Genomic DNA, 72,089 nt, shown 5'->3' on the forward strand with positions numbered 1-72,089 from the left:
ATCGGATAACATACCTAGCAGCGTGTTTTTTTACAGATGTGCATGACACTAGAGCAAAAATAGTATTTAATGCTCGGTCGACCATACAAAGGATATCCGATGGGCACAACACTTTTCGTACACCTCAACCTAGGTGGTATTGAAATGTTCTCAAAGAGGCACACCCATCCAAAAATACTTGGTTAGATAACACACCTAAGGGCATGTTTTTTTGCGGATGTGCATATCACTAGGGAAAAATGGTGTATAATGCGTGATCGACGATGCAAAGCATATCCGATGGTGACAATACTTTGCACTCATCTCAACCTATTTGAAACGGACTTGCGTGCAAACTGGAGCCCCCATCCAATAAGTACTAGTTTGAATAACACACCTAGGACCGTGTCTTTTCATGGTTGTGCATGACACTAAGGCAAAAATGGTGTTTTATGCTTGATCGACAATGCAAAGCATATCTGATGGGCACAATACTTTGCACACACCTTCAACTAGGTGGAATTGACTTACATGCAAAGTGGCACACCCATCCCATAAGTGCTTGATCGGATAATATACCTAGTAGCGTGTTTTTTGACGGATGTGCATGACACTAGAGCAAAAATAGTATTTAATGCTCGATCGACCATGCAAAGGATATCCGATGGGCACAAAACTTTTTGTATGCCTCAAACTAGGTGGTATTGAGATGTTCTCAAAGAGGTACACCCATTCGATAAGTACTTGATCAGATAACACACCTAAGGGCGTGTTTTTTTGCGAATGTCCATATCACTAGGGAAAAAATGGTGTTTTATGCTTCATCGACCATGCAAAGCATATCCGATGGTGACAATACTTTGCGCGCACCTCAACCTAGTTAAAACAGACTTGTGTGCAAAGTGGAGCCCCCATCTGATAAGTACTTGTTTAATTAACACACTTAGGACCATGTTTTTTTACGGTTGTGCATGTAACTAAGGCAAAAATGGTATTTTATGCTTGATCAACAATGCAAAGCATATCTGATGGGCACGATACTTTGCACACGCCTTCAACTAGGTGGAATTTACTTACATGTAAAGTGGCATTCCCATCGCATAAGTGCTTGATCGGATAACACACCTAGTAGTGTGTTTTTTTACGGATGTGCATGACACTAAGGCAAAAATGGTATTTAATGCTCGATCGACCATGCAAAGCATATCCGATGGGCATAATACTTTTCCTATACCTCAACCTACGTGGTATTGAAATGTTCTCAAAGAGGCACACCCATCCGATAAGTACCTGGTCAGATAACATACCTAAGGGCGTGTTTTTTTGCGGATGTGCATACCACTAGGGAAAAAACGGTGTATAATGCATGATCGACCATGCAAATCATATCCGATGGTGACAATACTTTGTACACACCTCAACCTAGTTTAAACGGACTGGCGTGCAAACTGGATTCCCCATCCGATAAGTACTAGTTTGAATAACACACCTAGGACCGTGTTTTTTCATGGTTGTGCATGACACTAAGGCAGAAACAGAGTTTTATGCTTGATCGACAATGCAAAGCATATCCGATGGGCACAATACTTTGCACACACCTTCAACTAGGTGTAATAGACTTACATGCAAAATGGCATGCCCATCCCATAAGTGCTTGATCGGATAACATACCTAGCAGCGTGTTTTTTTACGGATGTGCATGACACTAGAGCAAAAATAGTATTTAATGCTCGATCGACCATGCAAAGGATATCCGATGGGCACAAAACTTTTTGAAAACCTCAACCTAGGTGGTATTGAAATATTCTCAATGAGGCACACCCATCCGATAAGTACTTGGTCAGATAACACACCTAATGGCGTGTTTTTTTGAGATGTGCATATCATTAGGGAAAAAATGGTGTATAATGCATGATCGACCATGCAAATCATATCCGATGGTGACAATACATTGCACGCCCTCAACGTAGTTCAAACGGACTTCTTTGCAAAGTGGAGCCCCCATCTGATAAGTACTTATTTGAATAACACACCTATGGCCGTGTTTTTATATGGTTGTGCATGACACTAAGGCAGAAACAGAGTTTTATGCTTGATCGACAATGCAAAGCATATCTGATGGGCAAAATACTTTTCACACACCTTCAAATAGCTAGAATTGACTTACATGCAAAGTGGCACGCCCATTGCATAAGTGCTTGATCAGATAACACACCTAGCAGTGTGTTTTTTTACGGATGTGCATGACACTAGAGCAAAAACAGTATTTAATGCTCGATCGACCATGCAAAGCATATCCGATGGGCACAATACTTCTCGTACACCTCAACCTAGGTGGTATTGAAATGTTCTCAAAGAGGCACACCCATCCGATAACCACTTGGTTAGATAACATACCTAAGGTCGTGTTTTTTTGTGGATGTGCATACCACTAGGGAAAAAACGGTGTATAATGCATGATTGACCATGCAAAGCATATCCGATGGGCACAACACTTTTCGTATGCATCAACCTAGGTGGTATTGAGATGTTCTCAATGAGGCACACCCATCCGATAAGTACTTGGTCATATAACACACCTAATGGCGTGTTTTTTACGGATGTCCATATCACTAGGGAAAAAATGGTGTATAATGCGTGATTGACCATGCAAAGCATATCCGATGGTGAAAATACCTTGCACGCACCTCAATGTAGTTGAAACGGACTTGCGTGCAAAGTGGATCCCCCATTCAATAAGTACTTATTTGAATAACACAGCTACGGCCGTGTTTTTATATGGTTGTGCATGACACAAAGGCAAAAACGGTGTTTTATGCTTGATCGACAATGCAAAGCATATCCGATGGGCACAATACTTTGCACACACATTCAACCAGGTGGAATTGACTTACATGAAAATTGCCATTCCCATCGTATAAGTACTTGATCGGATAACACACTTAGCAGCATGTTTTTTTACGGATGTGCATGACACTAAGGCAAAAATGGTATTTAATGCTCGATCAACCATGCAAAGCATATCTGATGGGCAAAATACTTTTCCTACACCTTAACCTAGGTGGTATTGAAATGTTCTCAAAGAGGCACACCCATCCGATAAGTACTTGGTCAGATAACACACCTAAGGGCGTGTTGTTTTGCGGATGTGCATACCACTAGGGAAAAAACGGTGTATAATGCGTGATCGACCCATGCAAATCATATCTGATGGTGACAATACTTTGTTCTCATCTCAACCTAGTTGAAACAGACTTGGGTGCAAACTGGAGCCCCCATCCGATAAGTACTTGTTTGATTAACACACTTAGGACCGTGTTTTTTCATGGTTGTGCATGACACTAAGGCAAAAACGTTGTTCTATGCTTGATCAACCATGCAAAGCATATCCGATGAGCACAATACTTTGCACACACCTTTAAATAGGTGAAATTGACCTACATTCAAAGTGTCATGCCCATCCCATAAGTGCTTGATCGGATAACATACCTAGCAGCGTGTTTTTTATAGATGTGCATGACACTAGAGCAAAAATAGTATTTAATGCTCGATCGACCATTCAAAGGATTTTCGATGGGCACAACACTTTTCGTACACCTCAACCTAAGTGGTATTGAAATGTTCTCAAAGAGGCACACCCATCCGATAAGTACTTGGTCAGATAACACACCTAAGGGCATGTTTCTTTGCAGATGTGCATATCACTAGGGAAAAAATGGTGTATAATGCGTGATCGACCATGATAAGCATATCCGATGGTGACAATACTTTGCACTTATCTCAAACTAGTTGAAACGGACTTGCGTGCAAACTGGAGCCCCCATCCGATAAGTACTAGTTTGAATAACACACCTAGGACCGTGTTTTTTCATGGTTGTGCATGACACTAAGGCAAAAACGGTGTTTTATGCTTGATCGACCATGCAAAGCATATCCGATGGTGACAACACTTTGTGCGCACCTCAACCTAGTTGAAACGGACTTGTGTGCAAAGTGGAGCCCCCATCCGATAAGTACTTGTTTAATTAACACACTTAGGACCGTGTTTTTTCATGGTTGTGCATGTAACTAAGGCAAAAACGGTATTTTATGCTTGATCGACAATGCAAAGCATATCCGATGGGCACGATACTTTGCACACACCTTCAACTGGGTGGAATTGAATTACATGCAAAGTGGCATTCCCATCGCATAAGTGCTTGATCGGATAACACACCTAGCAGTGTGTTTTTTTACGGATGTGCATGACACTAAGGCAAAAATGGTATTTATGACATCTCGAGCACTGTGCTTCTAGATGACACCTTCTACAAGTGTACTCGAAATCCAAAAGGGGCGTTTTGTGTACTCCCAAAGTTAGATTTAGTCCCTTTGCATTGGTAGCACAATTTGCTGGTTAAGCATGTAGATCCTTGGTTATGGTGATGGTTAAACTCATGGGATCACCAACAGTTTGCATCTCAAGACTACTTTGGTGCTTGGAAGATAGCCTGCTACTTGCAAAAAAGTATGCTGTGCAGCTTGGATGGGAGACAACCCCAATTGTGGAGCTGATTACTTCTGGGAATGTGACATGTTTATTAGACTGAGGCGAAGGACATAGTTTACAAGTTGTTATCTATGAAATTGTTCAAGGACTACAAATACTACATGTAACCTTGGTTATGTACCTTGTTGTTTCATAAGGTGAAATTTTTTGCTACTGGATCATGTACAATTGTTCAGTTGGATCATGAATATAATACCAGACCATGTAATTATTCTTTGTGACTTGCATCATGTCTTGCCTAGCTATAGTGCTTTCTGACTGCTTGCAAATATTATCGGTAACTTGGATCATGTGCCCTATGGTTGGATCATAAAGTATTACTTTTGCTAATGGATCATGACCATTACAGTATGTGCAGTGGTTTCTCACATATTTGGTACATCCAATCATACTTGGCTTCTTTTTTGGGGGGAGACAAATAAACACTCATAGAAAATGGCAAGCAAATAAGCAATCATAGAAAATGAAAGAAAACGTGGGAAATAAATTAATTAGAATGTGGTCTAGCGATCATAAGGCATGCTTTTGTAGACATCCTCGTACTCTTCAAGTGATAGCAAGTACAAGTTTCTCTCTCCCTCAATGGCTTCCAGTGGAGACTTGATTGACCTTACAAGATGGGAATATAATATGAAGCTTTGTGTGGCAGTTACCATTGATGACCATAAAAGAGACCCTTCACAACAAAGGAGTTTGCAATAATTATGTTGCCCGAAGCATCTTGCATAGCCTTTTGGCTCTTCTCCTTATCTTTGGTAAACAAGATGTAAAAGTCAGCACCCTCTTCATTGTCTACCTCTGCATTCACTGCGAAGTTGTCCCCCACACAAAGAGCATCGCTAAGCATTTCATGATGCCCTTCGAAGAGAGGCTCCTCAATGAGCTCCTCATTAGTATCCAATACACCTGCATCGTCACGAACAATGATGTGATATTCCCAACTGGGCACATGCTTCTTTCTGGTGTAGTGTCCCCAAGACTCTTGAATACAAGCATTGCAGTAGCATGACAACATAATCATAACTATTTGACTAACAACCCCTTGCGCAGCTCCTCGTATACAATGCATGGATTGTGTTTGTGGCAGAGACTATTTAGATCTATCAATATCTCCTTCCTTAACAACCCAAAACACTTGTGCTATGTTCCTCTCCTTAGATGTATAGCTGGCTTGGGCCCCCATGAGACAAGTTGGTCCTCAAAAAATCCAGAGCATCTCTTGCATTTTTTAAGATGGCTCCATTTGTCTTTAGTTGTTCATGTGTCAATGTTCTCTTCACAACGGCCCCAGCCCCATTGTGCTGGCCCTTTCCATGTCCATGTCCAAAGAAATTCCATGTCATCTTCAAACTCACCATCTATTCAAGAAACGAAATAGAAAGTTCTTCTAAATGAAAAAATGAAAAGTTTTCTTCACCTCAGATCCAATACGGACATATGTTATGTGGACGAAAATTGTAACCTGGCTAGAGTGCCAGTGCATGGACTGAATCTCATTTCGCTCCTTGAAAGAATAGTTCTCTGGAAATTTCACCACTAAGACCACTTCTTTGAGAAACCTCAGCGGACACTCTTTGAACTGTTCAGCCTGCCACCTGCAAGTGTAATTGTGCTTGATCAATATTTTGAGGTGAGTCTAAGTTCATTGCAATACATCTCCTTGCCAACAAGGTATTTCCTTTGCTTCTTTTTCCCCTGCACCATGGTTCGTGTCTCCACATTCTCGAAGACCTTCACCATCACCTTTCTGGAAACAAAATTCATCTCGCGTGGGCAACATGACATTTTGCGTGGGCCAAATTTTTTGCACACCCAAAAGACACCCTCGATGGTGGTAGCATGCTTCAAGAGGTTTGGGACACAACACAGAATTCCAAAGACTAGTGACACCCATGTTAGCATGTTGAACAACTTTGCAGCCACACTCCCCTTCACTATTTCCACATAACTTACAGTCACAGTTGCAGTATGCTCCATGAATCCCAAAACTCTAGGTCCTCAGTTGGTTGACTGCATCCTTCAAAAAACACATTTGCACATGATAAATGCAGCAGCATGTGTACCTGTCCTTCATTTTTCGAACAAAATAGGGCTTCAAGCACTTAAATGAGCATTGTTGAATCTTGATCCCTAGAAATTTTTCCTTGAATTGTTGGAAGAACTCAACCTATTCCAATGCACAAAACAAAGGGAGCACAGTTGGATAGAAATCATAGCACATATGTAAAGCACTCCATGGACATACTGAGAGCTTGTAAAGCAGCCTCACAAAGCACACACAGAGAGCTTGTAAATTTCATGCATGGCACATTACAAGTAGAAAGCAGTGGAAAAACACTCATAAAGCAGTCAAGAAAAGCCCAAGCAGTCATAAAGCAATGCCAAAGCAGTATAACAATTACATGCAAAGCACTGCCAAAGCACATGTAAAGGACTTGGGCAAAAAGCTTTTGATATGATGATTGTTTTCAAGGACTTTGAAAGCAAATCCCTAGCAATGAAAAAGAACCACTAAAGCATCACATGTAAAACACTCCTCAAATAGAAAGCCGTGGGCAAGCATCCACAAATCAATGTTAAAGCACTCATAAAGTAGTCAAGAAAAGGACAAGCAGTCATAAAGCATAGCCAAAGCAGTAACAAGCATATGCAAAGCACATGTAAAGCACATGCAAAGCACTGCCAAAGCACATGTCAAGCTATGATGCAAGGCACATGTAAGCACTCTTCAAATAAAAAGTAGTGGACAAGTTGCCACAAATCATGCAAAGCACATTACAAGTGGAAAGCAATGGAAAAGCAGTCAAGAAAAGGACAAGCAGTCATAAAGCACTACCAAAGTAATAATAAGCACATGCAAAGCACTGCCAAAGCACATGCAAAGCACTGCCAAAACACATGTAAAGCTCTGCCAAAGCACATGTAAAGCACTCTTCAAATAGAAAGTAGTGGAAAAGTTGCCACAAATCATGCAAAGCACATTACAAGTGGAAAGCAGTCAAGAAAATGACAAGCAGTCATAAAGCACTGCCAAAGCAGTAACAAGCACATGCAAAGCACTGCTAAAGCACATGTAAAGCTCATGCAAAGTACTGCCAAAGCACATGTAAATCTCTACCAAAGCACATGCAAAGCATATGTAAAGCACTCTTCAAATAGAAAGCAATGGATAAGTTGCCACAAATCATGCAAAGCACATTACAAGTGGAAAGCAGTGGAAAAGCACTCATAAAGTAGTCAAGAAAATGACAAGTAGTCATAAAGCACTACTAAAGTAGTAACATGCACATGTAAGCACTGCCAAAGCACATGTAAAGCTCTTTCAAAGCACATGCAAACCAATCACAAAAGCAAAGCAGTGACAAAATAGCACTAAAGCATTGTCATAGCACTGAAAAGCACATGTAAAGCACTCCCTCAAAGAGAAAGCTATGTAGAAGCAACCACAAATCAATGTTAAAGTACTTTCAAAGTAGTCACAAAGCATATACAAAGAACTCGTAATTTTCATGCAAAGCACATTACAAGTAGAAAGCAGTGGAAAGGCACTCATAAAGCAGTTAAGAAAAGGACAAGCAGTCATAAAGCACTGCCAAAGTAGTAACAAGCACATGCAAAGCACTCACAAAGCATTGCTCAAGCACTGACAACTAGTCAAAAAATCAAGTTGTGAAAAAATAGTTTTAAAAAGAAAGCAGTGGTGAAGTAGTCACTGAGCATGAATCTAATGCCATAGAAGCTTATAAAGTGAAAAGACAATCCTGAAGCACTTGTAAGAGCACTTCTAAAGTGGCAAACCCAACTGGGCACATGTGAAAACACTTCTAACATTGCTAAAGCACATGCAAAGCACACTGTAAAGCACAAGCAGAAACTAGTCTCACAAACCATTCTCAAAGCAATTGCAAGAGAAGCTATGAGTGACATGGCCACGCAAGAGGACCAAGCGGCATTGACAAAGCAGTCCAACAAAAGATCCACTTGAATGTGTACTTGGGGTCTACATGGCTCCAGGCAGTTACATAACAGTGAAAATGCAATCTTAAATCAATTCATCATGGCAAAAACTAGTCTAGAAGCAGTTCATTATGGCAGAAACCAGTCTAGAAGCAGTTCATCATGGCAAAAACTAGTCTAGAAGCAGTTCATCATGGCAAAAACCGATCTAAAAGCAGTCATTATGACTAATATGAGGAATCATGGGGAGGCAAATCCAGACCTAAGGTTCCTCAAGAATATGGATAGGATGCCTCACATAGGTTTTTCTACTTATCCTCTTTCTACAAACATCGTTCTTATTAGGAGACACCCATGTTTCCTTAGTCCAAAATGCAGACACAATATCTTGAACCTCTTGTGTAATGTTGCTACATCATTGTTGTTGTTTTCGGTAGGAGGATAGCGACAACATTCCTTGTTCTTCGATGGGCAAGCGAGATTTTACAGAGTAGAAGTTTCTCATGTGGACTCCCAAAAGTTTGGAAGCCTTTACAATGCTGAAATCTTGGCATTCTTGTCCATCAAAATTCATCAACATCATCATAGTAGACCTTTTGAAGAAAACTTCATCATGGCTCCGTGGTTATTTGACATGGGTAAAGGTTCTGCATATATTGGTTAGGATTGTTTTCTGCAACAACTGAACTTCTTCGTTGACACTATGCAAATGCTTGATATTGGGATGAAACAAGATTTGCATGAAGATATCCTTTCTAGTTTCTGAGTCCATTCCTCTTGTTTGTTCTTCAAAGAAGGAAGCAACCTTCTTTGCTATCTTTTGTCTCTTGTCCATATCAGATACAAGATTTTCCTAATTTGCCATAGCTCACTTCACCCTTGCTTTCTGTCGTTGCTTTCTTTTCTTTGCAGCCTTGTACTCTTTGATAGCATCTACCTCTTTTTCTTGATGGGTCAGTTGCGTCAATGTCTCTGCATTGACATCCTCAGGTCTCGAAGACAAATAAACTAGATGCACCTACAAAAAGTAGCTAGCATAAAGGATTGCCACTTGAACTCATTTGCAATGACATCATTTAAGAAACACAACAACACAAAGCAACTATAGACGCGCTTGGTAGATGCACAAAATAGCGGGTGCGTCTATAAGCGTTGCTTTAGTAGAGGAATTACGGGCGCGTCTAAAAGCACATCTAACAACTCGTCTATTTATGCTTGTATTAACATGTTTATTTGCACATCTAAACTGAGAAAATACAGGCCCGTCTAACATCGCGTTTATCAGTGCATCTATTTACGCATGTATTGGCGCATTTATTTACGCATTTACACTGAGAATTAGATGTGCATTTAAACGCGTAGATAGATGCAAACCAGAGAATACAAAAAGTGAGATTTTGGTGTACATCATTGCTTTCCAAACATTGTCCATAATTACTAAAGCACATAATTTTAACAAAAACATCAATGCTTTTTTGCAAGCCCACATATACAAGAATTAAGTGAGGTGAGGAGAATGAGACAATATGTAAAATAGTTTTGCCAATATCAATGATGGGGCTACGGTTCAATCTCATCCTCAATGAGATCAACCCTTGCCAAACTATCTACTTCAAAATCCAAACAAGTGTTTAGATCTACAAATACATTCAACCCACTACTACTTCTGCTACTCATGTGCTCATCGAAATCAGCATCACCAATGGTAGGCTCGTCCTCATGGGTAATGGCCTCAATATCTGTATCTCCTATCTCATGATAATCCTCCTCTCTCGTATCACGATCATCATCACGTCCATGACCATGATCATCCTCCATACGCTCCATATTAGTAAATGTACTATACATCACTTTGGAACGTGGCATAATAGGTATGACATGCCACCATCTATTATTATCCACCATTGGTTGATAGACAACCTAATTCAAACACAAATACAATCATGTTATTTTTCTTGCATCAAATATTTAAAAGCGAGTATTTTTATATGTGTGCACAGTACCTGTTCACATTGTTGCAGTAGTACTAGTGTGTCCTTCCTACTTTGCCAAAACTTTGTGGAGTCAATAGTTACAAAGCCACTTGCATGGCGTTTGATTGTTGCATTAGGGCCTCTTTCTACCATGTCCTTAAACCACTTTACATCCAAAACATACACAAAGAAGCGTCGAAAGTCAAGCATAATAATATCTTGAATTATGCCACAATAATCATCCATGGCTCCATTGGCTCCCTCAAAGCTAGCAATGACGCCGCAATCTTGTGTTTTTCTCTTATCATTAATCCGTTGTGTTCGAAAATGCTTGCCCTCACACCATATAGCATTGAACATAGTGCACTACACCAAGAAAAAATCAATTAAATAAGCAATCTAAATTATTGAAAGCTCCTAACTTATGCATAAGATTCTATATACCCACCTTGCTCATGCATCCCCTAGCATACTCCCATTCTTCCATTGTGATATGCATCCCCTCGTCTTTCTCTGCTTTCTCATTTCATCAAGTAGCCAATCCACATGAATATCCTTTGGAAGTGCCCTTAGATACTGAGGGTATGGCACACAAGATCCGTGGTGTGTACGAAAGAGGGCCCTTTCTTCTTGTCTTCTTGCCGTTGCATCCTCGTATCTTGTCACCCATCTTTTCATCACATCACTATTAAGCATGCAAAAGAGGTTGATACTATTATGCAACTCCCTGTCTATTACTTTGTTGCGTCCTTTCCCTTGAGGCACAATAGACTCAGTCATCCTTAGGTCTTCATCATCTCTCCATAGTCATGGGAGAGAGATACCCACATCAACAAGAAACTCAGAAATATATACAAGTGACTCTTGTACCAGCCAACCCTCGGCCATGCTACCTTCGGGTCTTGCATTTTGTCTCACGAAGCCCTTCAAGGTCTTCATGAAGCGCTCGAGGAAGAACAACCATCGTGCATGTAAAGTACTGCATATAGCAATCTCATCCACCAAATGCACTATAAGATGTAGTTGGCTTGTGAGAATAGAACGTGGAAATGTCTCGTCCACTAAACAAACCACCTCCACTGACATAACTCGAGCATTCTCAAACGTGGTGGGATCTATTTCCTTTGAGCTCACATACCTAGAAATGAAAAGTACAACATATTAGCAATATGCATTCAAACTTGCATGGAGCATTGATACGTATCATATTTTGTATCATGTAAAGTACCTCACAAGCTCGCCCATCTTGTAAATACAATCTTTCACGTCCTTCAATGCACTACGTGAAATGCTAGTAGGTAGTATGAACTAAACCCACGAGGAGGTGGTTGATTAGTTGCTTATAATTATTCACTCACAAATTTGAAAGGAAAAAGATATTATGCACATAAAATAGTTAATTGGAGCATCTTGTGCCAATCATGAGATTTCAAGCCATATAATTGCTCTATACCTCTTTTCTTGCTCTTTGTAAAGGCTCCCTTCAAACACCTCATGCATCCAGTGGGAGTACGAATTGTAGTAATAGCGCGCTTCACCGTCGCCATCTCTAGCTTTGATAACATCCACGGTGCACGAGGTAAAAAAACAAGCCCATTTGGTCTCTCTTGTGGCCAAGCTTCACGCATCCTCCCTGTGGTACGTAGATCCTTCCTTATGCCTGCAGAATCTCGTGTCCCATTCAAATGCTCCCAAATGGTAGATGCCACATTCTTGAAGATATGCATGGGATCAAGCAGGTGATTGATCTTGAGGTGGGACCAATATGGTAAACGATAAAAGATGGAGTATCTAAACAAAATAAAGTGTTAGCGGGCAATCTTTATTTCCAGCCAATATAGCACACAATAGTTACAAACCCTTACCAGCTCATGCCAAGTGGTGGAGGAGTCGTGGAACCATCCCAAATTCTCATCCAATCTCCCGCGGTGAGTGATTGTGGGAGGACTTCATTCCAAGGGGCAACATATCTAGGATGATCAGGTGGGAGAAATCGATGGTGATTCTCATAGATGACCTTATTCAATGCGTCTGCCCATGAGGCAACTAGTGAAGGACCACAAACAGGACATGCATGGTAACCCGATGTAGTGAGACCTGAACAATAGATGCAATTAAGAGTTGAAGGTGGGTTTAGGGTGCCACATCCTTTGCCTATTCATAATTAGAAGTGCAATGCTTACCTGAACACTCACCATAGCCTGGGAATTCATGCATCGTCCACATCAAGACTGCTTTGCAGTTGAAGTCTCGTGACGAGGGAGGCCTGCTCACATCATGCACCTCGATACCTCTCCAAAGTATCTCTAGCTCGTCAATCAAAGGCTCCAAATAAACATCGGGGTTTTTGACTTTATGTTTCCCTGGAATTAGAAGGGACAGCATAACATGTCCTTTCTTAATAGCCATAGAGGGTGGAAGATTATAATTCACCAATATCACTTGCCATACACTGTAAGACGTGCTTTTGAGACCAAATGGTGGGTTCACACCGTCCATACCCAAAGCTCCTAGGTTCTTCCTTGAAGCTTGGTCATGTGTCTTCAATATGCTTTCATGCAGGCCTCCTCCTCCACGGCTTCATGAGGTAATGGCGGAGGGCTACTATCACCATCACTCCATGCATCCGTAACGGTCCCTTTTGAAGATCCCACCTCATATCGCCGACGCTTCGCCTCCTCACGCGGCGAGCATAGGGCAACATATGTGGGTGTGGCACTGCATCCTGTATCAAATTAAAACGGTATCATAACTCAAACATATGAACACCCATAGGTATCTCAATCAACCTTAACTTACAAACCCTTACCCTGTTTACGGTCACATCCCATTCTCCATACTTTGAGATTGATTGAAGTGTAATCCTGCGTGCACGATACATGCTTCCTCGACATCGATCACACATACATTTGATTTTTTGCTCCAACCACATTTCGCGATGGTGGATATGGAGGGATTCATCCTCACTAGAGCTACTTGTTGAAGATGAAGACATCCCACAATTAAACAACCCACCAAATTTTGCTCTTCTTCAAATGTTTAATTTTAAACTCTGTGGCGCGTCTAAAGGCACGTCTAAAAGCGTGTCCATTTGTTCTATGGTGCGCGTCTAAAAGCACGTCTATAGGCACGTCTACTCTGTGTATTTAGACGCGCCTATAGATGTGCTTTTAGATGTGCCTATAGACGCGACTTTTAAACCTGCTTTTAGCGCGCTCGCTTCGCTTTTCTTCACATTACTTATACTTCGCGTGGCTTGCTTGCTTCCTTATTAGCACATCCACAGTTTCGACGCTTAAGAGGAAGGCTCCCACACTTACTTCCAAGCTTACACTTAAGAGGAAGGCACCCACACTTACTTCCAAGCTTAAAGGAGAGGAGGACGAACAAGGAGGAGAAGCAACTTTGAAAAAGAAGAAGAACCTTCCATACCTCTATCCAAGGTAAGTCTTTTTGCAGTTGATCTTTTTTGGAAGTTTACTCTCTTTGGATGTGTACTTTCTCGTATCCAAAAAACGCATGATCCTGGTATCAGTGTCACGTTTGTGTGCTGGGCGCAATGTCCTTTTCTACTTTTTAGAAAAGTCCGTCTGTCGGAGCACGTCTATAGGTGCATCTCAGAGCGCATCTAAAACTGCATCTACAGGTGCGTCTAAACGCGCGTCTAGACTATTTGCAGAACAGGCAGCCGCGTCTATAGACACACTGTTATACGTAAAAATAGACGTGCTAATCAGACGCGTCTATAGACGCGCTCCGACAGTAATCCTCTCTTCCCTTCCCCTTTCTTCTCAGCTCATCAGTAATAGATTTTTTTTCTTTTTTCTAGTTCAACATGTGGCCAGGAAGCGCTTCCAGCTCACCTGATCCCCGGGATTCTATTTGGAGGGACTTATATAACCTTTTAGGGCACCCTCCTAGTCCTGTGGAGTTATACGAGTATATGACGGGTACTCTAAACACCCCCCAGGAGTCGGCACTACAGACTCCAAACCACCCCACACCAGCTGAGATCACCCCAGCGGAGTCAGCACAGCCCAGCCGGCTACATAGCGCAGGCCCATCTCCCATGCCATCTTATGCCCCTTCCCCCATGCCGTCTTATGCCCCTTCTGCCATGCCGTCTTATGCCCCTTCCCCCATGCCGTCAGTAGGTCCTTCTGTCTCGCAGAGCCATCGATGTACTCCTGTGCAGTCGAGACTCGGTTCTCTAGCTACGATGGTCAGCATAGTCCCGTGCAGTCTCCAGCAATGAGTGGCCAACGTACGAGCTCGACACGACACGATAGTAGGCGTAGTAGCAGGGAGAGCGGTGGGGTATGCATGGCACAATGCTTTGGGAGGGGTGGCGGTGGGGACGATGATGATTCATATGATTTAGACATGCCTCCAGGTGATGGTATGATATTCTATGACGTCACTCAGACAGGAGGCATCTTGATGGATGCGCGGGGGAAGGACATCATGGCCTTCATGCGCTCTGTAATTGCTAACAATTACAGAGATTGCTTTATCCACTTCAAAGACCAGCCAAAGAGGTTAGCTGATGAGACCCTCGCTGTTGTTCGCTCTAGGTATCCTAACCCCCCCAATCGCCAGTTCACAGATAAATGGGCTAAGTCAAAGATTGTTACGATACTTGGCAATAAAAGATCTTCGCTTAAGAGGCAGGCACTAGCGGAGCTTGCTAGGCTCGAGGGAGGTCAACCACCAAGGGGCCCACCCCACACCGCTCACAAGTGTGAGTGGAAGAAAGCAATGAAGTCAGCAAGGGAGGACCCCAGTCTGCAGCATGTGGAGGCACGAACGATCCAGATGGAGGAATATGGAAGCGCGCATTTTGGAGCACGGGGTGTTGAATCATGGGAGGCCCAATTTGTAAGTATTACTTATGTAGTTTATTAGGAGGTTGTTTCTTTGTACTAATCCCTCCACAAATTGTGTCGTCTTGCAGCTTGAGATCGTGGGCAGATACCCTACTCCTGTGGAGATAGCCTACTACCACCACCATCGCAAAGGAGATACATGGAGGCACTTCTATGATGACGGGTTGATTACTGAGGAGCAGTATACCCGGGCAACTGGAGCGGCCCCCGAGGTATTTGAAAGTAATTAAATAATGCCAAAATTATAAGTAAAAATTTGATTTTTCATACGTTGATATATGTTGTCTCTTGTTTACAGGCCCGTGCACAAGACGATGAGGAAGACGAGGAAGGAGGCATAGAAGGGAGCGTAGAAGGGAGCGCAGAAGGGAGCATGGAAGGCAGTGAGGATTAGTCATAGAAGTAGTGCTAGCTACTCTTTTTTGTACTTAAAGCCACTGGCTTGGCTTCGTGCCTCTTGTATATACACTCCTCTTATTTTTTGTACTTGAAGCCACATGACATGGCTTAGCTTCCTTATTTTTTGTACTTGAAGCCACATGATGTGGCTTAGCTTCGTGCTATATGTACATACAAGCACTTTTTGAGCTTTCAATTTTATTGCGTTTTGGAGTTGTAATGTTTTATTTGGAATTGTAATTAAAATGCAGTTGGCTATAAGAATTGAATTACACAATGTGGAAATGGGATTCTTGTAACTATATAGCATACACAACATACACAGCATTCTGTAAATTAAAAAATATATATTATAAAGCGCGTCTATCAGTGCGTCTATATACGCGTCTGTCTGTTCGACAAGCATCTATTTTTGCGTCTATAAACGCGTTTATAAGAGCGTCTATTTAAGCATCTAAATGCGCGTCTATACGCATGTGTGTCTGCTATATAGACGCACTGGTAGACGCGGGTCTCCAGACGTGCAAATAGATGCGCCCGTAAGTTTTTTATTTAGTTCAGTAAACACGTCTGTGTGCGCGTCTATGGGTGCTTTGTCTTGTTGTGAAATAGAAAAGCAAAGATGTTTCCTATAGAGACACGTACCATTTTTTGACAAGAAATCTGAGTATGAACTTTGATGGTCATGGGGATATTGTTAATTCAATAGGAGTGTTTGCAAATATTTTATTGGTTTGAAGTGTTGCTACTCTGCTCTGGTCTCAAGTTGATTTATTCCTCTCGCTGGTAGTGGAATTAGTAGACTCTACTCCACTTAGGATCTCACCTCTTCCGGCATCTGTTTGAAGTGCTGCTACTCTGAGGCTATTTTCGAGACATAGAATGCAAAGAAAGAACTAGGAGCGCCAAGAGAGAGAGAGAGAGAGAGAGAAATCTTCTAGGTTACATATTTAAAGCGGGAGGTTTCAGAAAGAGAAACGGGATTGGCAATTACAGTGTCTTTGTTAATTATGCATCATGGACGTGGGACGTGGTTTTTATTTTGAAATTTACACTCCTAACCAGTCTCACAATCAATTTGAAAGATGCTTTTATAAGCACTGAAAAAGTAGTGTCCATGGACACTGCTTTTTAGTCTAGCCAAACGTGCTACCACCCCTATAGTACTCAGTAATCAACCCCTCGTCACATCATAGAAGTGCCTCCAAGTAGATCGCCTTCCATGTCCATGATGATAGGTTGTCTCCGCAGGAGTAGGGTATCTGCCCATGATTTCAAGATGCAAGATGACACGATTTGAAGAGGGGTTAGAACAAAGGAATAACCTCCTAATAAACCGCATAAACACAATATAATTTGAGATCGATACTTACAAATTGGGCCTCCCATGATGCAATACCCCCACTCCAAAATACAAGGATCTATATCACTCCATCTAGATCTGTCCTACGTCCACGTTGTGTAGACTAGGGTCCTCTTTCACTAGCTTCATGGCTTTCTTCCACTCGCTCTTATGATCTATGTGTGGATGGCTCCTTGGTGGTTGTCCTCCCTCTCTCTTGAGAGTCTCAGCCAATGCCTGTCTCTTTAGCAAAGACCTCTTATTGGCAAGGATACTGGTAATCTCTGTCTTTGCCCATGTGTCAGTTTTTTCTTGTTGTTCAGGATTGGGATACCTCATTCATAAACTCTTGATGGTATCCTCAGCAAAACTTTGTTTTTTGTCTTTGAATTTCGTAAAGCAATCTCTATAGTTCTTATGAACTATAGAGCACATGAAGGACACGACTTCCCCCATGCATCCTATAAGATGTCATCGGTCTCAATGATATCATAGTAGATCGTACCATCACCCTCTGGCACGTCTGCATCTAAATCATCCCCGCTCCCAAAGCACTATGCCATGCATCCTATGTGCCCACTCTCCCTACTACTATGCCTACTACTATGTCATAATGGGGTCATAACGAGCTTCTGCGGACGATGGGCACTCGCCTCTAGATAAGGAACTCTCGACTTAATGAGAGTAGGCTGGCGGCTCTGGGATCTGGAAGGGGCTCTTGCCTGCACTGAAGTAGGCTAGCGACTCTGTGAACCGAAAGGGGCTCTTGACTGCACGAGAGAAGGTTGGCAGTTGTTCCTTCTATTGGGTTGTCTCGACTCCACAGGGGTAATCTCAAACAGTGTGGGTGTGGGGTGGTTTGGATTCTGTACTCTCGACTTATGCGGGGTGTTTTGAGTGCTTGTCATGTAGGTATATAACTCCTGTGGAGTGGGAGGGTGCCTCAAAATGTTATATAATTGCTACAATAAGTCATCTTGAGGATCATGCGAACCTCCTGAAGAGCTTTCTCTGGCCACATGATGAACTGCAAATACACAAAGACACAAAGAATAAGGTAAGTAATGAGTAGAGCATTCAAACTAGGAGTAATAAGAAAAAGAAAAGAGAAAAGAAGAGAATAAGAGTAATAAGAGAAAGAAGAAGAGAAGAGGAGAAGAAGAGACGAAGAGAAGAGAAGAGAAGTAGATTAGAAGAGAAGATAAAAAGATAAGAAGAGCACTAGAGAAGAAAAGATAAGAAAGAAAGAAGAGAGGACTTGAAGAAAATAAAGGAAGGGAAGAGGAGAAGAAGAGAGAAAAGAAGAGAAGAGAAGAAGATAAGAAGAGCAGAGAAGAAAAGAGAAGAAAGAAATAAGAGACGAAAAAAAGGGAGGAAGAGAATAAGAGAAAAAAGATTATACATTCCCTTATTTCCATCATGCCCTCTGTCCCTATCCTGCCCTCATGCTTTATCCCAATTTCCCTCGTGCAATCTCTTATTTTCATCATGCATGCCCTCTTTCCACAAGCATAAAAAAGCATGCTCTACCCCTATACATATGCATATGCATAAAGCTTTAAAGAGTTATGCATATGCGTAAAAGAGTTATGCATATGAAACATGATATGCAGTAAATCTTTCTTCATATGGATTGAGCATAAAGATTCAATGAATAAAGCTTTATGCATGACCATCAACTAAAAGGAAAGAACAACCTACCCCATCTCATTTGTGAATGCTTAAGGCATTGAAAATTCAACTTAAACATGCATGCAAGAGAAAGGATCGAGAAGAAAAGGAGAAGGAAAGGGTCGAGAAAGAGGAGAAAGAGAAGGACAAGAAGAAGCAATGAGTATGGGAAAATTAAGAAATGAGAAGGGGGATGAGAGTGAGAAGGAGAAGGAAATTAAGGGAATGAGAAGGAGGAGAAGGGCACAGTAGATATAAAATACTACAATGCGCGGTATATCAATAGTAGAGGTATTTGCACTTTACCGTGTGGTATATCTATCATCGCTCGGTATATATAAATATCTAGCAATAATATCCAATTTCTTACCACAGAGTGTTTCCTTGTACCGTGCGATAACTAGCTGTAGCCGATGCCAGTAAAAAAACATGGCTAGGCCAATTTAAATCACTCTAAGGAGGCCGGAGAAACATTTTAATTTGCCGGTTTAAAACACCCGTTTTAAATCCCTCCCAAATCCCTGGTTATAAGTTACGGTGCAATGTTGTGGGTTTGACATATTGACCTTCTTTTGGTGTTTACCTTCTACATCTTGAGCGTAGGCCTAGGGCTCTAGCCCTCTATGGGCCAAATTTTGTATTGGTCCTATTGGGATTTGACGCTCTCTATTAATAAATGCTTGCATTTGTATTAAAACAAGTTCGATAAATTCAAAAGGCATGCCCGTGGAAATGCAAAACACAATTTGAATAGCGCACAAATGCAGTGAAAAACCTTGCAAAAAACCCTGTAGAAAAGAATCAAGAAGCCCCAAGATGAGAAGAGAGAGAGAGGTGTCCCAAATACCATTTATTGATGCCCCAAAGATAGTATTCCAAGGTAATACCATGAAAAATGATGTTTCCCAAACTATTAGTAATAAGCCTACCCTATATGGTGCTCAGGACAATATATATATATACACATATATATGTATGGTGCTACAGTCTGTGTCCCAGTGCATGCGATCGTATGATCGTGTTGATCCTAGAAAGCACCCTAAAATGAACATGTATAAAATCTGTGACAGTGAACAACGATGAAATCTGCAATTAGCTATAATTACAGTTTCCAAAAACAAATACTAGCAAGGATCAATCCAGTTGCTGGGAATAGTAATGTACTGCAGAATTAACAGAATGGACCGGCCAAAGCTAGCGCTCTGCAAAGAGCATGAGTGAATTCGGCGATCATGAAACCACAAAATCTTCATGGCAACTTCGTATTTTACGTTGTGAGATCGTGAGCTTGCAGGCATCTCTATCCTGCCAGATCTCCCAGCACTCTCTCTAACCTTGTCCCAAGATTCGTCAGATTCTCGTCGGGAGTCCTCGTGCCTGGAGATGTTTGTGGACCTTGCGGTGCAGCGTCGCCCATTGCTATGTCTGATTTTGTAGATTGATTCCGGGACAGCATTCCATCCTTGTCCGCAGTTATCACCTCCCCGATCCGGTTTTGTATCGTCGCTGCCAAATTTACCAACACTCGCGAGTAGCTCTCCAAGACGGCGTAGCCAACATCCTGAAAGGCGGCATGGCCGATTAGACGTAACGAAGCACCTTTGAAACGCCCAGCAACACCAACGATCATTGCATCTAGTGGATTTGGGATGCTTGAGCTTAGAATCAACTCTAGTTTCAAACAGAAAATCTACAAAACTTGTTTTGCGAAACAATGCTGTTGTTCTTCTGAACTGCACCTTGTTTTGCTGTATCTTGCTTAGTTCCAGCGACGTCTGCAACAAACCAGGATACCTCTGCCGCAATTCCGTTAGTAGGTTCTGCGCCCTTTCCAAATACGTCTGCTTCAATTCCACCTTTCGCAATGACATATCCTTTCCCCTACCCCAAGTAGAGGTTGCACGACAAGCGTTATCTTCATAATGTGAAGTCTGGCGAAGCCTGGTGTTTATCTTGAACCTCCATATGTGAGTGATAGCTTCTAATCCATTTGCCAATTCCACTAGGCTTTTATAAGAGGGACAATCCACGGTTGATAGAAGAGTTTCGAAACAACAGAATTCAGAGGTGATGATTCGCAATGGAGTATCCCCCATTACTTTCTTACCGCTCTGCAACATTCATGGACTTGCGTCAGTACAAGATTGCTTGAATACTCTCTCCGTCGCTGCTATAACATCTTCAACAAAAAATGCATGGCAAATAATAACTCGCGTTACGTCTCAGCAGCATGCACGCCCCTCGTTCTACTTCTGGCCCTATCTGGTATCATGGCTGTTCAATTCCACTTGTCGTTCCAAGCATGTCTGCCCGAGATTGTATTCCGGCCGTCATGCTGCGTATCGGATGCAAACAGAGTTATGGGCACATGGGTGCCGGAAGTTAATCAGAATTACGGGCACATGATCCACCCAAAGAAACCTCCAGCAAGCCTCAGTTTATGGAGGTGGAGGGAGCTTCGTACTAAGGGCTGGAGTCCATTTGATTGGTTGCCGGTTGAGTGCCAGGCCTTGCCTGCCTGTGCACTCGGATTGCAACCGTCAGGCACTCGACTTGCTTCAGATATGCATCCGATAGCCACCTCAGCAGTTTGCAGGCGGAAGTGTGCCCTATCCGAGAAATTTCCTAGTCTGTTCCCAGGGTGAGAAGGACTCACTAATAGAGCGGCCTCAAACAAGTGCTTTTAGAGAAATATGCACCACACCAACTATATCCGCCCATCCGTAATATCACTTAGGTCATTCTCACACTATAGATCGGGGCATATAAACTGCCGTGCTTTTCTAACTCAGCAAGGCAACTCAGGGCTTTAAAGAAAAAGAAGATACAAAAACCCTTCTGCAGATGGACAGATAAAATCGGGAATTGGATCAGGTTGAGTAATGTTTTTTGTTTTGTCATGTTCAGACCTCTACAGATATCTGCCGACCGCATGGTTCTGTCTGAGTGGAGGTGAGAATGAGAAAGTTGCAGTGAGAAACACCAGTGACCATGATGAGTGAGTGCTTTAAAGGTGAGAATGCGAAAGTTGCAGTGAGAAACACCACGATGATTGAGTGCTTAAAGCAGAGGTCCGAGGAGACACATCAACTTGGGTTGCTTTAAACTTGAAGTTAAAGCTGACTTACCCTTGGAAGTGATTTCCAGTAGCTTTCAGGAATCTCCATTTGTTGCAGAACATGCTCGTTTATCGATTTTGCTGCTTTTAGTATCTGACTGGCAGATTCTTTCTGGTGAGACAGCTGTTTCTTTGCTTTTTTTGAAAGACCACAACAAGGAACTTTAGCAACAGGCATCCACACTTTGCTGTTTGGAAAGCTACGTCCCATCTCGCAAGTTGAATTCTCTTGCACACTTTCAACATACCAAAATTCCGTATCACGGAAACTGTCTAGTGTTTCCTGGGACAGCAGAAGACAAGGTTTACAGTGGTCAGCAAAATTGATATCGGAAAATGGGGCTAAAGCCTCTAACATCTATATGGAAAGTTCAGCTTGTACCAGCAACATAGCATCAAGCTTTTGAAGTGCAGGAAGACCTATGTATAAATCGGAGCGGGGTTTGCTAACCATCACCTGTACACCCACAAGGCGAGATAGTCAGTACCACCCACAAGGTGAGCTTGGATCTCAATAAATTATTTGTTTCTCCCTGTTCTTATTAGAAGAATCATTACAATCGCAAAGTGGCCATCTTTAAAGGCCCTTATTTTGATGTAGTCGAACTATAAGAAGCAGCATTGTCCTTACTTCCACAGTAGTTCCATCTGGAAGGGATTGAGCTGATGGAACAAGTTCAACAATATAATCACACGGAGAAACGAGCCACTCCATCTCTCTGTGCCATTTCAGCTTACTCTCTCGACCCAGTGGTTCCAGCCGCCAGATGTCCCCGAACACTAAAGCTGCAGTGGTGACAGAAGACGTTGAAACGTGGCATCCTCATGCGTTTTTCCTTTGAAAAACAAAGACTTCCTCAAAAAACGCAAAAGTGGTGCTAACATTTTTTGGTATTGTCGTGCCAAAAGGCGCTTGCATACCTGAGAGTTTTGTTATTGCATTTGATATAGTGAGAGCTGTGCCAGCTCCTTTTGCCCCACCAGAAAAATCCTCGCCAAGAAGTAACTTTGCAAATCTCTCTTTCATCATCAGCATGAAACCTGAGCAGTAACATGTATCAGCTTCCACGCTAATCAAGAGCTTCAAATAAATTAGCGCTTCGTTTTCCTATTGCGTTGTCATACAGGCTTCCCAGTCGATTCACTATTTTAGTCAAGTTACAGATTCGTGATTTGAAAGTCGTCATCCCATTCATATGATTGTTTTATCCAAGATCCAATAATCCACAATAGGAGGAGCCTTCTCCCTCATTATTGTACCTCCTTTTCATTAGATTTCATTAGTTGGAGCCCACCAAAGGTGCCTCCCTTGAGCTGTCCACCATTTTGGACATCCTAAGCCTTTGATCCATCCCTTATCTACCGCCATTTAAGAGCGAAGTTTGGTTAATTTCCAAAAAAAGTACCCACACCAGTTGAGTAAATACTAGAAGACCCTTAGACCATGGAGTTATTACATAGGGTCTCTTGGTTGAGCTACAAGGCCCTTTTGAGACCCCAAACATCTCCTAGGAGTCCCCTAATGCATCCGTGATATCCTTAAAATAAAATGTTGTAACAAAATAATAATATTAAAATGTTGTGCACAGTATGCTTAGTTTAATGTTTCACAATTCCGAATAAAACATTTGTTGAGATATCCATAGGTCAGACCAATCACAACATCTCACTATGACTAGCTTGATTAAGAAATGTAGCAGATGTATGGCGATGTCTGCTAGATATTGGTTAAAAAGTAACGTGCTCACGGTTTTCTATGTTGAAGGCCCGTAATGCATGGCAACGAGCCCAAAAATGCAGCCTTCTGCCGATTGTTTCATTCTCTGGAAACACATTTCTCATGTAACATCTGATATTCCGTCATCTCTCCTAGTTCTGGCTATGCATAAAGTCATTGTAATTTTCAAACACACTAATAAACTGCGTCACTCTCCCTGCATACAACTTTACATTGAAAAGAGTGATGCTTACAAATTATTCGGAAATATCTTCGACGGTTTACATGAAAACAAAGCACACCCGCAAGGTTGGGAGCTGATGTCTGTAGGTCAGTAGGAACTTAAGCGACTTTGTGCCAAGCACACCAAAAACAGCCATTTACAGCAGAAATTTTAGCTTCGCCTCAACTTCTCTCTCAAATCTCTGTCGCTCTTGCACTTCCCGGCCTTCTCCATGCCCACCTCTCTCTCTCTCTCACTCTCACTCTCACATACACACATACACATACACATACACAGTGCACACACACACACTCGCACACTCACACAGGCATGCACCCGTGCGCGCATTCTTTCAATCAAACGGGGAACACTGCATCATCTTCTATGCATACACCTTGGCCACATGGAAGACCAAATATCAAGCTGTACAAACTTCCTAAAACAATAGGAGCATGGTAGGGAGCTGATAGCTATAGGACAGTAGGAAGCTTTAAAAATCCGTGGCAAGAACACGAAGGAAATAGCGTTATCCCAAAAATCTCACCGTTTAGAAGTTTATTAGAGAGGATGTAGACAACATCTTTTATTGAGAAGCCCATCCAGGTCCGTCTCCGAGTAAAGGCCTCAAATTTCCGTATCTCCTTATTGCCAGTCGAGGAAAGTTGGCTACCGTCGAATATTCTAACTGTAGAGCTCTAATATTTATGCATATTTATACAAAAGAAAACAATCACGAGAATATACGCAGTTATCATTGCATCACAGACAAACTTATATGTTCATCTTAAGAGTCACATGTAACACATTAACATCCTTTTCATCAACAATTAGACTTCGAATTGAGATACCAACATTTTTCTTGTTAAATCACTTCAAAATAAAGTATCCGAGGCCCTATACATGTCTTTTGTGAGACAAAATGCAATAGCGAACTTTTAATGGGTAATAAGTTTACCATTAACGGTCTGGGAATCCACAAAAGCAATGAACACATCCACCTGCTTTAAGGCAATGGTGCCCTTTCACTCTCAGTTGCACTCTGTTGATGTCTAGACAGTGTTCTCGTGCTGAAAAGAATATGGAAGCATGACCTTACGTTCATTTTTAACTTCTAGAAGGATTGCTGGATAGCCTGATAGATCTAGAAGAAAATTTATACACTCTCTCGATGGGGTATATACACAAAGAGAAGCATTTGGCCAACTAGACAATGCAGTTTCAAATGAGCACGGATTAGTAAGCAGACGAGGATGAAGACAAAAGCTTCTTTAGTAACTCTCCGTAGGAGCTTAAAATGTTATAGCACAGTCCGCTGTTTGCATGACCGTGCTTGCAGATGCGAGTGCGTGAGCACACAGCTTCACGTTTGCTTCACTATAACGGTTCATTTTGCATGATATGATTTAGCTTTGAAGCATAAAAAAGCAACTCAGACATTCATATAACTTTATCTCCTTGTCGCTCATGTAAAGTCACAACATATATTAGGGACAACATTATAAGAGGCACAACAACGCAAAAATGCTTTCGTGTAATGACTCTTTTCACAACTGTGCTGACTTCTGAGTATCCACGGAGGACCCTCAACGTAGCTTATACGCATCCAAAAAGCATGATCGAATTTTTCAACTTACTGGACCATTCTTTCTCGTGATGCAAATCTGGAAGGCTCCGCGTAAGCAACCTTTCAAATGAGTCACACGGAGATGGCAAAGCATAGCACTTTCCCTCGCATCGTTGCGGTTCTAGAGTAAAAGTGTCGGTGAAATTAAAATTATCATCGACTCGATCGTCTGCAAGATCCGAACCCCAGCTGCTGAGGCTGATACTTGAGCTACCACTTTCCTGCCTCTCCATCGAACCTGCTGTTTCTACTGGCACATAATCTTTATTTTATTTGATCTTGAAATTCTGCACAAAAAAGACCAGAAGGAAGGGCACATGAGCATCGTCTAGACGCGTTTCCTGAACAGGGCGGGCGGTCCTCAAGCTAAACAGAAGTAAGATTGACGCTTAAAGACTTTCGATGCTAAAGCCTCGCATCTAATACGAGTGCTATTGTTATTGCAATGTCCCTGTCACATGGGCCGATTGCAACGTTTCGACATCATGATATAAAGCCAGGAAACTTATGCTTGTAGTATGACTCACTTCGTTGCGGGCAGTCACGCACGTTCAGCTATACCTTAGTACTTACTACGCAAGAAGTGAGAAGCAAATGAACGTCAGTGGCGCAGCAGAACACGCACCGTCTCACAGTGCTGATGATGGTTGAGCTTGACTGGCGTTTTTCTGCGCCTGCTCCTATCGACTAGCACACTTATTATTTTCGAGGATTAAGCGTGCTTTTATCAATCTCTGTGACCGATGTTCCCGCCGTTTTGTATAAGGGCTGCAAAGCCTGAGCTGAGTAGGCGTATAAGCAGCGACTAACACGAGACTTGTGAACTGTTTCTGTCGGACTTGTGCAGGTTTTGTAGGATTGAAGGCTTGCACTAATTCAGTGGTACACATAGAGCTGGGTTGGACCTTGAAAGACGCTAAAGCGGCGATACTATAGGCACAGTGCACACGATTGGGTCGAAGAAGAAGGTCGGATTCTTAGGCAATTGGCCCGAGTCCGGGATCGGAACTCATCCGGCAATGTCAACTATGTACCGAGTACCGTGAGTACCGTTTTGATGCTACAGTCCACGCGGGAGACAGACAACCTGTCCGCAACAAAGTTTCAAACTTCAAAATCAAAGGTCGGCCACGTTTGCAGCCTGCAGCTGCGATGGATCATGGATATTGTGTGGCCAACACAGTCAAGAACCAACTGGAGCCCGACAGAAATAGTTCGATGTGAAGTCGGACTGTAGTCCGACAGTAGTAGTTGGACGTGAATCGTCTGGTTTTGTGAAGATAGGAGTAAACTTGTGAACGTATTTAGATTGATTGAGACAAGGAGCTGGAGCGTCCGACATGCCTACAGATTCGTATCAGACTATTGAGTTCAATCGTGTAGAATCTAGATGTATTGGCGCCTGGAGGGTGTCGGTAGGCTGAATTACAGACTTGATTGAGAGGTTTGATTGTGAATCTACTCCATGCACGTAGCGACGTACTACTGAAGTATAGCAAGCCTAGTCGTCACCTAGTCGTTATCCAGTCGAATCACAGTCCAGACTCTATCCCGGCAACTCTAGAGTCTACGTAGCATTGCTCAGGAGTCATGCTGCATTATTCGCCTAAATTCTAACCATCAGATCAGCAATCACAAGGCGAATTTATGTTTATCATCAATACAGCGATCACAAGTTTCGTGAGCAACTAGCATAACTTAATCATCCCGGTTTAAATTTGACAGCCTCTTTCCACGCAGGGGTGAAAGCTTGCCTAACCGCCCTATTCCTTGGTGTTCACGTGCCATTTTTTGAAAGATGGGACTGTCCCTGTTTCTCCTTGATCCTGCAGGAAGGGGGGGGAGAGAGAGAGAGAGAGAAGATTCGTGCAGGAAGAGGGGGGGGAGAGAGAGAGAGAGAGAGAAGATTCGAGAGAAGATTCTATGGATGCCCCTGAGGTTGGGGTTCATCTTTCGATGAGGAGGCCCAAAGAATCCAACAAAAAGTGATGAATTCAGAGATTGTTGCTGCAATGTGACACCAAGGCTGGTCGCTCCTCAGTAATGGTGGCCCTATGCACCCAACTGGTTCCCAAGCAGGCCTGAGAGGTGTGCCTCCAATGGCCCCTCCAGCCAGTTTCCATGAGAAGGTACCAGTACTACATCTCGCCAAAAACAGGCCCTTACAGATAGTCCATGAACACTTGGCATGAGGGGATTGGGAAACCTCTTCCCAATCCCCTCATGCCCTTATAGACTCGGGGGGGTCACTCATCATATGTAACTCTATCACGTGAGTTCAACAAAAGGATATTTTTTATTCTAAAATTTACAGAAATAAATATACATAAGGGACTATTTTAAATAGTTTTGGAAAAAATTTATAGATTTGTATAGAAAAGGGATACATTTTATTAATGAAAAATTTTACAAATAAGGGATATTAAATATAGGCCTTGAACGCACGTGATATAGAGGGTTTATACATAGTGACCCCCCCAAGCCTTATAGATAGTGCATGAACACTTGGCATGAGGGGATTGGGAAGAGGTTTCCCCATGTCTTGGGTGTGCCATTCGAGCAACCAAATCCAGCGGTGGCTCACGAAATACCCAAGCCTCCATGGGCTAAGTGTGCCACCACGCATCATGAAAGGACGGCACGTCATAATCGCCCGCCATGCGAGGCGTGGAAGCAAGCTCTCCTTCTACCACCCGTTTGGCTACCTGTGCCATTTTTCCTGCTCACTTCTTCTCTCACATGGGAACCTTTTAAACATGCCTTCCAGCATATATTCAAATGGGTCATTTGCCCTTGCTTGGAAACAAGCCTTAAGATCATCAATTCCTAGCCACTTTGTACAGTGTGTAGCATTAGACTAAATTCTAATCATGAGAGAACCATCACAAGTTTCACAACGTGAAGCTATGTTTATCATCAATACAACAGTCAACTAGCTCGACTTTATAATCATCATGATTCAAATTTCATAGCAATTTCCAACCAGTATATGTTGCATTAGCATAAATTTTCATCATTAGCAATCACAATGCGAATCTATGTCAAAATAGGCTTACCATCAATGCAGCAATCGCAAGCTAAAAGTTTTGTGCAACTAGGAGCTCAACTTAATTATCCTAAGTTCTAATCATCAAGGCAATCACAACTCCAATCATTGCCGAATTAGGCTTATCATCAATACAACAATCACAAGTTTTGCAACTAGCTTAAGTTAATCATCACGATTCACAACAATTTCTTCCAGCCACTCATCGCTGCATTAGCCTAAATTCTAACCATCAATTCACAATTTTCTTAAGTAGGACCTTGCAGGTTGTGTGATGCAACATAACCTTTTTTTCGACAAGTGATGACAAGCCTGGAAACCAGATCAATCGTGTTAGATGGCCACGAAGATCAGATGGCATGCAAGAATCATGAGTTGTTGGCCCCAAAGACATATTATATTGCAGTGAAAACGTGTTTTCAGCAATGAATTGGTGGTTGGGCTAATGGTTAGAGGTCTCGCCTATGGGCTAGTGGTTAGAGGTCTCACCTATGGTACATGAGGTTCTGGGTTCGATATCTACTTGTGAGCAATAAATTAGAAGTTTTAAAGGCCCCCATAAAAAGCTTTGGCATCAAGATCACTAGCCCAGATTGGGCAACTTCCACAGGTTATTGATGAGCTTAATCAAATAGGCCATCACTTGTCCTGAGGCTTGCCAAGAGTACTATATTGAGTGCCATGGATTTTTTGGAAAATTGGAGAAGTTTTTAGTGTCTTATTACCCTGCACTAACATTTATCCCGCAAGTAATAACAGGAAGCTACTACCCTCCTTTTTAAAAGAATAAAATTTAAGAAACTTGCATACTATTCATCAAATAAGAGGGAACTACCCTATTATCATCAAACCATATTCCTCCCTAGAATGAGAAGGAGCATACTCCCAAATATTAAAATTGGAACATAGCCCCTACATTTAAGGAGAGGTTAAATCAACCCTTGGACTTGAGTTAATTTGCTTGTCTCTTTTACTTAAAATTCATATTTTTTGAACCAGCTTTGTAGCAGCTTTGTAAAGGAGCATGCTTGCATGGTAATGCTCTTATCAATTGCTCCTTGCATTAAACTAGTGTACTGAATCATATCTACTCAACTCTCAAGAGCTAATTTTAGCACCATGGTGCAACTGTTGCTCACAACTAGTAAGCTTATCCACTTACCCCAAGAATGAGATGATTCTCAAACTTGAGTCATTAGAGCCGCTCATATATTTAATGAATGCTTATGCCATTTATTTACAAATTTTACATTTGCTTGTAAGTGGCCTCACCATCATCAAGGAAGTGTCTTTTGAGTCCATGGAACTAAAAGATTTTCACGTGTATTCCCTAATCTACACTTGTGTTGCTCCCATGAGAAAATAGAATTATGTTGCTTCTTTGGCTCTAGGGGTCTACATAATGGATATGGAATGGTGCTCAAACTTTAAGCGACCATTTCTAGATTAGAGTCTAGACTTAGTAATTAGGTTTGTATGTCATCAAGACTCTCCTACCATGGATAACAAGTCCTCGAAACCATAAAGGTCTCCTTCTTCCTGTAGGTTTTACAATATTGGGCCCTCTCGGAACATTTTCTGCATCAGATCCGAAGCCTCTGATTGATCGAAGCTGAAACGTTCCTCTTCTTCCACATTTTTGGGCACCTTGAGTGCTTTTTCCTCTCAGTGGCCTGTTAGGTGGGCTGGATGGATAGTATCTGATGCTCTGCTCACCTTGAGTCTATGCTTGAACTTTTCCTGACAGTCCTGTACCAAGTTCTGAGCCTTTATTATGTATTGCTTCTCTAAGACTAGGTCAAGATAGGTTTCCTTATAGGAGGGCGGGGATGCTAGGCCTTGGGCCTACACCGGCTTATTTACCTCTGAGCTTGAAGGTACCTCAGGGTCACCTTGGGTGGAAGCGCCAGGCTTGGGTGATGGAAAATTCATTGCTTATGGGGACAATGCACTCACCAAATAGCTTAATAAGCTTCTCTTCACAAATACTTCACCCTAATTTTGGATTCTTGAGCAATTGCACTGACTCTTTGAGAGCCATAACAAGTTTTTCCGTTGTAAATTTCTCCCCCATGTATCTTGAAATGCATGGATCATAGAGTATTTATTGTATAATTGCAGAGCCTATCTTCTTCTTGAAATAAGATCTAAGGTGTTTATCCAAGCTAAGTGCAAGCATTTGTAGAGTCTTGGCTTTCTTGATTTCCTCTAGTATTATTTCCTCCATCTTTACTTTCTTATCTAACATTTCCTTCTATTTTTTTCCCTCTGTCTTTCCCACTCCCTTATATAGCTTGCCTTTCAAATGATTTGAAAGGCAAGAGTGACTCAGCAATGTTGTTGCATTCTTGCATCTCTTCATCTTGCATTCTGTATTCTTGACTTTGCTCATCTTGCCTCGCAATCCCAATCTTGCTAACCTATAACTACCTACATAGCTAGCTCTTGTACTCCATCCATGGTATCTGAGAGAGAGAGAGAGAAAGAAAGGATGAGAGAGAGAGGGAGAGAGAGGAGCTCAGATGATGAAAACTACTGTTCTTTCTTGCGATGGAGGAGGAGGTAAGAGTGCTCAATACAAAGAGGGAGGAGTTGAGTGTAGTTTCTTGTGAAAGAGGACATATGAGAACTTAGCTAGCCACAGAGGCTAAAGAATGTTGCTATTTCTTACAATGGAGAAGGAGGAAGTAAGGGAGTTGCTCTCCCAAGGATTTCATATTTGTTGTTTCTTGGTTGAAAAGGAGATGCAAGTTAATGCTCAAGGATTAGGCTTAGCAAGACCACCAGCTCGATGAGAATGTTTTAAAAAGATAGTTACAAAAAGACATGAGAACATTGGGGGCTTAAACATTAAGAAAGACTCATCTTTCAACTAAAAGAGTGGTATACAATTGTTCAATCAACATGTCCCAAACAATGCTCTTTTTGACACCTATTCACGCTTCCACACTGATTGCCATATTGTTTGGAAGCATCTTAAGAAAGGAATGTTGATTTTGCTATACAATGCCAAGTTGGGGCCATTAAAGAAAAATCTGAAACTTCGGTGAAATGGATCTTACTAATTGATTAAATTCTACAATAACAATACAATCTAGCTTTCAATCTAATTGGTTAGGTAATTCTAGAGACTTTCAATGGAAGCCAAATAAATCCATATCATGCAACTGCAATGCTTGCATGTGCCACGAATGCATTCAATGCGGTGCCACTCATGATCCCTGGGGTGCCAACTCAATATGCAATATGTTACTATCCTCGTCCAAAATCCAGGGTATGGGGGGACAAGGTCCATATATAATATGCATGGATTTGCTTAAATTATTTCAAATTTGCAAGGGATAAAAATGAAAATTCCATGTCCCCCCTCCCACAGAATATAAGGTATGTACCTTGAAAAATATGCAAGATTTTAAGATTTGTACATATTTTTCATAATATGTGAGGCCCAAGGGGGGGGGTTCCTTTGGATGAGGGGGGGTAATTCAAAAAACACTCTAAAATATGAAAACCCATCTCCTTTCATATTAATGTAACTTTTTCATGTGTTACCCAAATTTCAAGATGTAAAGGCATATTTGAAGCTCTTTTAGTGTAGAACACAACCATGTTAATTTCAATAATTTCTACTCATGGCATATTGTTAAATTCATCTCATACTCAAGATTTTGATAGGTTTTCTTACTAAAGGGAGTTGGTGCCCCAGGTCATGATCTCCCTTTAGACAAACCACTGTTCCCACAGAGGCCTTAGGCTACAAAACCTACTCTTCCTTGCAACACATGATGAGGATCTAGGTGGTTGGCCTACAGACTACGAATTCATCAGGGAGACATGGGCATCGATCCCCATGGAGCAATGCTCCAACTCGACCAGAACTCAAGTCATTTATAGCTTGCCTCCCTCCCTCCTGCTCTCTTGCCCCCCCTCCCTCCTCTCTCTCCACCTTCCTCCTCCCTCTCCCTCTCCCTCTCCCTCTCCCTCTCCCTCTCCCTCTCCCTCCCTCCCCCTCCCTCTCCCTCCCTCCTCCTCTCCCCTCCTCCGTCTTGCTCCTCCCTCTCCCCTCCTCCTCCTTTTGGCTCCTCCTCATCCCTCCTTCCTCTCCCCTCCTTCTCCAGCAGCCACCCTAGTCCCTCTACTCTACTCCTCCCTCCTGCAGCAACAGCTCTCCCCTCCTCCTCCCTTTTCCAACAACTCCTTCCCTCCTACATGAATCATCCTACTCTCCTCCTCCTCTTCCTCCTGCCCTGACCTGCTTCTCCTCCTCCCTCTTCCTTGCTAAGTACTCTCTCCCTCTCACTCCTCCATCTTTGCTAGCTCTCCCCTACATTTCATCCTGCATCATGGATACCTCTCCTTGAGTACTCATGGCACCATTCGAGGACATATCCAATAAGTACCATGTGAACTTACAACCGGAGGCTGAATATGCAAGCACATACCATTTGGGATTTAGTGGAACTCCGCAAAGTGTGCTCCATAGTCTTCAATTGCAAGGGAAGAAGCATCTTGACCTTTGGGTGGATGGAACCTTGTATTCTTTAGACCTTGCCACCCAAAAGAGTCCTCCTTTTCATACAGTGCATGATGTTGTTTAGTTTGTTGGCAATGGACATGTTGGATTGCTCATTTATTGCAATTGATTGAACCATTCTCAGACATTGGCTATGCAAGCAAGTGAGGTGTAGAGAGTCCAAGCAAAAGAAGTAGCACATTTGGGAAATATTACTAGTGGCAATGCATAGTAGTATGCAGGATCTCTAATTGCAAAACAAAGAACTTAGTGACAAAGCACGTGCACTAGACTTGGAGCGACAGGAATTGGAAGAATCAATCCATAAGCTCGCTAAAAGAAAACAAGATTTGGAATGGTCTATCTATGGACAAGTTCAATGTGCTGTCGAGAAGGAATAAGAGAAGTCGATGGAATGACTACAAAAGTTGAAGGGAACACCTTTGGGACTAAAGGAAAGGAAAAGACAATTTGCAATCTATGGATGCTTTTTCAACCAATAGTGGTGCCCGATAGAGGAGAGTACGGGCTGTAAGGTTAGTTCCCCAATTTTTCAATGAAATTTCTTACTCCAAAATATTCATGGTGTTGCATTGTTTCCACTAAGACTCATTTGTACTCTACTTTAGGACTTTCATGGAGGATGTGATGGGAACAATGGAAATGGATGCTCAATGGATGATAGTGATCCTTCATATGTTCTAAGAAGTTTAATAAAGCCAAGTGATGTCATTCGAAGAGTTGAAGGACCCGAGACAAAAAGGGCTACGTGAACAAGTTGCTAGAGAGGTAATAAAGGACTTCCAAGGGTCTCATGCAAGCAAAGGAGGTGCTTGGAGCTTGTGATGCTACTGGTGTAACTCGTGAAACTTACAACTCTGTTTTTAAAATTTTCAAGTCTGCTATGGACGAAAAGTATAAGATATCTACAATGCCATTACCAACACCCTAGTCTATAAGGCTTGCACATCAAGAAACAAACCAATGTGGTAGAGAAAAGCTTGGAGGATACCATTGTGTAAGTGGCACAATGTCTTGCCAGAAGAGTAAAAATAAATCTAGCATCCAAATGTTTGAGATTTACATGGATGTAGAGAATTTGTAGAGAGCCATTGTTAAATTCTATGGGATGAGAGAAGAAGGTAAGAGAAATTCACCTTTGCATTTAGATTTACTTCTCATTTCTATATCCTTACTGTATTCCTCTTTCCTTGTACAAATGACAAGCTAGTATTTGTTATAAAAATGGATGAAGCTCAGTTAGTAAAAGAGCACAAGCTAGAGAGTGTGAGCATTTGTATTATGAATGACGCCTTGAATTTTGCTCAAGGGGATGAGGAAGTTGAGTAGGGTTTCACAATCCACCAATCTGAGAATGACATATTGTGGCTTGCAGCCTTTGAGACCCCAAAGGAGTGCCACAAGACATTGAAGTGGGTTTTGGAGAGCACTGGCATCCCATCAATTATTCAAAGATAAGAGGGAGGGAAAACATTAACAATGGATGGGCATGGAGCGTTTCAAGCTGAATGGCATCTAGATGGTGATTTGAAGACCCTGAAGTGCTTGTATGGTTGTGATACAGGTGCAGATGCAAAATGGACATGCTTGTATTACACCCACTCTTAGAAGATGGAAAAGGGAAGCCTACAGTGGAAAATGACATCCTTTCTTGCAACCAAAATAAAGCCCCTAATCATCATAGAAAGGATTCTAAGTGGGACCCCATTCTACAGATTCCATTAGATCAAGGACACATGTGTACTTTGCATGCTAAACTGCATGTACTTGATAAGTTACTCTATCTCCATCTAGTTTATGCTTGGAATTTGAGTCCACAGCAAGTTTGCACAATACACTGCAAAAGCTAAAGAACTACTCTCACTAATGGGACTTCACGGAGGCAATGTGAAGCTTAAGCAAAACAAGAAACAATCAAGAAAGACACAAAATCTTCCTGCTAAAGTGTCCATGGGTGGAGGAAAGGCAAGGAGGTTCTTGTCCAACCACAATGCCAATAAAGAAAAACATACATTGGCTCAAAACACCATAGGTTGGGAGTACATGAAAGCTTTGTGTGACTGCACTACGAATCAAGCTTCACATCCATGAATTGCTACTTTGAGAGCAAAATTGTGGACAAAGCTTGATGCATTTATAAAGTTGCTTAGACAAGGTCAAATAGATGAGCTTTATTATGAGAGATTGAGGACAACATTGGGAGAATTCATATCATTGATTGTAGAAGCATGGGGGGAGTCATATATTACACATTACATGGTAATCCTCCTTAGGTTGATTTAGTGCTTTAAACTTGAGTCCATTTATGTTTCTAATACAATGTTTTTCTTTACAACATATTCTTTATGCACATCACCTTGGTTTGTGGAGCAATGGGGCCCCCTATCCATTTTGAATACTCAAGGAATGGAGAAATCACACTACAGAGCAAAGACAGTCTACTTCAAGAATACAAGGCATGGGGGTGATATCGCACAAAGCAATGCACTACACAAAATGTTCGACTGGTTTTATAGATGTCTAGAAACCAAGACTCTCAAGCGCGACAAGGTAGAGGTCTCGAGTCTTGCAAAAGCGGTTCAACATGACAAGAAGACAAGGAGATGTGCTGCTTGGAAGTCCTTAATAGGGAGTCAAGGGGTTGTGCTTTGGTTGCAACATAGATTTAGACAGGGGAGGCATTGGGTCCTAAGAGAACCCCAAATGTAAAATGTTTGATGAATAAAGTTAACACCATTTTGAGTCAATTATAGATTCCAGAATGGACAAATTTGTTTGGAAATCGCAGAGTTGCATGTGCATGCGACATGGCAGGGCAGAGGGGTGGGTGGGTTGGGAGGGAGGGTGGTAAAGATCTAGCATTATCGAATTGGCAACAAAACACGGGGGGGGAGGGGGTGCACTCAAAAAACCCTAATTTAAAAGGTCTTATAAATAAAAACCTTAAAGTGCTTTAAAAAAGACTATATATAAAGCACTTCAAAATCCTAAAATCCTTCATTTCTATGGCACGAGTTTAAAAAAAAGCTAGACCCATTGGACAACGTTTAGACGCTACCCGCTCTCCTCCAAACACACTGCAAGCCCTAGTGGCCAACAGGGCAATGATCAGCAGGGATCTAAAGGTGGTTCTCATCATCAAGAGTCCCAGCAACACGAGTCCCCACCATCTGACTCTCATAGGGGATCCCAGGGATCTCAGCATGATGAAAGATCCCATCACGATGAGGGATCCCAGCACGATGAGGGATCCTAGCACTGGGTTCTCTAAGTCCTTCCACACAACTAACCGTGGAAGTAGAGAGGTCTCCCAAGAGGGACAAAATAGTCCAATCAATCGTGATCATTTGCCCTCCCTCCTCCATCATTGGGGTTCTGGCATGGAGCATCTAAACCAATAATGGGAGCAAGAAAGGCAAAGCAAGGAGATGGAGAGATTAAAGGGGCCACAACAAGAGGAAGTATTTGGCAAGCTCGCAGATATCATGAACCTTGTCCCCAATCTCCTCCAACCAAGCAGACCACACGGAAGAGCACCATCAACCCTATGTTCCTCGAGATTGTCACATATGAGGAGCCTCTCATACGAGCTGAGCAAGAGACTCATCCTAACTCATAGCCTCAGCAAAAGGGAAAGGGAACAAGGACAAAGCAGACCCCTAGGCACAAGACGCCACCTTAATAGACCCACCAGACACAGAATGAGGAGTGTGAATAGGAGGTTGCAAGGGAGGAGAGGCGAAAGAAGTTCAAAGTAAACAAGAGGCCATGGAGCCATGTCCAAAGGCTGGTGCAGGGTCCCCCAAAGATTAAGAGGCACAAGAAATTAGGTGTGAAGGCACTTCAAGAGATCCGTAAGTTACAGACCACTGTGGACAATATCATTCCCCATGCACCCTTCCAACGTGTTATACGTGAAATAGCATAGTATTATTGTGTGTTTCACTTCAAGCACTATAAGAGCAATTCAAGAGGTGACGAAGCAGATGGCAATAGGTCTTTTTGAAAATGCGAACTTATGCTCTATCCATGCCAAAAGAGTAACAGTGATGGACTAGGACCTTGCAATCGCCAAGTGCATCCGCTTTGATGCCTCCCTTAGGCCCTAGATGTTGTTTAGGTTCACTTGGTCTAATCTGAATCATTTTGTAAATCTCTACCCTTTTTGAGGCCAGTGAATAAAAGATATTTTTATGTTCTATTATTGTTCCTATGTTATGTGATGCTTTCCATCAATTTATGCAAGTTCAGTGTGAATTTGAGTGGTCAAATGATGTTTTTTCAACATGGCGTAGAAGGAAAAAGTGTTCAGCTTCGTGTGGGGAGCCCAAAAAGCTAAAACCCTTTATGGTGCATATGGAGTTTGTTTGACTTGGTCAAACAGGCTCCATATGTGCCATAGAGGGTTTTGACCTTTCTAGGCTTACCTTGCAATGCTGAACACTTGCCCCTTCTACACCAAGATGAGATTCTTGCTGGATTGCTCAGAAATGACCATTATAGCTCAAAAAGTTATCTGATACTATTAGCATGCTTTTGAATAGAATAGTGAATGAAAATATTACTGCCAACAATAATTAAAGTTACAAAATACAATGATAGTATAAAATAAATTTTGTAAAAGAACACAAAATGGGACACTGTAGAAAAATTAATTATATCTATATTCATATAAAATAAAAGTTATGTACAATAAGGCTTCACAGCCTTTCTCTCTTCTCTAAAACATCGAGCTTTGAATTCCCAAATAGACTCCTAGCTCTAAACCTAGTCTATAGAGCGCCAATGCTATTGTCATTGTGCTGGCCAGGGACATGGTTGCTGATGTCAATGCCATCGTTCCAAAAGCATTGAGGGTAGCCATGCGGTTCACCAAAATGACCTTGTTAGTATTCCGATTGATGTCAGCATGACCAATCAATTGTGACAAGGCCTTGCACTTCAGGAGGTCATCAGTGCCTTGCAACGAAAACTTTTTGTGGATAACCACAAAGTGCCCTATTTCTTGGCCAAGGTAATGTGCCAGTGAGTGATCTTGGCTGAAGCTATTATGAACAAGGCATTGTCGAGATGAGAAGAGGTCGACCTCAAATGCCTCCTGCAACAGTCCAACATTACATTAGAATGATGATAAAGCAAAATTATACCAAGAGAGAAGATATTCGAAGCTCATAGTTTCTTACCACTATGGAGTCATCATGCTCAATCCCTTCCTCTTTGTCAATGAGGATGGATCCACCTCCTACTATCCGGAGTGAGATGTGGAGGCTTCTTCTAGAACATCAGGTAGGTTAGAGTAGATTGATTTGTCTGCATCTTTGATTTTGGCCAATGTGAAAGCAAGAACCTCTTTTGTTGAATCGTCTGCTCCCAAAAACCCAAGTTCTTGCATAGTCGTGTCCACCTCATATCCACATAGGACACCAAGAGCTTCATCCTCCCGAAGGCCAAACATAACCTCGATGTCATGGAGAAAGAGGTATTGTTCTCCATCAACAAGAAGGGGAGCAAGAAACCATATCACTGTTGTGGGGTCAATAGAGTTGGTGCCCGAGGTGGATGGAATTTGAGGAGTAGAATGGGGTTCAGGAGGTCTCTGGAGCACTTCTAAGGCCAACGCAGCTTCCCGCTCCTCAGCTTCTTTATCAATAGGCTCTTCATTGTAGATGTTGGACTCATCTATAGAAATAAGAGGATCGGCAAGGGTAGGCATAGGGTCATGGCTTGAGGTTGAGGCCTCCTCTTCCATTTGTCCCTCCTGGAGAAGAAAAATAAGGGTCATTTCCCAAGATAGGAACCTATTTCCTGTGTTTCCGATGGCTCCACATGCTAGGAGGTCATCATTGTCCACCTCCCTAAACCCTGGGGGTGTGAGCTGGGCTTGAAAGCGATCTAAACGCTTCACAAACCTGGGTTCTTGATTGAACAAGTACTTCAAATAATCAATTGGGACCCATCTTTTTGTAGACTCATCAAGTTGATATGCAAAACTCGTGATGTGGTCTTGCATGTACTTGATGAGGTCTTCAAAATCATCTCGGGCTCCCAAGTAGGTGCCTAGGACATCTATGCTCTTATCAAAGACTGAAAATTACTCCTCCTCTCTATCAACTTATGGAGTATGAGAGATGAAATCATGGAAGGCAAACCTAGTAGAATCCATGGTAGTTTGGTAGCTAGGAGAACTATGGCTATGATAGTGAAACTTGGAAACTAAAGTAACTTTATAACCTATGTTTACCCAAATGTTCTAAATATATATAATAAAATGAATTATATTTTTTAGGGGCAAAACTTGACATTGACATGAAGCAAAACCATTCAAAACATCAAAATTAATTGCACCACTATGATTGGAAAATGTCAAAATCCACAATTGTTCCACCCCACATTGTTTACCATCTTTAATATTGTTGGAGGGATAAAAAAGACACTATGCATGCACTTCTCTACACACTTTCCTACTTTTTCACCATTTAAGGTAAAGTGAAAGGACTCATACATGCCATCCTCCATGACCAATAGGTGTTCCCGCACGTCCCTAAGAGTCCATGTGACGTGACAGTCACATTCTTGACATCTCCTAAATGAGAATCAATACATAAACTTACCCCTATATTATCATCATTGTTAGAGTCAAGGGGGAGCCAATTGCCACCTATTTTCTTCCAGCGCCTATATTGGAAATTGAAATATAACATTTGGCGGGAGATGCAATACTTGACAACCACATTGTCCTTACATACATGGCATTGAAATAGATCACTATTTTGTTCACCTGACCTGCTTCCCCAATTCACCCCAAGTAATTCCTCAAGGGCATTCTCATGTAGGCACTTGCATGACCGTATGGTTCTTGTTCTATGCATCTGGATATTCTCAAAACGAGAAGAAAAAATGTGCAGAGACATAAACCAAGACAACCTTACCCATTTAGAGCCAAATGTAAACTTCATGTCCATGCCCACATCCTTTGCAATCTTTTCCTTGTATGATTGCACTCTTCTTGTGTCCACCATGCTGCAATCCATGTCTTTAAGTTGTGGTGTTGCAATGCACTGAAGATGGCCATAGCTTGATGTCATCCTTGGAGTAATGTACTTGGCATTATAACAATAGACATTTCTCTCTTTCAGAGCAGAGGACTTCTCTCCAGCATGCATTTGCCTTCCTAAATCCTCATGAATGGTAGTAAACTTACCTAAGAAGCACTCAATTGGTTCCCACTCCTCAAAGTTTGAAGGAAATACATCTGCTATGCACAAGTGCTATTTCAAAATTCAATTTCAAACTGACTCATTACACTTATAAATCTTACACAAAATGCATACTTACAATGCGATGGTATTGTCAATTGATTGCTTGACTGAGGAAGGCACATGTCCTTCTCCATGTAGATGTGGTGCACCTTTGTAAGCCATCCTTTCTTCCCAAGATTGAACTTCATGATGCAGCCCTTTCATTCATGCAAAACATCACCTCTCTTGCTCTTGGGAAGCTAATTATGTGGACCCTTGGTAGATCCTCTCATGACTATCCAATCAGTCAAGCTGTAGGTGCAAGGCACCCATTCACCCTGTGCATTTTTGCTCCTGTGGCACTCAGAGGACATGTATGGTCTCCTCACCATATTTGTACAGAGGTCACAATAGCAAGAGTGGACCTAAAAGTGTAGCTTGGAGGGACAACTCCGATAAAGGGAGACGAAGGGAGAGGGAGGGAAGGTATAGAGGGTGCAACTAAAGGTGGAGAGCAGCTCCAAGAGGTGTTGTAGCTAAGAATGGAGGGAGAAAAAGCAGATGGGAATCAGCAGCAACTACTCCATGAGGTGTTGTAGCTAGGAATGGAGGGAGAAAGAGTAGACGGGATGAGCAGATGTTGTAGGAGGTGCTATAGCTAGGAATGGAGAGAGAATGAGCAGCTACTACAGGAGGTACCGGAGAGGGAGAAAGACAGTGGACCAGAGTAAGAGGGGGCATAGAAGCTGCCAAATGAGTTCCCACATTTGAAAAATGGAGGGAGAATGGAGCTGGACCAGAGAAGAGGAGGCAGCAAGCCTACAACAAGCTGAGAGGGGGGGAAATTTTGCCTAGAAGGGCCCACCACCTCTTGAATGACTTGTAGGATTGTTTGGGGGAGGTGCATATGGGAGGAGGGTCAAGCATGGGTTTCAATGAAGCCTCTATTGTTTTATGCCTAAATGGAGGTGCAGCAAGAACCTTCAAGTTGGAATAGTCAATTGGCCAAGGTTTCCCTTTAGTGTTTAGTGATTGGGATGTTCACCTCATACACGTGGTGAAACAAAAAATCCAATCTGGTGTCATCAAAGAAGTCAAACTTTCCTCATGTAAACAATTGTGTCTATAATTGTTCACGGATGATATAGTCTCCTTAGTTCAAGAAGATGAAGCCAGTGTGCGAGCCTTGTTCAAGATCCTAGAAATGTTTACAGTCGCATCCGATTCCCTTTGCAAATGGTAGAAAACTTTCATGCTCAGAACAAGCCGCCCTAGATTGGGTGAGCACTCTAGGGGTGCAAGGAGTAAAGAGAGGAGTGATCATTTACTACTTGGGCCTCCCTTGGGTTTAGATCTCACAGTGAACTAGAGATTTCTTTGGTTTGTAGAGAAGATTAAGGCAAAACTTCAAGTTTCACATGGTGTTCAACTGGGATGGAATGTTAGAATACTCATGCTAATTCGCATCCTTGCTTCCTCTACTACCTACATGGCTTCAAAATGGAATTTTCATAACTGCCATCATTGGCTCGAGATCGAAAGACTCCTCAAAGCCTTTGCCTTAGTGGCTGAGGATTCAGGAAAGAGACGTACATGCACTTGATGCCTTCGGAGGCCTTTAAAGCTCTCAAACTGCAAGGAGGACTCCGTGTACCTGACATCAAGATAAGGAATTTTTCACTAATCAGCAAGTGGCTGCCTAAATTGTTGTATCGCAATGCTCCATGGGTGGGGATTGTGAAATCTTTCCTAGAGAATGGAAGAGGCTTGGGGTAGGCTCTTGGCCTAACCTTACATGGTGCAATAGTCTGGTTTCACGCTTTTCAATTCTCGAATTATTATGACTAATCTGATAGCGTGGCTGGTAGAACATATGGTGGAGCTCTGCTATTAGGAGAGGGGTGGATCCATGTGCTCTACATGATCTTCCTCGAGTCAGGAGCCTCCGCATAAAAAGGCATAAGAACTTGGTTAGACCTTTGGGACTCTCGGTTAGTAGACTGATGCCCCACGAAGCGATTGAAGGAGGATTACAAACTGTCACAAGGTGAACTTGATCTTCTAAGTGCAGTAATGGCCGAAATTCTAAAGAATTGACCTTCCAATTATGTTTATTCAACTGATGGCATAGCAGATCAATTGAGATTAGGTACCACAAGGGTGCGGAAGCTAACAGCTAAGGTGGTGTATAGGCTCCCTTTTGAGCATGTTAATCTGTTTGTATAGCTCAACCAGAAATGGACGCTGAGACGCAACCCAGGCTAGTGGAAGGCAAGAATGAAGACTCAGTGGAAAAACTATGTGGCAGGTAAGGTAAGGTTTTTGCCGTGGAAAATTTCCCAGCAATGGCTTGCAGGCAAACAGCTCCAATCCATACGAACTAAAATTGAGGAATCCCTTAACATATTTGTTGCCACATCTGGCACATAATGTGCCTTAGTGGGCAAAAGGGTAGAACAAACTTTCAGTCCATCCTTCCTACAAAACCCTACATGAGATGTCTTAAGAAGTTGTTCCCACGCACACTGGATACCTACACCTAGGTGCTTGTCAATGTTATTTCAAATGCGCAACGCCGGTGGCCAAATGAATCCCTAAAGGCTTTGGGGTATCAAACTGGACACTTGTGCCTGCACGCAACTACGAGGCTCAGCGCGTCCAAGGCAATGTCCTCACTTACGTGTGAGGACACTCCCTCCACACCTCCGAGGCGGAAAGCCCAAGGGGCCACTGCCCTTAGGATCCCAATTCCCAAAACCAATCGATCAAACTTTTGGAAAAGAATGTCAAAAAGAATAGATAGTGCAGGTTTTCATGGATGTATATCAACTAACTCATCAAGCAATCAATCAGTCGCCGGAATCCGGATTGCAGCAGTTTGCCAGCTGCACCCTACCAACTCTGAAGATATAGACTATTATCTAAAAAGACTGACCAGTGACATTCCACCAGCTACCTAAAACTGTAAAGATATAGCCGGAGCGCCTCCCGAGTTCCTACAAAAGCTAAAATGTTTGCAAGCGTCTAGCTTTCCTGCTGCCATTGCCATTCCTCATAACTGCGTTTTCATTGCTTCACGGACCGGCTCTTATCTCCCGTGATGCGGATCTTTCGGAACTAGTCAAAACTTTCAATCTTTTAGAAGTCTAGCTTCTATTCGAATTTCGTGCTGAGCTCGGGGATACATTTTGTCTGGAGGAGAAATCAGTCTATTTACACACCTTACCAAATCATGTGAAAATAGAACAAAATCTATTTAACAATATTCTTGCAAGCTGCAGTTTGCATTAATCCGCTGCCCACCGTTTACAGTCCATTGAATTCGTCTCAAAAAACGTCGCACGTTTTTATTCGACTATTAGGGTGCATTCAATGGCTTGGAGTGGGTAAGCATTATTCACTGCGTGTAATGTATTTATAAAGTGTCGAATCGTAAAATACAGCCGACTGTTGTGTGCGTCAGTCGTGTGAATTAAAATCACTGCTAGCTTACATTCTGTCACCTGTGTGTCATAGTATACTCTGGCAGTCTACAAATTAGTAACTACCGTTTAACATATGATATATTATACATGAATTTTAATAAATCAAAGAGGGACGCGTCACGGGCCACGGCAATTGTCCTTGTTTGGTTTAAAGGAGAAAGAGGATAACAGGAGGCCGTGTTGGATTTGTTCTATACAGAGGTTGGGGACCCGGGGCTTCTACTTGGGGTCTGTAAACTAGAAAGTACATGAGGGAGCTTCTGGGAGTGGCACGCAATAGTGTAGGACATATTTGATTGAAAAGTGAGTGGTCCATGCACACAAATTTAGTGTAGGACCTACTATTAGATTGGTCTCCAAACTAGATTCCAATTGATGTGAGTTGAGGTACTTGAGCTTGTGAGTTGCTATCTATTTAGCTCTTTTAGTTGAGTGATTGTTAGTGAACACCTTTGGCACTCTCGATGATCAAAGGATGTTTAATTGTCCATGAATCATCAAAGTCAGTACTAATATTATCATGATGTAATGTCTGATCATCTATGAAGGAACTTGTTGTCACCTTAATCCACGACCTTCTTGATAAGAAGATGCATCATTGACATTTATTATGTATGGTCTTTATGTGTTATGGGCAATTCTTAAATTTCAGATTTGATAATAGGAATAAAGTTAAGTTGAGCGAGTATATTCCCATGACATTGAAGAAAGTTAAGTTCGGCATGACAAAGAGTTATCCTATGTTGCTTATTGCTAATGTAGCAATACAAGACTTGTATTGCAATGGGGGTGTCAAGCCCAAAAAAAGAAGACCCAAGTACCCAAAAAAAGAAGACCCAAGTACAAACAAAAAAATTAAGCACTAACTTGTATTGCAATGGGGGGGTCAACCCCCAAAAAAGAAGACCCAAGTACAAAAATTGGCCCAAACTGGGCTGAGCCCAGGGCCTTGACTTACAGTGACTCTTAATGTAGCCCTAATGCTAATAAGACAATCCAACTTGGAACTGCACCTTCTGTCAATTTGATTTCAATCTCTCGTCTCAACGGCCCTAATGCACATATCCCATCTCAAGCAAGGGTCCTCGTACTATGATCTAGTACAAATCTAGAGCTTTTTTATCCTTTTACAAAAAGCTTTCGACTTGAGGAATCTATTGTTAAATTTAAACAAGATGTCGCATGACCTTGCTAAGACCTGAGGAAAACTAAAAAACCAATAGACAATACATGGTTTGAGAGACAAGAATTGACCAGAAACTCTCCTTTCCACGGTGCTCTCAACCGCTAATCCTCCCTAGAAACATAAAATCTATCCATCCTTCTAGCTCTAAACTCATCACTCTTACGCCTATTCGACCAAGAAAAACTCCCCAACCCCTTTGGGTCTAGATCAGCATAATCGATTAGACCCTGACTTAGATAAAGATTATCCCATGACTCCGACTCATCATCGATGGTTCCCTACTAGGATGCTCGACCTATCTTTCATGCTCTGTGAAATTCGATCACCTGCTAAGAGCCAATAGTCACCAACTTACTAGAATTTAGGGAAGACCAACAAGCAACACAATCACTTGGGGTATTGGGCGCATAGACACTAATGGCATGAAACTGAAGCCCATCCACCAAAAGAGCATTCAGAATGACAGGGGATGCATGCAGATCACCGAATGATAGGGGATGCATGCAGATCACCCATATTCGAGGCTCTACCCATGATAGAAATAGCAGGCAGATTGCTCAAAGAGAGAGGATCCTGTTGAGCAGAGGATGAATGACATCAAGAGCTTCCACCCTAGACTTACCCTTACGTCCCACCACATGACATTGCTCTTCATGCAACTTAGAGGATTGCTGGACAGTATTAGCCTTCTGAGATTTCAAGGAGGAAACCTACCCTTATGGCATCACCTTCGACTCATCTGACGAGTCTTCATATTTTTCATGCACTCCCTCTGAGGCTCTTTCAACTTCGTTTCCCTCTGCCAACTTGACATTAGCCATCCTCCTTGGGCAATTCCTAGTGTAATGAGAAGTAGCCTTATAAATATAGCAGGCATTGGGGAAAATGTTGAACCAAACCTACTGGGCAAATACTTACCATTGGGAAACTTGATATCCACAAAGTCATGAATATTAGCACTTCTAGCAATCTTCTCAATTGAATCTTGAAAGATAGCTGGCAGGTTGGGAAAGTCCACCCATACAATACACTCATGGAAGAGAAATTCGTCAATATTGAACATCGAGCTCCACAAAACAACCAACACTGTGGGACCAACAAACACAAATGATCTATCCACCAACTCATCCCTAAGACTCTCTGATACCATTTTAATAAGCAAGAACCCCTTTCCCAGGAAACATGCAATGTAGCCAATTGGAGGAATATCACATTTGTAAGAAAGGAACTCTTCCAACTCCCTAAGCGAAGGGACACGCCCTGTGAAAAACAAGTACAAACCTCCTTTTTCCAGAAGAGTAAGTTTCGTCTTAACATCAACAAGATCAAGTTTGCACACAATAGGGTGTCTCTTTGTGATTCAAACCAGGGTTTTGAAGCCACCTCCCGCACTCACTTATCCATGTCAACATGCACCAATCTAGCCAAAGAGCCCTCATCCAACTCTGAGAAACCTCCATTAAGATGTACATCAACATAAGATACAAGCTTGTGTGAGCTAGCTGCTCGCAATCACCTCGAGCACTTCACCCCTAACACCTTCCTTGAAAAAAAAAATGTAGCAATGCAGAGCATTGACTATATTAATTATAATAGGCTAATATAATTGATTTTAAAGGATCCATTTTAATCCACAACCATCTAGGAGATGTGTAACATACTCATAATCCCACTCATTTGCATCTTGCTCAATCCCAGGAAGCTTATCCAATTAACCACAATGTCTTGCCATATCTCCCTTCCATGCAAGCAAATAAGTGGTATAACCAATTATTCTCTTATGGATGCAATAAATAATGAATGAAACCTAGGCTGGTATGTACCATACCTTGTGATCAATAAGGGAATGAAAGATATCATAAAACAGGCTACGTGTATCAGCAACCATGGCCTAAATAATTGAAGTGGGGATGGTCTCCATAAACTTGTAGAAAATTAGAGGGAACCTTCTTGCTAAATGCCAACTCTCACATAGACACAAGGCACATGTATGGAACATAATTCAACTTTATGCACTTTACACAATAGTAAACACTTATTTCATTAATTTTGGACTTGCCAATGTACAAATTCATTTTTACAGATACTTTTGGACTATTTTTTTATAAAATTTAAGAAAAAACCCACTCTTCAAAGCACAGATGAAAACATAAAAACAAGCAATTTTTTAGAGATTTTTAAAGGAGATGAAATCAAAATTATACAATTTAATATGACACAGATATGTTACATCAAAAGATAAGATTCAGCAGTTGTAAACTCTCGATGGTGTTAACAAATACCTTCAAAAGTTAAAATAAGCAAACTATCATAATATTTATAATGGTGTTAACAAACACCTTCAAAAGTTACAATATTAAGCAAACTCTTGCAACATTAAATGTCTGATGAGAAGAACATAATAATTGTCCGTAATCTTTTACTTTCGAGTATTGATTCCCAATGCTCCACTCACTCAAAGTAGAGCATTCCCAATGTTCCAATCACTTTATTCCAAACCTTTCATTTCACATTATCGGTTAAAGTGTCAGTTGGACCGTTCACCCATACTCATCTGTGCAAACACACTACGGCGCTCACCCATCCTTATCATAGCAAACACACTTTCTCTCATTCTTGCTCTATTATTTTCTTCACTCCTCACCCTCAACCTTGTGTTACTGAACTTCTATTCTTCCATACTAGTCCTTCCACAAACACTCTCTTCTTTCTTCCATCCTAGTCCTCTTCTACAAGCACTTTCTTCTTCCATCTCTCTTTCTTTATCATCTTCCCACCCATGGATATATATAACATCATCGGAGATGTGGAGTCATGAATTAATAGTCTCAAAAAATGGATTGCTAACCAAGGAGCAAGGAGAGAGACCAAAATTTGACAAGGCTCTCCATTGACACAGATGGAGAGAGAGGAATTTGATGCACAGAGGGAGGAGACTGTAAAGATAGCAGAGAGCAAAAAACTTTTACGGAATATTATAAAAGCACAACAACATTTGTTAGACTTCTTAAGTAACTTTTGTTATTGCAGCACTCGGTATGGGCAATTTGATGCGGATGCTGAAGGAACAATAAGGGCCTCACAAAGAAATTATCAAGAAAAAATCTGAACTGCTTGAATTTCTTCCTTCATTGTAATTATGTTGAGGATACAGACGTGGAGTCAGTGGAAGATTGGGTTGCTGAGAGCAGATAAGAGAGACTAATGATGAGATATTCTAGTGTAGTCTCGGCCTATGTGGCCTGTAATAGTCGATAATCTTATTTGTATTCACTATAACAAGCTTGGTAGGGCTGAGCAGATCATTTTAGAATTACTAATAGAGTTTTTTTTGAGTCGCAAATTCTCATCAAGTGTGGCTTTTATGACTCTATAATGTTATAAACTTTGAACCTATAGCATAATTTGAGTAATCTTATCATTTTGGGTCGCAAATTCTCATCAAGTGTATCCATGATAAATGTCCCTTATGTATCCATGAGTAAATGCCCCTTATGTATTCACATATTATCAAATAATAATACAAATGGAATAAATATCATAAGTAAATATCCTCTTGTATTGTAACATTTAACATAAGAAAATAAAACACCATCATTAGTCAACACAAACAAGGTAAAAATATTCAAGGACTCGTGTTTCTTAGGTCATCTACATTCTTTACAATGGGATAGAGTCTGATGAATCCTCTTGACTCTTGAGGCTGTGCTGTTGTAAGAGTACATTGAGTCTCTACTTCTTATGTAGACAGTGTACACTGAGTTTCTACTTTTGGTTCAATCTGTAATAATTTTGAGGTAGACTCAATCTCTTCTTCTTGTGTACACTGAGTTTGTACTTCTGGTACAAGCTATAATAATTTTAGGATAGAGTCAATCTCTTCTTCCTTTGCAAGATGTGATGCTATAGATGCACATTGAGTCTCTACTTCTTGTCTAGGAAGAATGCATTGAGTCTCCAATTTAGGTGGAGACTGTAATGCTTTTTCTATAGACTCATTCTCTTCTTCCTTTGCAACTCTGCTTGAGGCTGTGATGCTTTAGGAGATTGAATTATCTCTTGTTTTTCTTTGGGTGACTGAGTGGACTCTACCTCGAGTTCTTCATTGACATCATGTTGTTTCCTAATGGTAGCAATTAGGTCGTGAACAGTCTTAGCCATAAAATCTTATAGCTTGATCTCTATACATGCTTCTATTAAGACATGTGAGGCTTATTCAAAAATTTCATTGAGGAACAACATGAGGTTGTAGGCAACTCTCCACCCACTACTATACCCATTTTTCTACTCCACTATGATACATGTTTGGAAATTTGGTTCATCTTGATGCCACCTGATTTTTCTAATAGCAAATACTAACTTGTTTGCCAAACTTTCCATCATGATATATGAAAAAGTGAATCTGTGTAGTAAATAGTAAGATGCATGTTCATAATGATGTGTTAAAAGAACACTTACTTGAACACCGAGCCATGAAATCCTCTAAATGAATTGACAAACCAACAATGGTTGTCATCAAGATCCCATACTACCAGGCTCCAATGTAAGCTACATGACCAATAAAGAACAAAAGATTTATTGACACAATATTATGTATTAATTGACACAATATTACAAATAAAAGAGTAAAAGAAAGGTTGGGATGATACTTACTTCTCGTAATATGCCAGAAAGACAACTAGCATGCCATCCAATTCTAAAGATTGTAACCATGTACAAACATCATCTATCATCTTCTTGCTATCACTAAGTATAGCTAAAAGGAGAGAATCAAGCATATACACATGATTCTATACTGATCTAGGAAAGTGATATATAACCATATTGTAGCAATAAACAAACAAATGTTAGCTAATTGAATTAAAAGATTAAAGTATCAAGCCAAGAGAAGCTCATATCAAACCACAGGATGGCCATCATTACTTTGTCATAAATTTCTTTCAAAGGGTCGGAGAGGACTATAATCACCGAGTCATAAAAAACGATAACAAAATCATGCAAATGACATCTCAACTCCATTTTGGAAAAAATCCCAAAAAATGTGCATTTTGTCAAAATTAGAGGGATGAAATATACACTTCATGTCAAACATCTTTAAAAACTAGTACTTTTATGAAAAAAGAATGCATAAAATATTACTTACATTTTACTCCAGAACCCAAAAATATCTAGTATTATCAATTGAAATAAGTGTTCTCTTCTTTAATTTGAAAAACACGACAAATTACAAAGAAGAAGAAACTCCTTCATTCAACTAAGACAGTCGTTAGAGCTTTTGCTTTAAAATACCAGTTGCTTTTCATGCAAGTGCCCATATATATTTAACTCAAATCCATATACAAGGATTTCTACATCCTATAAATCAAGCATGCCCACACATCGATGAATTCCTTTTTTTTTTTTCTTATATCGCATTGTTTAAGCACCTCTAGATGATATATTCCCTGAAGTCCATTGGTTGAAACAATTTTTTATGAATTGACTTCCACATAAGTAACAACATTTCCCTCATGGATAAGTACACATTTCTAGAATACTTGTTGTACATAGCATGCTATCCACAAATTGATAATTCATAAAATAATGTGACTTTAAGATCTAATACAATTTGATGAAACACTTTTAGTGCATTGTCTAAAAAAACAACTTTTCTTTTTTATACATAGTTGATCAAATGGTTAAATTTTAATATATTAAATGACATTAAGATGGGTAGGTATATATGGAGTCCACGACCATAGAAGAGCTTCATTCAAAGCAAGCATGTCTCTAGACTTAGATAAAAGCCCAATGGCTCAAATGGTCAAATTGTAAATGGTCTTGATTAGTACAATTTATCATTTACTGTGTTTCGGTCTATTGGTTTGATTCAGAGCTCTAGCCTTTGCAAAAATATAGCTTTTAGTTTAAAAAGGCTAGATTTGGAAGCATGAGTATGCTAGCAATTGTCTTTTTGAAAAATTCATGAAGTTTTGGATTCTGGAATCCACTATATTGACAAGCGTGAACATAATGATTCTTTTGCCAGAAAAAAGTAAACTTTTGTTAATAGGACAAAATTTTCATATGAAAAAAGATGAATTTTGGTTTATGAATGAACAAAAATATCATTCAAAAAACTTCGTCACATAAAACTTTCATGGACATAATATTTCCATCGGCAAAAATTTTTTCCTGTTGACAGGATTTTTTTCCGTTGATGATTTTTAGGATTCTAGAATCCCAAATTTCATTGATGAAATTTATTATTTTTTCCCGTTGATGAAAGTTGGGGAAAATTTTTTTTCCATTGATGAAATTTGGGATTCCAGAATCCCAAAATTCATCAACGGGAAAAATTTCCATTGATGGAAAAAAAATTCCACCGACGGAAATGTTTCGTCGATGAAAGTTTTACATGATGAAATGTTTTTCCTTATACTAGAATGACATTTGCATTCACTCATGTTAGAAAATTTTCCTTTTTTGGATGAAAATTTTGTTTCATTGATGGAAATTTTTATCCATTCAACTTTCTCACAACAAAGTGGATTCCAGAATCTAGATTTACATCATTTTTAAAAAGGAAAACAATTTTCATCTTCATGATTCATATTTAGATCAAAATAAAGCAAACCACTAAATTGTATTATTCATAATTGTCTAAAATTGGACCGTTCAGATATTTGATTTTCTTCCTACATTTATCGAAATATTTTCTTTCAACAAGCCTCTTCTTTGTTTATGGACAACATATACCTACTTATCTTAACACCACATATATTCTCTAATTCAATGATAAGGATGAACTTCAATGATTGGTATGAACTTTTCGTAGAAGAAAAAGCACATTTTTGTAATTCTAAGTAATGTATTATATTTTACGTAGACATGCATGAATTATTAGTAGTTTCCATTAGGAGAGAAATCAGGTCTCAAAAGGGCCTCCAATTAGTGTTTCCTAATTTCAAGGGATTAGAGAGTGATTTGAGGTGTACCAATGAGAGTGCTAGAAGGTGTGGGGCAATGGTATGTTGAGGTGGAGGGTGGGTAGGCCTGCAAAGAGCCCCTATTAGTTGCTCCCCTTACACTAGGGACCACCCAAACCACCCCCCCTCTTAACCCATGTTTGACCCTCCTACTAGGTGCACATCCCTGTTGGAGATAAGTGCACACTAAGTGTACTATTTCCTAGTCTACATTTGTCTAAGTCTAAGTCTAGTCTTTATGTCTTGAGTGTGTGCCATGTGGCACTTCTACAATTATCCCATAAGCACTCTTGCTTTATGTCTTGTACTTTGGCCCATATATTCAATGGGTCACATCATTCTAATCTATCAGTCTAGCTTGTGTCTTGTCTACACTCTTCTCAAGGTATTTCTAGTCTTTCAGTCTTGTTATTTCATTTCCAGTTTCTAGTTCTAGTTCTTGCTTCCATATTCCAACATGGTATCAGAGCTAGGTTGATCCCTCTTCTTCCTCTTCTCTCCCCTCAGTCTGCCTTTTCTCAGATCTCTCTCCCGCTGCAGATCTGCGCTCCCTCTTCACATTTTCCCCTCTTTCTGCCCCGCCATTGCGCTCCAGATCTACGCGACAGATCTGTGTGTTTCTGCTCCAGATCTGCGCCAGATCTGCGCATCATTTCTGCCAGATCTGAGCTCCAGATCTGTGCAAACCTGCTATCACATCTGCACCCGCTCCTGCTGTCGCTCCTGACAGATCAGCGCCGTCCGTATTCCGCTGTGACCGTACACCGTCTGTACTTCGACGTCGTCCGTACGTACCTGCACCCGTTGTACCAGTGCTGTACCTTCACCCATTGTACCAGTTCAGGTGGCCTCTACTGCTGCAGATCTGCCTGCCATTTCTGTCCTGATTTCGTGAGCTGAAGGAGCTGCCCACGACTTTCTGAAGCTGCTGCCCGTACCTTTTCTGTTCGAAATAAAGGAGGAGCTAAAGCTTTTTTTATCTCTGCCCAACCTGCATTCAGTTCTGCATTCAGTTCTTGCTAAGGTACTGTACATTGTCTCTTTCAGTTTGCTGAGCAGTCCTTTTTAATCCTCATATCTGCAAACTGCTGGTTCCTCCTACTTCGATGGGCTGTCATATGCTATGGCCCTGACAAAGTGGTGAGAGAACCGGCTTCTGGGATCTCTTCCTCTCATTTATTTTCTGCAATATTGTAAGGGAATAGACACTGCCCTTGCATCCTAGCAAGAGGTAAGACCTTCCCACATGGCATCTTCCTCTCATTCTCTCATATCTATCGACAAATTCAATGGGTCCAACTTTCATACTTGGCAGATCAAAATCAAGTGCCATCTTATGAAAGAAGGCCTTTGGGACATTGTTCACCGTGATGCTCCCGAAGGTCCATCTGAGCAAGTTGTTGCTGCCAAGAACGACAAAGCCTATGCTATCATATTGCTCGGCCTTGGAGATGATTACATTCATCACATCTCCGACATACAGTCTGCTCCTCAAGCATGGATCACTTTGGACACTCTTTTTGGAGCCCGATCTAAAAACTCTAAGATTGCACTTATGATCTCATTCTTTGATCTACATATGCAGGAAGGAGCTACTATAGCCTCTCATGTCAATTATCTTCGCAGTCTTATGGTTCAGCTTGCGTCAGTCAAGTCTCCCATCTCCGAAGATATTGCTATTGCTGTGCTTCTCAAAAGCTTACCTGACTCCTATGCTACTCTTGTCACTACCTTCAAGTATCATAATAATCCTTCTCTTGAGGGTATCATCAATGCTCTCCAAGAGGAAGAAAGAACTCAACAACGAAAGGTAACTGACACTGCATTTTTAGCAAAGAAAGGAAGTTCTAAGGTAAGAAAGCCTTGCACCCATTGTGGCAAAACTAATCATGTGGAGAAGGACTGTTTCAAGGCTCATCCATGCACCATTTGTGGCCGTGATAATCACCGGGAGAGGGACTGCTACTCCAAAACCTCTACATCAGCTCCTGTATCTACCTCAGCCCATGTTGCTGCAACATCTCCATCAGCTGATCCTGCTGTTCCTTCCTCACATGATGAGAAGTGGGCTTTCTGATTACTTCTATGTTTTGTCTACCACCTTGACCACCGATGATGTAGGTCAAGGGGTTCTAGTGTCTTGGTCTGTCTATTTGTCTATCAATCTAACTGTGTTTTAGATCCATCTTGTCCTTACCCTTGTGGACCCATATGAGGATATCACTTGAGGAGGGGTGTCTCAGGATCATTTGTCTGTCATGTTTTCTATCTTGTCTATCAGTCTATCAGTCTGTCTTCTAGTCTTGTCTTTCTGTCTTACTCCTAGTGTCCACTTAAGGAGGGTGTTGGAGATAAGTGCACACTAAGTGTACTATTTCCTAGTCTACATTTGTCTAAGTCTAAGTCTAGTCTTTATGTCTTGAGTGTGTGCCATGTGGCACTTCTACAATTATCCCATAAGCACTCTTGCTTTATGTCTTGTACTTTGGCCCATATATTCAATGGGTCACATCATTCTAATCTATCAGTCTAGCTTGTGTCTTGTCTACACTCTTCTCAAGGTATTTCTAGTCTTTCAGTCTTGTTATTTCATTTCCAGTTTCTAGTTCTAGTTCTTGCTTCCATATTCCAACAATCCCCCACATGAGCCCAAAGCTGCCTTCAATGGGATGGTAGGGCCCTTCTGGAAAATTTTCCTTCTCCCCTTCCTCTTTCTAGGGCCTCTGCCCCCCACTGTTCTGGTCCAGCCTGCCAAATCAATCCATTTGAACCAAATCCCATGCATTTTCCCTCTTCCCCCTCTTTCTCTGCTCCCTCTTGCTCTGGCCTGCTTGCTGCAACTCCTCTCTCTCTCTCTCTCTCTCTCTCTCTCTCTCTCTCTCTCTTTCTCTCTCTCTCTCACTCTCCCCTCTCCCTCTCCCTCTCTTGTGCCTCTATTGGAGTTGCTCTGTCCCTCTCATGTGTCTCTATTGTTGCTGCTCTATCCCTCTCCTTCTCCCTCTTTTGTGCCTCTATTGGAGCTATTCTATCCCTCTCTTGTGCCTCTGTTGCTACTGCTCTGTCCCTCTCCTACCTCTTTTGTGCCTATGTTGGAGCTGCATTGCCCTGTGTAGTGTTATGGATAAATTTGTCTAAGGAAAAAGGCATTAATATGTGTGTGTGTTTGTATGTGTGGTAATAGTATAATAAAATATGGTGTGCATAGGGCCTAGGGTTGAGGTGGTAGGGCATGACCATGTGCCACCCTTCCACATAAGAGGACCCAGAAGATGCGATCCATGGTAGTAATATTATAAAATGTAAGGTGGCATGGCTCCTCCATGTGCCACCCCTCCACCTAGGTTGCATTTAGTGAGATATGGCTCAAATTCCATGGAAGAAGTAATATAAAATAAGTGGAGATGGATATTATATTGGGTTATTCCCTCCATATAGGATAGGCCCATGTGGGGGAGGTATAGATAGTCCAAGGATGCAAGTTAAATAATGGGAAAAGTAGGATGAGGTGGCAAGATTCCTTGTGCCAACCCTCCGCTTGTATTCCTAGATGTTTGAACGTATTATAAAATTGGGAAGAGACCGAGGGAGTATCATAGACTTGGGATATGGGAGTTGATATATGTGGAAAAATGTGGCCAAGCATTATCGCATACAATTGAGAGTGCATAACCGCCTAGCCCACATGGGAGACTCTTCCACACACACCATGCACGTGGGAGGATGCATTTATTGCGAGAGACCCTCTCTCTTGGCTATAAAAGGAGGGGGTTGTTCTTTGATGAGACACGCTCATTCTTGTAAAGCCACCTAGCTAGTACTTTGATTTCTCCCTTCCCTTCCTTTCAAAATAAAGCATGGTTCTCTTCCCTTGATATCTCCTTCTTTACATTCCTCCTCCCATCATGTACACGCTTCTCTTCCCCCTCTCCCTTTCCCCTTGTGTCACAGTCTCCCTCTTCATTCCCTCCCCTTCTAATTCCTTTTCCCCTCCCATGATAACGTTTTGCCCTCACGTTCTCCTTTCCTCTATGTCCCTCAAGTGTTGCCATGCTTAGCCTCTAGCCTCTGTTCCAATTTCTTTTCCACCTAATAGAAATGGTGTGGTTGCTGGGATCGAAATCTCCAAGGCTAGTGGTATAAAATCTATTACTCCTATGTCCGGCACTGCGGCCTCTTTCATGTGCAGTTGTCTTCTTTTGTGCCTCCAAAACTGCATGCCTTCCCTGTCTCTACGGCTGCAAAACCACCGTGCTTCTACACTTCCAGTCGGCCTGCATTCTGCTTGCAGTTCCCACGTGTATTCTGGCTGTCGATCTTCTGCTCGTACTGATCGCAGCTGTAGAACTACAATATCTGTGCTCCCGTGCACGCATTTGTACATCCACTGTGTAGACCCGCGCGCATCGTGGATAGATCGCAACGTTTTTCTAGGCTCCTTCGTCTTCTAGCTCTCTTCTGGTTGCGGACTGTTTTTCTGGGTTTCTGCAAAACTGTAACAGATCTCGCGCCCCCCCTCTCTTCTCTTCTTCTTCTTCTCCTTCTCCTCTCCTCTCCTCTCTTTTTATTAAAGAGTGGGATTTGAACCCAAGACCTCCCCCTTCACAAAAGGGAGACTTACCATTGGGCCAGCAGATAAGAAGTGATGAAAATCTAATGATTCTTGCTTATATATTGAAATCTCGAAAACTATAACTCTCTAACCATAGGGAGTTTTCACATGCTGTAAAAAGCAAAAGTACTTCACTTCACGTGCTCTACTCATTTCTCCTACTAGATCGTAGATTCTGAGTCAAGTTCACTTCACGGACGCACACCACACGAAGAGGGCAGATATTTATGTCACTTCTCAACGAGTTCAAGGATTTGGTGCCTAGTCCTTCGCACCTTACGGCTACCAATGGGCGAGATCTCTTTCTTGATCTTCATGTCGATCTGCAACAACTAATTGTACAGTGCATTGCTCAAGGAGACAATGGGTGGGATGATACACCGTGGATGATTCAAGGTGAAGAACTACTGATACACTGGGAGAACTTTGATTTTAATTCTACTCATTGTACGATGATCGAGCTACTTACTACTTCAGAGGTAATTAAAAGGGTGTCCTTCTTCAAAGGGTGGGATGCTCCCCAACTTGGGGGGAGATTTAACGCATCTGCTTATTAATTCCTGTGGATAAGCTCATCTTGAATGGTTTATTCTCAATCTCACTACAAAGGTTTCTAGGCCTTGGCTATGGTTGGTAATGTTTCAACCAAGGAATCCATTTGTACCTAATCAACCCTTTGTGCCTCATTTTGAGCTTCAAATTGTAATTCTTTTTGGTCTAAAGATAAACTATCAACAAAGGATTGCCAGTCTATTTGGTGCTGAATGTTTGGCTCAAGTATTGAATTCTCCCCACCCTCTCCTTCTACCTATCTTGGACTACCGAGAAACTTGGGATGTCCGGATTTTAGTCTTGGTGTGATGACATCTTGGATCCTTCAATTTGATGGAGCTTACAAATCTTCGACCAAGGCTGCTGATGTGGGTGTGAAGCTCACTTCACTAGGTGGTGAGGAGTATTGTTATAGCAAGTCTACACGTGCAAGTACATGCAACCAAGCTGAGTACTCGGCACTCATTTTTGGGCTACAAAAGGCACAAGAGCATCGCATCAAGCAACTTGAGGTGCAAGGAGGTTCTCAACTAGTGTGTGAACAAGTTAGTGGAAGGTGAAAGGTGCGGAGCAAAGGCTTGGTTCCATGACATCAACAAGCATTAGAACTATGCCAACAATTTGAAGAGGTAAAAATTTATCATATCCCTCGAGCTCAAAATATAGTTGCTGATTTCTTGGCACGAGAAGCTGGTACTTCAATCACACATGATGCGAGTGGAAGCACCACCCCAAAAAGCTGCAAGCCACGAAGGAGGGTGATCATTTGTAAGGAATGCAAAGGTTGTGGTCATCATGAAACTAAGTGTTAGTCATACTTGATACGAGTTTACTGACTTCAGAAGATCATCAGAAAGGTCCTCAAGACATTGCTCAAAAGAAGGATGCCAGACCGCACACCCCTTGAAGAAATAGCATGGCGACTACAAGAACTGGAAGAAGCTGAAGGTGATTTGCTCGCTCTCCAACTGTTAACATTTGTCATGGCATTCTTGTTTGCCTTGATGAACAACCTCATGCAGTGCCGCATCTCTAACCCTCGCTTGTAAAGATGGCTGCGATATCATGAGGGTTGGTCCTTTTAAGATTGTCTATGAGCTATTCTATGCTGAAAATTCCTCCCGTGTAGTATTTCACAATACACCAATCACACCCTACCCTGCCTATGTGTGCTTTGTGGATGTATCTTCACCTGATTTTCAGTTCAAGCTACCTCTTTCCATTGTTTGCCCATAGATAAGGCGCATTTCGTCTCTCTCTTTTTCATTTTCCAAGCATGGCTGACATTCCCGTGTTTTGTCGATGGGTTGAAGAAAATCCAAATGAGTATCTTGTGGCCTTCAAGTGCCGTTGTGTTTCTCTCAACTTTCTTATTGAAGACAGATGGCTGTTGGTTCTTCCCACATTTCTAGAGGGTTTGGCTCAAGTGTGGTATGAGAAGCAAGCCAAAGACGTTCGACAAAGCTGGCCAAGGTTGACAGCAGTGATGATTGAGTATTTTGGCAAAGAAGAGGAGTCGGAGAATGTGTACCTGTAGGTGGCAAACTTGAAGCAGTCAGAAGGTGAGACGGCGCGTCGATATGTGGATCGAGCGGCCGTGCTCCTGGACCGTTTAATTGCCACATAGGAGGACAATGCTGGATTTTGAGCTGGAATGACTCAGCATGTGCTGGGCTACCTTGTAGCAGGAGCAAGTGACAAATTCCGCCTCAAGCTTAAATGGGAGAATCCAAAAACTATGGTGCTAGCAAATGAGATTGCTCAAAAGTTTGATAAAGTTCAGTCTGATCCCGTTGCAAAGAAGACGATTGTCCCTCTGCAACCCCCTCAATTCTTGTAACAACAACTTGGGGGGTCTAACTCAAGGGCATACCCCACCCCTCATCAGGGATGTATCCACCACCTCCACCTCAAATGTATGGTCCTCCCTTAGATGCTTACCCTCAACAAGGTGTATATTGTCACCCTCCGCCTCAAAGATTTCCCCAGCCTCACCCAGAGCCCCCCTCCTTTCTACTCCCTCGGCCCCTCCAGCTAAAGGGGCCCCTCCTGCAAAAGAACCCGGAGTCAATGACCTAGCCAAGGCCCTAAATGATCTTCGGCTTGAGATGGTGGGCATCTGAAATCAAGCCAACCGCCCTCCATGAGATCGAGCTAATGTTGTATGCTATGAGTGCCAACAAAAAGGTAATTATCGCACAAAATGTCCCAATATTCCAAGGGTGAATCTTCTAAGTGAATCTGGCACTAAGGATTCTGATGTAGAGATCCTTTACTTCGGGAAAAAAAATCGTACCACCTCGGACCCCTCTCCAAACCGTGGACCAAGCCGCCCTAGGAAGAAGGTGTCCCTCTTAGAGCCCTCAGATGCTGAGATGGTAGACCCACCAATAGAGAAGACTAAACAATCTCACAGGAGTAAGTGGTCGCCCTCGGATTTTCCCATCGGCTCGGGGCAAGAAGACTATTCGGTCGTTCAAGACCTTGCTCATCGTTCTTTGAGCATCATGCTCCCTCAAATAATAGCATTAAGCCCTAAGGTGAGACGTGAGTTGCAGCAAGGGCTCTCAACAAGGAGGAACACGAAAAAGGGAAAGGTAAGAGAGGTATCTTCTATCTCTGATGAAATTGATCGGCACCCACATACAGTCGATGTCATCATAGATAATTGCCGTGTCAAAAATGTGTGCATTGATGGGGGATCTGCATGTAATATCATGGTGCCTCGAATCATGAAGAAATTGAATTTGAAATGTACAAGGCATTCCTCCACTCGAATCAAGGTAGCAGATGGTCGATGACTCGCCACCCTGGGAGTCATTGAGGATTTGCCCATCACTGTCAATGGGTTGACCACCACCGTCAATTTCTATGTAGTGGAAATTGAAGATACAGGTAGGAGTTACCCAGCCATACTCGAGAGACCATGGTTGAGAAAGATTGTTGCAGTCAGCTATTGGAAGACAGGACACATGTCTTTCGGTGCTTCTAAGGAGAAGATCCCGATGCAACCAGGTGCCACAGAACCAGAAGAAGAGGAGTAGACAGTGATACTCTCTCATCCTTGGTGTCTGAATCAATGGAAGAATCAGAAGGGGGGAGGAGTTCTCAGAGGAGGAAGTTTACATGATGGGGGTGTCTCTGACCCTGCCACCTGCAAAAAAGGTAACAGGTAGTCCTCAACAGCTTGAATCTATGCTTTCCCTAGACCTCACTCCAAGTGAGAAAGACGAGTTCCTAGAAATGTTCAAAGATTTCCTTGACCTCTTTGCAACTTGCTACCACCACCTTCGCCATGTAACTGCCATAAAGCACAAGATAGAGCTGAAGCCTGATGCGAAGCCTATGGCTCAGAAGTATCGGAGATTAGGGCCCCTACAGACTGATGCTTTGTGCTTGAGTTGCAGAAGCTTGTAGAAGCCGGGTTTATTGTTCCGGTTCACAATACTGAATGGGTTTCACCAGTGGTAGTCACCCCAAAGAAAAACAACAAGTGGCGGGTCTGCATCGACTACAAGAAACTCAATGCAGCCACCAAGAGGGACCATCATCCTCTTCCCTTTCAAGACCTCATTCTTGAGAAGGTAAGTGGTCAGGAGATGTATACTTTCTGTGATGGTTACTCTAGGTTTTATCAAATCAGAATTGCCAAAGAAGATGTGCTTAAAACCACATTTGCCACACCCTGGGGGACATTTGCATTTAAAATAATGCCATTTGGCCTCACCAATGCTCCTGCTACCTTTCAAAGATTTATGTAGATGGTGTTTGATCCTTATTTGGGGGATTTCTTGGAGGTATTTTTAAATGACTTTTGTATATTCTCGTCACGTAAGGAGCACGTCATGAAGGTTAGGTTGGCCTTCCAAATGGTCAATGATGCGAATGGTAGTCTCAACCTAGAGAAATGCACCATTGGAGCCACTCAAGGGAGGTTACTAGGACATATTGTCTCATCCAAGGGTGTCAAGCCTGTGACCCTGAGAAGGTAGAAGCCATCCTCAAGCTCTCCCCACCAATAACCAAACATCAGGTACACTCATTTTTCAATCTAGCAGGATACTATCACCGCTTCATTGATCAATATGCTGCTTTGACATGACCCATGACTATGCTATTAAAAGATGGGGTTGATTTCTCTTAGGATGAGGATTGTGATCATGGGTTTGCACAAATCAAGAATGCTTTGGCTTCAGAACCCATTCTACGCAATCCAGATTGGTTAAAGACTTTCTATATCAATCCTAGGTTTGGTGAGCACACTCTAGCAGGTATTCTTCTCCAACAAGGGGAGGATCGGTTCATGTATCCTGTTTGATTTGCTTCTCGACAATTGCTCAACACCGAACGATGCTACTCTGAGGCTAACAAGCATGCCTTGTCTTTGGTTTTTTGCATTGAGAAATTTAAGCATTATGTGGCTGGAAAGTCCTTCATTATAATCTCTAGCAATGGTCTTGCAAAACAGGTTCTTCAATCACCAAATCCCATGGGCCGGTTGGCCAAATGGTTGGCAGTTCTAGAAGAATATGATTTTTCTTTCAAAATTGTAAAAGGGGGTTGTTCCAACTTGAAGAATTCTTTGATTGATTTAGAGGAGTGCCTCGATGTAACCCTTGTAGCAGCCATAGAAGTGGGGGATCCATGGTATGGCGGTATCTACAGGTTTCTGATTGCTTTCTCCTTTCCTCTAGAAAGTACTAGCTATGAGAGAAAGAAGATCCGTAGAGATAGTAGGCGCTACACCCTCTTTGATGGGGTGTTGTATCGTCAAGGCATGGATGGGATACTAAGATGGGCCATTGATGGAGATGAAGTACCTAAGGTATTGAAGCATTATCGTGATGGATTTTGTGGAGGCCACTATGCCAGTGACTATACAGCTAAGAAGATTTTACATGCTGGATACTATTCGCCGACCTTGTTCAAGGATGTCACTTTGTATTGCAAAACCTGTGAACCATGCCAATTCTTTGGTAGGAAGTATTTGCGTCTTGGGCAACATCACCCAATGATGTCCATCCATCCGTTTCAAAAGTGGGGAATAGATTTTGTCGGGCCCTTGCCCATGACTGCCCGCAGAAAGGAGTATTTTTTGGTAGCCACTCAGTATATCACTAAGTGGGCTGAAGTTATCACCCTCCCCACTGCAAATGGTAAGGCAGTTTCAAATTTCATATTTGAACGTATCTGCAGAAGGTTTGGGACACCCATGGAAATAGTCTCTGACCATGGGAGTCCATTCTTAAATGAAGCAGTGGAGTTACTCATGGATCGCATGGGTATTGATCATCACACTTCTAGCATCTATTATCCACCATCCATGGGTCAAATGGAGCAGACCAATGGCCTCCTTTGTAAAACCATGGGAAAAATAGCCACTGGGAACTAGAGCCAGTGGGATCACAAGGTCATAGAAGTCGTATGGGCTTACAACATCACTCATAAAACATCTACATGTCACACTCCTTTTGAGTTGGTATATGGTACTGAGGCTGTTTTACCACTAGAGATAGAGATTCTAGCTTTGAGATTGGCACAAGAACAGAGGATGACAAAAGATGAACATGTAGAGGCCCGGTTGGTGCAACTTGAGAAGCTAGATGAAATCCGATGCCTTGCCCTACATCAAACAGAGATTCAAAAGAATCGACAAAAGGCCCGCTTGGATGCTAAGATTCACAAGGGATAGGAAAGACACTTTGCTGAGGGGGATGTTGTGCTATGCTTTGATAACAGATTGGACCACCAAATGGATAAGAAGTTTCTGCCACTATGGACCGGTCCATACAAAGTCATCAAGGAACGTAGCAAAGGGTCTGTACAAGTTCAGGAGCTGCATGAGCCATATGGCAGGAAGGTGATCAACAAGCATTATCTCAAGCCCTTCTTTGTGCATGATGGACCCAGGCATGGAAATGTTGTGCATTCCCTGCCTAGGGGGGGGAACTATTATGGATAAATTTGTCTAAGGAAAAAGGCATTAATATGTGTGTGTGTTTGTATGTGTGGCAATAGTATAATAAAATATGGTGTGCATAGGGCCCAGGGTTGAGGTGGCAGGGCATGACCATGTGCCACCCTTCCATGTAAGAGGACCCATAAGGTGTGATCCATGGTAGTAATATTATAAATTGTAAGGTGGCATGGCTCCTCCATGTGCCACCCCTCCACCTAGGCTACATTTAGTGAGATATGGCTCAAAGTCCATGGGAGAAGTAATATAAAATAGGTGGAGATGCATATTATATTGGGTTATTCCCTCCATATAGCATAGGTAGATAGTCCAAGGATGCAAGTTAAATAATGGGGAAAGTAGGATGAGGTGGCAAGATTCCTTGTGCCAACCCTCCACTTGTCCTCCTAGATGTTTGAATGTATTATAAAATTGGGAAGAGACCAAGGGAGTATCATAGACTTGGGATATGGGAGTTGATATATGTGGAAAAATGTGTCCAAGCATTATCGCACACAATTGAGAGTGCGTAACTGCCTAGCCCACATGGGAGACTCTTCCACACACACCATGCATGTGGGAGGATGCATTTATTGGGAGAGACCCTCTCTCTTGGCTATAAAAGGAGGGGGCTGTTCCTTGATGAGACACACTCATTCTTGTAAAGCCATCTAGCTAGTACTTTGATTTCTCCCTTCCCTTCCTTTCAAAATAAAGCATGGTCCTCTTCCCTTGATGTCTCCATCTTTACATTCCTCCTCCCATCATGTACATGCTTCTCTTCCCCCTCTCCCTTTCCCCTTGTGTCGTAGTCTCCTTCTTCATTCGCTCTTCTTCTAATTCCTTTTCCCCTCCCATGATAATGTTTTGCCCTCACGTTCTCCTTTCCTCTATGGCTCTCGAGCGTCGCCATGCTTAGCCTCTAGCCTCTGGTCCTGATTTCTTTTTCGGCTAATAGTAGGAGTCCCATTCTTGCTGTTGCAACCTCAGCAAGCATGGTAAGAAGCAAGGCTACAAAACCACGCAATGATGTGACCTCTTATGTCTTCCACACTCCTTTCACAACACCAGAAATGCATTGGATGAGTGGATCCCTTGCACCTACAACTTAAATGACTGGATAGTGATGAAAGGATTGGCCAAAGGTCCAGATAATCTTCCCAAGAGCAAGAGAGGTGACATCTTGCATGAGTGGAAGGGGCGCATCTTGAAGTTCATGTTTGGGAAGAAAGGATGGCTCACAAAAGTGCAACATCTTTATATGGGAAAAGATATGGGGCTTCCTCCATCATTCAATCAATCTAGGATACCATCACACTCCAATGACATCATCAAGCTATGGCCATCTGCAAACCATTGCACCACCACAACTTCAAGACATGGATTGCAGCAATGTGGACTCAAGGACATTGCAATTGTACAAGGACAAGATTGCAAAGGATGTGGGCATGGCCATGAAGTTTACATTTGGATCCAAATGGGCAAGTTTATCTTGGTTTATGCCTCTACACATTTTTGCTTCTTTATTTTAGAATATACATATGCATAAAACAAAAACTATGTAGTCCTGCAAGCGTGTAGATGAAAATGCTCTTGAAGATTTACTTGGGATGAATTGGGAAACCAGGTCAGGTGACCAAAAGGGTGATGTGTTTCAATGTCACTCATGTAAAGACAATGTGGTTATTAGATACCATTTGTCATGCCAAATGTTGTATTTAGCTTTTCAGTATAGGCGCTGGAAGAAAGCAAATGGCCGGTTGCTTCCCCTAGACTCTAATGATGAAGACAATACGGGGGTAAGTTTGTCTATTGATGTTGAAGAGGGATTTGTCAAGAATGTGAATGTTACATCGCAATGGACTCTAAGGGATGTGCAAGAACACATATTGGTCATGGAGGACGGCATGTCAGAGTCCTTCTACTTTACCTTAAATGGTGGTAAATCAGTCATCGTGTGGAGAAGTGCATGCATAGTGCTAATTTCGTTCCTTCTACAACTTTGAAGATTGCTAACAATGTGTTTGACTAGTGCAGCATTTAATTTTGTGTCTGCCAAATCCTAGTTATTGCTTTAAAAGATGATGGACAATTAGATTAAAATCTTATTTCTTTTAATGTTTTCTCCTTTCAGTTCATGGTAAATGTTTTTCAAAAAATTTGGGGATTTTATGATTAATTTTAATTTTTAGGGTTTTGATATATGTTAAAGGGTAAGAGCCCTTTTTACATCACATTCTCACTTTCACATTTAGAGAGACATAGAAACTCCCATCCTCAAAAGTTACTCCCTCCATCAGCTGCTATTTGCCATGGATTCAACTAGAACTACATTCCATGACTTCATCTCATGAACTACATTTGTAGATTGTGAGAAAGAGCTATTTTTAGTGTTTGATAGGAATTTAGATTTCCTAGGCACATATATGCAAGCCAAGGATGACTTCTCAGATCTCATCCTTTACATGCAAGATAATTTCTCAAATTTTGCTTATACACTTGACCACTCTTCAAAGAGATGGGTTCCCATAAATTACATAAATTATATGTTCATAGAGGAACCCAAGCTTGTAAAGCGCTTGGCCTGCTTTTGTGACAACCTTACAAAAAAAGGGTTTAGGACACTCGAAGTTCAAGACATCCTAGACATGGGGATCACAGGAAATACAGGCACCGAATTCCTTTCATGGGAGATGACATTCATCTTCCTTCTCCAAGAAGGAAATTTAGAGGAAGAAGCCTCATCGTCTAGCACCCCCTCTAGCAGAACTGTTGATCTAGTCGTCCCTAGACTAGACTCAAACATGTACATGGAAGAGAGTCTTGACGATGCAACAGGCGAAATGGAAGCAGCTCAAGCATTGAGCCTACTTCAAGAGCCCACAGTAGTAGAGCAAGAATCTGCATCAGAGACCGCTGACCCAGAATCAGAATTATGGTCCTTGTCCCCACTCATCACATCGATAGAGAAGAGTACATATTCCTTCATGACATAGAGGTTCTTTTTGGACTATGAGAGGATGAGGCGCTCGGAGTCCTATCGGGGTTCGATGTTGACACAAGTGTCAAAGATCCCGAGGTTTTAGGTTTCGAAGACTAGACAATGGAAGACTTTCTCCTAACAACGCTAGTTTCAATGAGGGATGCAGACATGTCCGTATATAATGCACAACCCTCTCATACAGAAGCTTCCACCTCCAACATAGGTCAGGAGAAAGCGTCCACCTCCCAAATGGAACATCACATAGCACCTGGCTCCAATGTTGCTGTCGTGGTAAGTTTAAGCAATATTTTTTATTTTGATGTTCTTTCAGTATAATTTGTTTTGTCGATCTTCTAATGTTTGTTGAATTGTTGCCTCTACTCTACCTATGTCCTCCTCATCCTCCTCCTTTTCCTCCCCCTATAAAAAGATAAAATAATTATGAGATTAAAAATTTTACATTAATTGTAATTAAAAAAAGGCTTGTCAAAGAAATGAAGAAAATTAAGGATAAGTTTTTATACCTTTAGATATCTTCGTGGTCTTTTTATGTAACCTTCTGAGGCAATATCAATGTCATATCCATCTCCTTCGGCTTTCTCAATATCATTGGTTTCTTGACTATCATATCCATCACTTTCATCATTTTCGCTCTATTATGCTTATTAGATGTTGCCTAAGGTGGAGAAGAGCTACATAGCCATCTCTATGTCAGCATCCTCTTCATGTGAGATAGACATTTTTTATCATACTTCATTGTGAGAGTAGCCATGGTATCAAGGTATTCCAAGCAAGCAAGCCTCTTAATAATATTTACAGGATATCCTTTTCTGATATGAGCTTCAAACAAATGTCCCATTCAACACAAGGTGACTTCCCATCTGGGCGGCAGCAAAAATTCCATCATATCCTCTTCTTTAGATTGCAACACGACTCCAAATCCTCCCAATTCTTCATCACATCCATGGTCTCCTTATCCTTTTCATTACTTAGCATATTCTACTATGCTCTTGTATCTTCTACTACTTTCCATTGGGGGTTTCCATTTTCTGAGCAAAAATCCCCGAGCAACGAGCGGCATGTCAGAGAATATGGTTCAAGTTCGATTTGTGATCAGGTTGCAAAAGCACAAACAATATGCTTGCATTTCTTTTAAGTGGTATCAGAGCCCCTTCAATCTCTTGGGCTTGTGAAGGTGTCAATAAGGGTCTATCGAGATGGAGAGCTGGTTCAAGTCCACCAAATTTGTTCTCGCACTCCTTAAAGGCTAGAACAAAATGGAGTTGGTGTATTTTCCACTATCTCTACATTTTCATCTCCTTGTCGTGAGAGTTGTCGAGGATGAGAGGCTAGGCTAGATGTAGAGAGGGAGAGCTAGTCAGGGATGTGAGGCGAGGTAGGAAACATAGCCAAAGCTCATAGGAAAGCGAAGGCACTAAAGGAGGGCACTAAAGGAAGCTACTACTGTTGCTGCGACCAATTCAAGCTTCTATCTCCCCTATTTTGCTGGCGGAATATGGGGAGAGAGACATTATAAGGAATGTTCATTTTCTCTCCTTAGCTTAGTGATTGCTTCTTCCCACATTGTGAGTCTCTCTCTCCCCTATTCTGCCAGCGGAATAGGGGATTTGAATAGTGCCACTTGTCTCCTTCAAGGATGTTGAAGGTCAGTTGGTGAAAGGATTCTAGCCATGGAGAGTGAGCTACGGGCATTGGATAGTGCATCTGATAATGTCCAACTGGGCTTCAAGTTATTCCCTATTCCGCCAGCAGAAGAGGGGAGAGGCAACACCATTTTAGTGTTCTTGCTTTCTTACACAGCACTTTGTAATGAATGTGCCCTCTCTACTATGCAAACATTATGCATCCTTGATGCCCTCCCCATCCTATTCCGTTGGCAGAATAGGAGAAAGACTTCATTATGATATGGGAGAGACCTTGTATCTCTAACATCCAAGCATGTTGAAGATGACTTGGATGGTCATTCTTGGTGTATCAGCCACATGGATATGTGCAAGTATATTCTTTTGTAGACGTCTACAACTAGATCTAGACTGTTGTAACTTCCCATTGCTTCAAATGCTCCAACTTGAAAATCTTTACTTTCATAATTCTCTAGTTGCTACGTGAATATTTATTTCTAACTTTACTTCAATCACTATATACAAGTTGTTATTTTGGATATTGGAGATTTGAATTTTTGGGGGGAATGGGACAGAGGTCCTAGCTCCTTAGGATTTTCTCCTTTTGTAATTTCAATTTGGGTGGAATAGGGGGATTGTGCATTAGTTTTTTCTCACACTATGGTTGCTCTTTGATGTCCTTATGCTCCTATGTCAATACATAGTCATGATTTTCTTGAATCTCTCTTTCCAGAGTGTTGGTTGGAATATTGGAAAGTGAATTGTTTGTGGTATCAGCCCAAGCTCCAAGATCACCAGGTATTTCTCTTTTGGTCAGTTGCATTCTTTGATTCATTGTTCATTCAATGGCTTGCTTTTCCTCAAAGTACAATAAAAAATTAATGGTGCCTGAGATCTAATATCCAATTTTCTTTTACGTATGCTAGAAGTCATGACTAGTAGGTCAGGAAAGAGAAAATCTCCAATAGGTGGACAGGCTACTGGTAAGAAGAAAAATACTGCCAAAAAGAAAGAGCAAGCACCAACAACACCATCCCCCACATCTGCTGACACACAAGCCAAATCTCCAAATGTAGAGGAGGTTGAATAGATGTCGGTGGAGAAAGAGTCTGCTAGCAAGAAGGATAGTGGAAAGGCTAAGGTTGATACAGAAGGTGATGAATTTGTCCTTGAATCAATGGATAGTAATGTTGGAAGTGATTTTCTTGAGTCCATAACTGTCAATAGAGGAATGGTACCTCCCCGTATCCCTTTGTGTAGGTTACTTATTAACCCTAAGGTGAGACAACTTAGGAATGACCTCTCCATTCTCAAGAGAGCATTTGAGATGGAGGGATATGTCCCTACAAAGGGGTCCTTTATTATTTCAGTTGGGATGTCTGATGGGACAACCAAAGAGGTGAGATAAGAGCTTCATGGGATAAGTATTGTCATGCTATGAATGATGAGTTTGAGCATGAGCTTCAACAGACTCCTGCATGGGAATTCTTGTCCTGCAAGATGTTATATGTGTGGGAGGGAAACCATCGAACTACCTCATGGATGGAGAGCATTGGGGAGGTGTTTGTTAATAATAAGGCAAGGCATATCAGGATTCATGCACATATTATAGCTCCAGAGCCTGACAATAAGTTGAGGTTGATTGCAGCTTTACAAAGGTTTAACTTGTGAGTATCATCTTTCTTTCTTCCACTAGTTGTTTCAAGAACATATTTCTATTTTCCACTTTAATGCTAAAATAGATTCCATTGTCCAGATTGAATGAAGACGCAATTGTCACAACAAATCTTAAATATTACTTGTATCATACAAGTACACTTGTTAGTTGTGATGCACAAGTATTTCTAGAGGATTTCATGGAAGAAGAAATATTGAGGTTGTACGAAAAAATGAGATTGGTCAAGGAAGAAGGGTTTGGTATCCCCTCACACAGGCTATTCTTGGTCGCATGGTTTATGTTGTGAGGTCTTATACTTTCTACCTCATGCTTGATGGGATATCTCAAGGTGTATGTCCCAGGCACACCTTGGTTTCTATGTGTGTGTGCTAGAGGCACAGTTAGGTGCCCATAAGCACTGTTAGGTGGTGGTAGATGCCACATAGGATGATTGAGAGAATCTAGGAGCAGATTGAGGAGATGATTGTGGAGCTTAGAGGTCATCAGTGATGTCAGTGATCATGTAAGAGGTGAATACTTAAGGACCTCACCTTTCTTCATTCCATAAGCAAGCATTCTCATTTTGTGTTCACTTCATGCTTTCCCTTCAGTTCCCCAACATGGTATGAAAGCCCTTTGATCCTCCTTGAGCCCATTTGTCCCACATCATCTTCTTCTTCTCCATCTTCTTCTTCTTCATCTTCACCATTTCTTCCCTTTCTTCCCAAATCTTGCTAGAGCTTGTTCTCCCTTGTTTCTCTACCATTCTCCAAGCCCTTCTGTCTGGAGATACCCCTCAAATAGGCAAACTCTCACCTGCAAGGAATTGAATAAAGGATGTCGTTGCTGGTCGCCATTCCCTAAATAGCGCATTTTTTTGTCATGTTTCTATTGCAAAATACTCCCTGCCTATTGCACCATTGCTCGAGCCTCTTAGGAGTAGATGGGCGACCTCAAGATGAACATTTTGAGTCACTTTGCAGCCCATTCAGTTCAATAACGAAGGAGAAAATGTCAAAACATAGACTCAGCCTGTAGTAACTCCCTCGGGCAAAACAACGCACCATTTTGCCCAACCTCTGTGTTGGATCTTCTCTGGTATATGAGCTTTCTTTTGCTTTAGAAATCCCTGTTTTCTTTGCTTTGAAGAGTGAGATACAAGCCCTCCAAGTTCAGGCCTCTGTTTTGGACAGTTTTGACAACATTGTGTGTTTGATGCTACATTAGATGCTACTTTAGCATTTCTAATGTTTAAAGTGTTGAATCTCATCAGTACAACTGTGGCTACAGCTTTGCTTTAAGTTGCTACACTTGGATTTGCTTGGAATGCTTTCATTTAGCCACCTCTATGAAGCATGCAAATGAAAACATCATTTCCATTATGTTTTGTAGCATGGAATTTGGTGGCAAGCCTTTGCTACTCTAAATGCTTGTATTTTGAAGCTCTTCAACTCTTTCTAGCCTTGTAAGAGAGTAGACACTGCCCCTCTCATGGCTACCATCTTGAATATGGATAAGTTCAATGGTAAGGGCTTTCACACATAGCAGATAAAGGTTAAGTTTGCATTGATAAGGGAAAACCTCTGGGGGCTTGTCAAACCGGCTTCGACTTCTTCTTCAATAGCCTCCAATGTTGGAGAATCCTCAGCTCTGACACGCCCGACAAGAGATCCTACTAGAGAGGAGAAAGCCTATGGCATCATTGCTCTTGCCTTAGGAGATGACTATATTCATCACATCTTTGATTTGAAGTCTCCTTCTGAAGCTTGGAAGAAGCTTGATATTATTTTTGGTGCTAGCTCTCACATCTCAAAATTTTCACTTAAGATTGCTTTCTTTGAATTAAAGATGGCTAGTGGCACTCCTTTGGCTGCCCATGTCAATCATATGCGGAGTCTCATGACTCAACTTGCTTCTATCAACTTTCCAATCACTATAGATGATGCAATGGCAGTGTTGCTCAAGAGTATGCCTGAAGATTATGATCATGTTCTTACCACTTTGAAAAATCTTCCTAATCTTAATCTTGAAGGTCTTGTTTCTGCTCTTCAAGAAGAAGAAAGGCACATGGAACTCCGGAGAGGCAATGACACAACCTATGCCATAAAAATCCAGAAGGGCAAGTCTTCACCTTGCAAACATTGTGGGAAGACTAATCACCTCTCTAAAGACTGCTTCAAGATCAATCCATGCAAACAATGTGGCAAAAACAATCACCATGAAAAGTTTTGTAGAGCCAAAAAGGAAGCAACTACAAAGTCAGAAACTGCCAATCTACTTTCAGTTGATGTGCCTCCACAAGATGAGGCATCCTATGAAGATTATGCTTTTTGAATCATCTCCATATATGCTCCAGATCTCCCTTTTTTGAGTCAAGGTACTCAGCGTGGATAGTCCTCCAAAATGAATGAAATAAACTATTGTGTTTTGTAAACACCTCTAGTCACCATATGATGTAGGCCATGTGTATGTGTTTTGCTCCATGGTACCTCCTGCAGACATTGTGTGCATGTACATGCAGGGGAGATAACCATTGGAAGGTCTTTTGTATCCCTTTTGTTTACTTCACACCCTTGGGAACCCCTTGCTAGCATGAGAACCTAGCCATAGATTTATCCTTGACCACCATGCGATGGCATGAGAAACTATGAGACTAGATGTATCCTTGACATAGCCTGAGGCATTCCCTTGAGGGGGGGTATGATGGGATATCTCAAGGCGTATGCCCTAGGCACACCTTGGTTTCTATGTGTGTGTGCTAGAGGCACAATTAGGTGCCCATAAGCACGTTAGG

The 72,089-nt window shown here is 41.8% G+C and overlaps 1 protein-coding gene across 1 annotated transcript; it reads right to left on the minus strand.

Annotated features, from left to right (window-relative positions):
• Positions 1-19,946: 19,946 nt before the first annotated feature.
• LOC147898526 (rop guanine nucleotide exchange factor 7-like) lies at positions 19,947-26,127 on the minus strand. The gene is made up of 8 exons (XM_087379604.1): positions 26,064-26,127; positions 25,449-25,725; positions 22,796-22,915; positions 22,506-22,660; positions 22,257-22,331; positions 21,885-22,157; positions 20,496-20,867; positions 19,947-20,317 (listed from the first exon to the last, which is right to left on the minus strand). Exons 2-8 carry the CDS (start codon positions 25,669-25,671, stop codon positions 20,057-20,059), a joined length of 1,479 nt encoding a protein of 492 aa, XP_087235730.1. The 5' UTR covers positions 25,672-25,725; positions 26,064-26,127; the 3' UTR covers positions 19,947-20,056.
• Between the last annotated feature and the right edge of the window lie 45,962 nt (positions 26,128-72,089).

Source organism: Dipteris shenzhenensis, chromosome 9, assembly GCF_047967505.1.
Source record: "Dipteris shenzhenensis isolate YYH24624 ecotype China chromosome 9, Dip_SZ_1.0, whole genome shotgun sequence".
NCBI lineage: Eukaryota > Viridiplantae > Streptophyta > Polypodiopsida > Gleicheniales > Dipteridaceae > Dipteris > Dipteris shenzhenensis.

Bases quoted from the DNA above. Each gene is read 5' to 3' on its own strand.
- LOC147898526 (XM_087379604.1), bottom strand. From the start codon at position 25,671: ATGGAGAGGCAGGAAAGTGGTAGCTCAAGTATCAGCCTCAGCAGCTGG. The intron at 22,332-22,505 runs GTAAGGACAATG...GTGGGTGTACAG, and splicing joins CAGATGGAACTACTGTGGAA to GTGATGGTTAGCAAACCCCG. The intron at 22,158-22,256 runs GTACAAGCTGAA...CTGCTGTCCCAG, and splicing joins AGCTTGATGCTATGTTGCTG to GAAACACTAGACAGTTTCCG.